Below are 72,089 nucleotides of genomic sequence, written 5' to 3'. Positions count from 1 at the left end.
TAAAGACGTTATAGATCGTTCCAGTTGGGCTCTCTCAGATAATGTGGTCCATATAGTTTCAATATTCTTATATTTTACACAACTTTTATAAAATAATTGATTAAAGTAAACAAGTGATATAATTATTTAGAAAAAACAAAACGTACCATAAAAAAATACTTCAAGGTGTCCCGAGTTGTTTTATCGGCCATCTTTAAATACTTGTCGTTGATGTCGGCCGTGTTTTCGTAGGCGAGCACGCGTACGGCTAACGTAACCTTCTGAACAGCCGTGAATCCTAGTGTCCCTCGATCATCCGACTTTTTCTTTAATTAATCAAGCTCACACTCCAAATCATTGGTGATGCGCATAAATAAATTTTAGGCATCCGAAAACGACGCCTAAAGGTCTTCGTGTTCTTGTATCTCGGCGAGTCGCATAAGTAATCCGCCATCAATATGTTGTTGGCTTCGGTACGATCTCGTTCAATATATGCTCTTTTTGAAACCGGGGGGAGGGGGTGGAGAGCTAATCACATTCGTAACGGAATTCATATAAGTTTTCGCGAGCATAATCGCACTCGTAACCGCCTCTTCCTCCGCCTCGTCGTCGGCTTGTTGTTCGGGCCCGAAAAACCGTTAATATATAGATGGAGGATCCATGTATATAGTGAAGTTTGTGTGAAGAAATATAGAGTTGAAAGAGATATTTTATAAGTTTGATGAGTTTTGATTGGGGATGAGTTGGTTTAATATATATATAACATTTTTTTCCAACGATTCCCAGCCCAACGATAACATGTAACGGATATTTTTTTGATTTTGGAGCCATTTGCAGCGTTTTGTGTATAACACTTAAAAAAACTCCCAAAACGCCGGGGGTGGGGGGGGGGGGTGTGCCTCCGGCGTTATAGCCCAAAACGCCAACATAACCAGCCGAGTACGGATGGTCTTATAAGTTTGACCAATTTATAATTAGACATAAATGTCACAATTAATGATAATGAGTGTGTAACAAAATTGAATGCAGATTTCATTGACGGTAATAAAATGATATTAATTATGGATCGACTAAAAAAAGTAATAGTTTCAAGATTACATTATGCCATGATTTTTGTAATATTTTTTGTATTTATAATCTTTGACTATAACAAATTTCGTTTAACAATTTTGGTAAACAGATTTATAACTTAAATAACAATCCTACTATACTATTAAAACAAATGAGATTGCCCCCACGTGCCCCTTCTCTATTGGTCGATTACCTTTGTTTCCAAATATAACCTACACTTCTATAAATTTCTTAACAATTAAATAAATCAAAAAGAAATTAAATTACTAATAATTAATGTAAGCATTTAACTTTAAGTTTAATTTAAGCTTTCCAATATTCAATTGTTTCAACTTCAATACCCGGTTTCCTTGATATTCAATTCCTTTTAACATAATCACCCAAATCCCTCTTTCAATCGGCCATTATTTTACATCTATCCTATGATGATTTCATTAGATCCTACAAATATAATCGACACCGATGTTTGGCTAAATAAGCGTGATCGACGATAAGATCGGTAGTTAGGACTTAGAAGAGTAAATAAAGTTGGTTTTAATGTTTACAGGTCTTATGATTTGATCATTTTGATTATACTTAAAAAAATACATATTGAAGATACCAAACATGACAATTTATTAATTATGTGTTCAGTAGTTATTATATGTTATATGAACATTAAGATTAACAAACACTATAATACCAAAATTAATGTTGTTATTTTAAGTCTCAATTATTTGTATCTACGTATAACTAATAGACCTAAGTTTGAATAGTTTTTAAAAATTTAAACACTCACTTGGCTTTATATATTTGGAAACAACAAAATATTACTTATTAAATTAGAACTTTTATTATATAGACAGTAACTGACTAAATTTTGGTTTGACATTTCTTATTTTATGTATAAAATTCAAAATAGACAATTATTTTTAAAACTTGTCTTGTGTTATGCCTTTAATTTCGCAATCTTTTCTTTTTTTTTTACAAATGATGTTAATACAATTACAGTTGTTTGATTTGCAATTAAATTTTTTTTTAAATACATTCTATTTTTTTATGTGTTCTAAAATACTCATCTATCCCTTGTCTCACTATCGATAAACTGTATATATTTGGGTCTAAGACTCACATCTTCCACATCGTATCAAGGTATGTTTTCAGTATTGTTTCATTAATATATAAAATTTTGAAAAAAGGAAGGGACTGTAACGAACTCTACTGAACGTTGGATTTGAATCACATGCAAACGATTTTAAGCACATATGTGTATTCATGCGTAACATATATGGCAAAATGATCGGTCAGGTTTTCCTTTCATATTTTATTTTGTTTTTTTTCCTTCTGGTTTTAGAAGGAGAGGTCAGGGATATATCAGTCATAGCACGTGCCAAGTTGAAGACGATATTTGCCTAAAGGAAGGTAAAGTATGGCATTATCTACACCATATTCGACTTTTTGTTTAGACTGGTTCAGGATACGGTGATTTTAAAGTTCAATATGTCATTCAACGGGTTTTTCTTTCATATTTTATTTTGTTTTACTGGTTTTATATAGGAGAGGACAAGGATATATCAGTCACGACACGAGTCAAGTTGAAGATGATATTTGCCAAGAGGAAGGTAAAATATGACATTCTTTACATCATAATCTATTTTTGGTTGGTTCATTATACTAATACTATGATTTTATCATTCTAACAATAAATATTTAATTCAACGAGTTTTTCTTTTGTATCTTTTTCTTATTTTTGTTTTCTGGTTTTGGATAGGAGAGGACAATGATATATCAGTCATGGCATATTGGCATGCGTCAAGTTGAAGAAGATATTAGCCAAGAAGAATGTAAAATATGACATTCTCTACACCATAATCTACTTTGTGTTAGACGGGTTCATGATATTACGAATTTAAATATTTAAGATATTCAAAGTATATAAAATAAATAACTAATCTTCTAATCTAGAAAGAGAAGAAATGGCAAAGAAAATATATATGTGTGTTGAAAGTAGAATGGTCAAATAATGATGGGCCTGTTGTCCATAGGGGCGGGCCTGTTGACCCTCAAAAGTTCGTTGTTGAATTGGCCCGTACGGAAGTTCGAACCTTTATCGTTACTTTTGGTAACTCTAGAAATTTGGTCGGTTTGGATCTTTCACTTCAATAATATGGTTGGTTTAGTTAATGGAACGTTTAGATTTAAAACATAATTTGTTAGAGATGAAAGGTTTTTATCTATTTCTTAATAAAGTTGATAGGGATGTTTGATCTTTAAGAGGTGGTAATTGATATGGTTGTTTTTCTTAACTAAATAACTATAACCTGATTAATGTTTTTTTTTTAATCTTTGCATATTTTTTTTTTCAAAATGTTAATGTAGGGGTTGATAGGTTGTTTTAATACAGTTACGATCCACAATAGGTTGAGTAACTATCCAAATACAGGTACATTTTGGCACGGGTTGGATTGACCTATAAAGTTTTTTGTCCAACACTTAATAAAACTTTTTATGCACTTAGCATAATTTATGTCCACATAAGTTAAAGGATATAATATCGATTTCACATAGATACATCGGTTTAGTTTGGACAACCGAGAAGTACAAAAGGTGAATTGAATTATGGGCCTCGAAGATAAAGCTTAGAGTTAAAATTAAATGGTTGGTTTATGTATTCAGTGTTATGTGCCGATATGAATTAATAATAAAAGAGTTGAAGTATATTATTTTATATCCGCGTGTTTTGATGTATTTTTGGTTTAATCCAATTTGTTATTCGGATAGAAATCATATCATTAATTTATATACTTTTTTACCTTTTTGTTGGGGCAATAAAATTGATAAGAAAAGGCTGGAATCATCTCAACCTCCTCAATAATAGCTAAGTATGAAACTTGAGCAAATTCAGGCACTTCGAGCAAAGTATTCACTATCCCGAGCAAATTATATTATGCGAGTAAGGTTATCTTCTTGAAGTTTTCTAAGTTTCAAGATTCGAGCAAGATACATTTCGTCAAGCAAGGTGGGTATTCTATCGAGTACAGTTTTTACACAAGCAAACACTTGATTGTCTGAGCATAAACCAAGTTTACAAGCAAGCTTGGTGGGTCGAGCAAAGATAAAATAAACGAGGATCCCAAGTTTGCCTGTGAGAAGTAAGTGTATTTATTTTAAGTATTTCTCCAAGCAAAGTTCAATCTCGAGCAAGTTATAGTACCAGAGTATACTTTGCTTGCTCCAATAACCGTTAGTGAAGATTGAAGATATCAAGAAGAACAAGTTAAACATATGACAGTTTCACGTTATAGTTTGTTTTGCAATTATCATTAACAAAAGTAAAAGCCAGTCTCCCACAAGATTGAGATATACTTGAGAGACCCGTTTTTTACACATGGTCAACTGTATGTAGCTTGACCAAGAGTGAAGAGTAAATACGGTGTTAAAATGCTTATTTTAGACAACAAGGTATAGCTACAAACAAAACAACAAATATGTTTTATAAGAAAACTTTTAATATTTTATGAACTTTGTGTTTTTTTAAGTTTTCAGTTATGTTTGTAAGCATCGTACTATAAAACTTACTTTTTTCGTAAATTTATGTTTTTAATAGCTTTGTTTCCATATGAATATGAATTGCAATTATAAATAATATTGCCATCTCAAAAAGCATATTCAAAAATAATTTTTCCTTTCAAATTGTATACGTGTACTTCAAAATTTCTATATTTTCACCCGTGTCGTACACGGGTCAATAACCTAGTTTATCATATTCTAATTTAATTAAATCATATAATAAAGTTAAAAGTCATTATTTATAATTATTATTTTTTACGTGTATTCAAATTAATAATTTGAATTTTAAATAATAAGTTGATTATAATTTATTTATTTTTGGAATTGACTATAATGTGGACCGGTGTTTTCTAAAATTTTTAAAGTTAATAACTTCCTTTAATATTGTTGACCGACTTTCAGTTTTGATAGTTCCAGAAATTTTGGTAAACAAATTTATAACTTAAATAACAATCCTACTATACTATTAAAACAAATGAGATTGCCTCCACGTGCCCCTTCTCTAATTGGTCGATTACCTTTGTTTCCAAATATATCTTACATTTCTATAAATTTCTTAACAATTAAATAATTCAAAAAGAAATTAAATTACTAATAATTAATGTAAGCATTTAACTTTAAATTTAATTTAAGCTTTCCAATATTCAATTGTTTCAACTTCAATACCCGGTTTCCTTGATATTCAATTCCTTTTAACATAATCACCTAAATCCCTCTTTGGCCATTATTTTACATCTATCCTATGATGATTCATTAGATCTTACAAATATAATCGACACCGATGTTTGGCTAAATAAGCGTGATCGATGATAAGATCGGTAGTTAGGACTTAGAAGAGTAAATAAAGTTGGTTTTAATGTTTACAGGTCTTATGATTTGATCATTTTGATTATACTTAAAAAAATACATATTGAAGATACCAAACATGACAATTTATTAATTATGTGTTCAGTAGTTATTATATGTTATATGAACATTAAGATTAACAAATACTATAATACCAAAATTAATGTTGTTATTTTAAATCTCAATTATTTGTATCTACGTATAACCAATAGACCTAAGTTTGAATAGTTTTTAAAAATTTAAACACTCACTTGGCTTTATATATTTGGAAACAACCAAATATTACTTATTAAATTAGAACTTTTATTATATAGACAGTAACTGACTAAATTTTGGTTTGACATTTCTTATTTTATGTATAAAATTCAAAATAGACAATTATTTTTAAAACTTGTCATGTGTTATGCCTTTAATTTCGCAATCTTTTCTTTTTTTTTACAAATGATGTTAATACAATTACAGTTGTTTGATTTGCAATTAAAATTTTTTTTAAATACATTCTATTTTTTTATGTGTTCTAAAATACTCATCTATCCCATGTCTCACTATCGATAAACTGTATATATTTGGGTCTAAGACTCACATCTTCCGCATCGTATCAAGGTATGTTTTCAGTATTGTTTCATTAATATATAAAATTTTGAAAAAAGGAAGGGACTGTAACGAACTCTACTGAACGTTGGATTTGAATCACATGCAAACGATTTTAAGCACATATGTGTATTCATGCGTAACATATATGGCAAAATGATCGGTCAGGTTTTCCTTTCATATTTTATTTTGTTTTTTTTTCCTTCTGGTTTTAGAAGGAGAGGTCAGGGATATATCAGTCATAGCACGTGCCAAGTTGAAGACGATATTTGCCTAAAGTAAGGTAAAATATGGCATTATCTACACCATATTCGACTTTTTGTTTAGACTGGTTCAGGTTACGGTGATTTTAAAGTTCAATATGTCATTCAACGGGTTTTTCTTTCATATTTTATTTTGTTTTACTGGTTTTATATAGGAGAGGACAAGGATATATCAGTCACGACACGAGTCAAGTTGAAGATGATATTTGCCAAGAGGAAGGTAAAATATGACATTCTCTACATCATAATCTATTTTTTTGTTGGTTCATTATACTAATACTATGATTTTATCATTTTAACAATAAATATTTAATTCAACGAGTTTTTCTTTTGTATCTTTTTTTTATTTTGTTTTCTGGTTTTAGATAGGAGAGGACAATGATATATCAGTCATGGCATATTGGCATGCGTCAAGTTGAAGAAGATATTAGCCAAGAAGAATGTAAAATATGACATTCTCTACACCATAATCTACTTTGTGTTAGACGGGTTCATGATATTACGAATTTAAATATTTAAGATATTCAAAGTATATAAAATAAATAACTAATCTTCTAATCTAGAAAGAGAAGAAATGGCAAAGAAAATATATATGTGTGTTAAAAGTAGAATGGTCAAAGAATGATGGGCCTGTTGTCCATAGGGGCGGGCCTGTTGTCCATAGGGGCGGGCCTGTTGACCCTCAAAAGTTCGTTGTTGAATTGGCCCGTATGGAAGTTCGAACCTTCATCGTTACTTTTGGTAACTCTAGAAATTTGGTCGGTTTGGATCTTTCACTTCAATAATATGGTTGGTTTAGTTAATGGAACGTTTAGATTTAAAACATAATTTGTTAGAGATGAAAGGTTTTTATCTATTTCTTAATAAAGTTGATAGGGATGTTTGATCTTTAAGAGGTGGTAATTGATATGGTTGTTTTTCTTAACTAAATAACTATAACCTGATTAATGTTTTTTTTTTAATCTTTGCATATTTTTTTTTTCAAAATGTTAATGTAGGGGTTGATAGGTTGTTTTAATACAGTTACGATCCACAATAGGTTGAGTAACTATCCAAATACAGGTACATTTTGGCACGGGTTGGATTGACCTATAAAGTTTTTTGTCCAACACTTAATAAAACTTTTTATGCACTTAGCATAATTTATGTCCACATAAGTTAAAGGATATAATATCGATTTCACATAGATACATCGGTTTAGTTTGGACAACCGAGAAGTACAAAAGGTGAATTGAATTATGGGCCTCGAAGATAAAGCTTAGAGTTAAAATTAAATGGTTGGTTTATGTATTCAGTGTTATGTGCCGATATGAATTAATAATAAAAGAGTTGAAGTATATTATTTTATATCCGCGTGTTTTGATGTATTTTTGGTTTAATCCAATTTGTTATTCGGATAGAAATCATATCATTAATTTATATACTTTTTTACCTTTTTGTTGGGGCAATAAAATTGATAAGAAAAGGCTGGAATCATCTCAACCTCCTCAATAATAGCTAAGTATGAAACTTGAGCAAATTCAGGCACTTCGAGCAAAGTATTCACTATCCCGAGCAAATTATATTATGCGAGTAAGGTTATCTTCTTGAAGTTTTCTAAGTTTCAAGATTCGAGCAAGATACATTTCGTCAAGCAAGGTTGGTATTCTATCGAGTACAGTTTTTACACAAGCAAACACTTGATTGTCTGAGCATAAACCAAGTTTACAAGCAAGCTTGGTGGGTCGAGCAAAGATAAAATAAACCAGGATCTCAAGTTTGCCTGTGAGAAGTAAGTGTATTTATTTTAAGTATTTCTCCAAGCAAAGTTCAATCTCGAGCAAGTTATAGTACCAGAGTATACTTTGCTTGCTCCAATAACCCTTAGTGAAGATTGAAGATATCAAGAAGAACAAGTTAAACAGAAGATAGTTTCACGTTATAGTTTGTTTTGCAATTAACATTAACAAAAGTAAAAGCCAGTCTCCCACAAGATTGAGATATACTTGAGAGACCCGTTTTTTACACATGGTCAACTGTATGTAGCTTGACCAAGAGTGAAGAGTAAATACGGTGTTAAAATGCTTATTTTAGACAACAAGGTATAGCTACAAACAAAACAACAAATATGTTTTATAAGAAAACTTTTAATATTTTATGAACTTTATGTTTTTTTAAGTTTTTCAGTTATGTTTGTAAGCATCGTACTATAAAACTTACTTTTTTCGTAAATTTATGTTTTTAATAGCTTTGTTTCCATATGAATATGAATTGCAATTATAAATTATATTGCCATCTCAAAAAGCATATTCAAAAATATGTTTTCCTTTCAAATTGTATATGTGTACTTCAAAATTTCTATATTTTCACCCGTGTCATACACGGGTCAATAACCTAGTTTATCATATTCTAATTTAATTAAATCATATAATAAAGTTAAAAGTCATTATTTATAATTATTATTTTTTACGTGTATTCAAATTAATAATTCGAATTTTAAATAATAAGTTGATTATAATTTATTTATTTTTGGAATTGACTATAATGTGGGTCTGTGTTTTCTAAAATTTTTAAAGTTAATAACTTCCTTTAATATTGTTGATCGACTTTCAGTTTTGATAGTTCCAGAAATTTTGGTAAACAAATTTATAACTTAAATAAACATTTAATATATTCTAATTTAATTCATTTTCCTATTATATACTCAACATAAAATGCCAATATCTTAAATACGTGTTTACTACATTTTCTGTTTGTACGGGATAATCATTACGTTCGTTAGTAATGTCTTTAATAATATTCTCATTTAAATATAGCAATTAAATTCCACGTTTTTTATATATCTTTTTATTAAAATACATGTATATATGGTATATATATTTTTTAACATATTTTTTCACCTTTAAATATTTTCAAAGTCAACATAAAGTTTTTTAGTCTTTCCAAAGTTATTTGAAAATTCATTTATTGTAAAATGTTTTTATGTTTTGCAAGTTTAACAAAATATTAATGTCAGTGATTTAAAAGTTTGTTGCAAGATTGGTCAAAATTGTAACATCGTGAAAATATTGGATCAAAAACACCAAGTTTCCAAAGTCAAAGGACCAAAAATGTCAAAATTCCAAATCTTAGGGTTTAAAATAAAAGTTCTGATTTTTTGTCCTATAGCGATACGCGACGGGACAAAGGACAAGCCCATCACGTATCGCGAAGGGCTTAGTCAAACCTTCTAGAAGAGAGTCAACGGCGATACGCGATCGTCGTGGAAGCTACGTCATCGAGTATCGCGATGACGAGGTCTGACACCTCTGGCACAAGTTCTGCCACGTGTCCACAAGTGGCACACCGTCTGCCACGTGTCCCGAAACGTGGCCACACGTGGCACATCATCCGCCACGTATCCACACATGGCACACCGTCTGCCACGTTGTGACAATCGTCAATTTCAGGTTAACTCCGTTAACTCAACTCCGTCAATTCAAACTTAAGATCACTAAATCTATAACGCACACTTTATTACATTTAAACTAGGGTTTAAATGACGCTTAACACTTACTACATGTGTAGTCTTTCGGGATTTGCACCGAAACGCGAACGAGTTGACGCAAACGATTGATGAATAAACGAAAAACGTCAAAACAGTAATTATGTGATAATTATGTGTTAGACTTATGTGTTACGTGATAACATGGTTATGAACATTAACTCAAGATGTAAACTAGTTAGTTATGTTAGAAAAACAACAATTGAAAGTAGAGGGACTTGAGTGTAACTTGTGTGTTTATAAATAGATCATTAACAAGTAAACCCTAACTATTATTATTATTATCCCAACCCCGATCGGCCCCCCCTCCCTTGTAAACCCTTGCTGCCGTCGCCTTCACACACACATTCAACCAAGAAATCAAGCTTGTGATTGAAGAACTAGGTGCTAGGAAGGTATAATTGATTATCCTATACATCCTTGTTACTTAATTTTGATGTTTGTTGGGTTAATTGTAAACCCTAACAGCCGATTTTGGTGTGTGTGTATAGTTAATATGATTGTTGTTATTTGAATGATGATTTGATAACTAGATTGAATCTTGTTACATGTAAATTGTTGTGTCTTTGATTTGAGTTCAAACACAAACCCTAATCAAGTATGTAATATGTAATTGATGTGCATGGATGGTGTTTATGGAGTCTAGAGGATTATATGAATGCATGATAGTTCATAGATTGTTAATATGTTGAGTTTGGATACAAACAGTTTCTGGACAGAATGTGTTATTGATGTTTAAGTGACTGTAACGAAGTGTAAAGATGAAAATTGGTTGAGGTTATTGGTACTACAGTAAACTAGGTTGAGTCTAGTTTCTATAGAGTATAAATTTGTAATCTTTGGACAAGTAAAGGTTAACTTTTATGATTTTACAAAAACATTGTGCAAAGCTGAGCTGTTAGACCTGCTGTTAGGTTGTGTTGTAAATGTTATATCTCATGAACTACGAGACCAATTGGGTTGGTTCCACTTCTGGAAGTTGACTTATTGAGTTAGGAACCTAACCCAAGTGGTCTTGCATTAATTGTATTTTTCGTTTAACGGGAATTGCAAATAACATTCTGTTGCGCATGAATTTGACTGTTATGAGTTTGCTGTAATGATTTGATGATTGTGAGAAAATTATGTGGAATAAAAATATAATTAAATATGTTCTGGAAACCTAAGACATATGTGCTTCTGTGATGATTTTTGGTAAATTAATTGAGATGCTATGATCGGTGAAATAGTACAATCTTTCTAGTAGGATTTCTGTCTCGGTGAAACTAGCTGCTGAGTTGTGTAAAAATGCATGAAACATGATACTTGCTATATAAATGTTTTGTTTTGACCAAAATACCCTTGCGGGGAATAATTGCTAATTGATTGCCATGATTTGACCAAATTGCCCTCATGGGGAATAATGGCTAGTTAATTGTTAACTGTTGACCAAAATGCCCTTACGGGGAATAATTGATAGTGATGTACTTTATGAATACATGACACGTATATGATTGCTTACACATGTAATGTGTCACAAAAACACTTGTTAAAGTCACACATGATTCACAAACGAAACACGAAACATGTTATGTGCATAGGTATTATGTGCCGGGTCTAGAGACTCTATAATATTCCGACACTTAGAAAAATCTCTTTATTGTTTTAGAACGCTAGAGAGAGTTTTTCGGTGACGCGCATCTTGGTGATTTAATTTGGGAAATTCTTCGCAAACAGTGAGTTTCACTTACCCCTCTTTAAACTGTTTTCAAACGCTTTTCACTTGGGGGAGATAACATACTCCACAACGCATTTAAGATTTTGTTATAAATTATATATCACTTGTAAAGGCTAAGTGGCAAACGAAACATTTGAAGTCCTACACATCGAACCGGTTAATATTTAGAATAGCGAGTCACTGTTGAGTAATACTACTGGGTTTGACAAACCCCACCCAACGCTAAACTCGATTGGAGGTCGAGCGGGTGTAATTTTGGCTAACATGTACCATGGTCTGGAGGACCTGGTGACAAGGCACTTATTAAACGAGTCAGCTTCGGTGTCGAACACTTAGTAATACTTGTTGTATAGACTAGCTACCTATCGATATATAATTGACATAACACTATCTGGTAATGCAAAACGCTGTAACGCTGTAACGCAAAACGCGGTAACGCAAAACGCTGTAACGCTGTAACGCACAACGCTGAACGCAAACGCTGAACGCTTTATTCTTATTTAAACTTGTGAACTCACCAACCTTGTGTTGACACTTTTAGTATGTTATTCTCAGGTAGCCGAGGCGGACGTGCGGTTTAGGACATGCATTGCTTGAAAACGCTTTTATTATGCAAACTTATTTTTAACGGTTATCATTGGTTTTAAGTCGTCCTGCGTGACGCAACTTTAGATTTAAGGTTTTTACGCTTCCGCATTTAATTACTCGTAAACGTTTTCATGGTTTTGAAACTTTATTTTATGGTTTGATTATAACTGATGATTCCGATCCTGTTAGTTCACACCCTCTGACGGTAAAACTCCGTTAGTGGATTTCGAGGGTGTGACAGATTGGTATCAGAGCCATTGGTTATAGCGAACTAGAAGCTGCATGCAAACTAGACTATAACCGCGACGACCCATTAGTTATATCGATACGCACTGCATAGGTTTGTGTAGTCTTGAAATCTTATCTCTTTACCTCTTTCACTCATACGCGCGCGCATACACGGCTTACCTGTAGGAATGTCGACGCAACCCTCATCATCATCCGATTCGTTGACGCACGCTCATGGGAAGGAACCACAGTTAACCACCGCATCGCCACCCCGAGTAGTCCCGGAACTCGAAGCTCCCGCACCGAAGAGGTACCGCCTATCCGGAGGCATATACGAGAACGAAGTTAGCTGGGATTGGTACCCTAACATGATCAGACGTATGGTCTATCGCGAACAAGTTCCCCCGTTACCTCACCCGAACCACCCTGCTTATCCCAACACCCTACCACCCATAACCGAACCTGTAGAGCGAGTTCTCGCAGCTGTTGTTTCATGCTTGGAACGTGACGTGGGTTACATGCGCTATACTAGAGCCAACGTTTCCGGACTGTTGAAGGACGGAACCGAGACTAAGGAGGAGATTGCCCGCATGGCAGCGGCAATGAAGGAAATGCAAGAGGCTAGTGATCAACAGATGAAGATTATGATGAAGATGCAAGCTGAGATGATAGACTTGCAAGAGCAACTCCAAGAAGCAAGGACCCAACCCGAGATAGCTCTAGATCGTTGCGATGTCTTACAAATGCAACTTGCTCAGAACGCAGCCGAACCTGAGGCCGAGCCTGAGGCCGAGCCTGAGGCAGAGCCTGAAGTGGAACCTGAAGAAGACCTCGAAGAGGAGCCTGAGGAGGATCCCGAGGAAGATCCCGAAGAGGAACCCAAAGAAGAACCGGCTGAGGAAGAGGAACACTCAGAGGTGTCCTCAGACGATGACATCTAGTAATGATGACACTTAGATAATGGGGTTGTCTCCATCCGAACTATTATTTTTCTATGATTTTAAGGATTGATTGGAAATACTTTGTAGCGAATACAATGGTTTTAATCATGAATTTTTATTTAGATTAATATGTGGTTGTGATGTGATGTTGTTTCTTATTTCTTTCTTACCTATCTTTTTATTACATGTATGGTGTGTTGTATATGAAAGAAAAATTCATGTTTAACACTTTATACTGTGATTCTAGGAAATGGCTGGAAGAAACGCTGGACGTGGACGTGGTAACATCAGCTTGACTGCAGCTGAACTCCAAACTCTGCTGAACGACCATGCAGCGGCCGCTTTAGCCGCACACGTTCAGAATCAAGCTGGAGGTCCAAGTGGAACGTGTACCTTCAAGAACTACCTTGACTGCAAGCCCAGTACGTTTAAGGGCACTGAGGGAGCTATAGGCTTCCTGCGTTGGGCTGAGAAGGCCGAGTCGGCATTTGAGATGTACAATTGTCCCCCTGCCAGTAGGGTCAAATTCGCTGCTGGAACACTTGAGGATTCTGCCCTCACTTGGTGGAATTCGAATGTGCAGATCCTTGGATTGGAACTGGCTAACGCTATGAACTGGGAGGAGTTCAAAAACATGATGCGAGAGGAGTACTGTCCGAGAGAAGAGATTTCGAAGTTAGAGTCAGAATTTTGGTCACTGAAGATGGTGGGCTCAGAAATCGAAGCCTACACTACCCGTTCTCACGAGTTGGCTGTGATGTGTCCGCGGATGGTGGATCCGCCGAGAAAGAGGATCGAAATGTATATCGATGGGTTAGCACCGCAGATTCAGGGCATGGTGACGTCTTCCAGACCAGCCACGATTCAACAAGCGATCCGTTTAGCTCACAAACTGACGGATCAAGCTGTGACCCAAGGTGCGTTACCACCTAGGGGTTCAACCGCTAAAGCCCGTGACAACCCGAGTAATGACAACAACAGCAACAGCAACCCGAGCAGCGGAAAGAGAAAGTTTGACAACACCAGATCCTCATCCTCGAACCTCCCACCGCAACAACACTACCGTAAGCCCGAATTCACTCGGAGCTTTAACAATCAGAGTCACAACAACAATAACAACGGTAGCGGGCAGGGTTCGAGCGGATATGCTGGGAAATATCCGAAGTGCAATAGGTGCAACTATCATCATGTTGGTCCGTGTGACCGTGTCAAGTGTCAGAGATGCGGAAAGATGGGTCACCGGGCGAAGGAATGTAGAGGAGACCATGCGGCAAAGGGTGCTCCTAAGCCACCTATGACGACGAAGGGATGTTTCGAATGTGGGCAGGAAGGTCATTTCAGGAAAGATTGTCCCAAGCTGAAACAGAACGACAACAATGGAGGTAATGGAAGTGGCAGTAGTGGTGGAAGCAATGGCAAGGGAAGAGCTTTTGTAATTGGGTCGGGTCAAGCCCGCAATGATCCGCACGTGGTGACTGGTAAGTTCCCTGTAAACGATTGTTTTGCTTCTGTATTGTTTGACACTGGAGCTGATAGGAGGTTTGTGTCGAAAGCCTTTAGCCAACTCTTAGACTTAACTCCAACTCCGTTAGATGCTAAGTTTCCTGTTGAATTAGCTGACGGTAAGACTATAGTAACGACTCATGTACTTGCGGGATGTAAGTTAAAACTGTCAGGTCATGTCTTTGATATCGACCTTATTCCTTTTACGCTTAGTAGTTTCGATGTCGTGGTCGGCATGGACTGGTTATCCGAGAACCGAGCGGAGATTATATGTCACGACAAGATAGTTCACATTACTACCCCTTCCGGCGAGAGCATTTCGGTCCGAGGTGAGAGAAGCGGCATGACCACCAGCGTCATTACCCTTATGAAGGCGCAGAAGTACCTGCGAAAGGGTCATCCGGCAGTTTTGGCGCAAATTGTTGAGAAACCCGCGGAGGAGAAGCGAATTGAAGATATACCAGTTGTGCGAGATTTTCCGGAAGTTTTCCCGGAGGATTTGCCCGGACTCCCTCCTGTACGACAAGTCGAGTTCCAAATCGAGTTGACACCCGGTGCCGCACCCATAGCACGAGCCCCGTATCGGCTCGCACCGGCGGAACTTCAGGAGTTGTCCACTCAGTTGCAAGATTTGTTGGATACAGGTTTTATCCGACCTAGCTCATCGCCATGGGGAGCCCCTGTCTTGTTTGTCCGAAAGAAGGACGGGACTTTCCGCATGTGTATCGACTACCGGGAGTTAAACAAGGTGACGGTCAAGAACCGTTATCCTTTACCCCGAATTGATGATTTGTTTGACCAGCTTCAAGGATCGAGTTATTACTCGAAGATTGATCTGCGATCCGGTTACCATCAACTAAGAGTGCGCGAAGAAGATATTTCAAAGACGGCTTTCAGAACACGGTATGGTCACTACGAGTTTTCGGTTATGCCTTTTGGCCTAACCAACACACCAGCCGTATTTATGGATCTCATAAATCGAGTATGCAAGGCGTACCTCGACAAGTTTGTGATTGTTTTCATCGATGATATTCTCGTCTACTCCAAGAACGAAGCTGACCATGAAGAACACCTAAGGGTAATTCTGGAATTGTTGAAGAAGGAACAACTGTATGCTAAACTCTCAAAATGTGAATTTTGGCTTCGCGAGGTTCATTTTGTAGGGCATGTGATCAACGAGAATGGTATCCATGTCGATCCCGGTAAGGTAGAGGCCATCAAAAACTGGGAAGCACCTAAGACTCCGACTGAGGTGCGGCAATTTCTAGGACTGGCCGGCTACTACCGACGTTTCATCGAGGGATTTTCAAAGATTGCTCAACCCCTCACCGCTTTGACTCACAAAGGCACAAAGTACAACTGGGTGACGCGCAAGAATCCGCTTTTCAACTGTTGAAAACCAAACTTTGTAGCGCCCCTATTCTAGCCCTCCCCGAGGGAACGGAAAATTTTGAGGTACACTGTGACGCATCTATACAAGGTCTCGGTTGTATGCTGATGCAACTCGAGAAGGTTATAGCCTACGCCTCCCGACAACTACGGGTTCACAAGAAGAACTACACGACCCACGATTTGGAACTTGGAGCTGTGGTGTTTGCTCTTAAGATATGGAGGCATTACTTGTACGGTACCAAGTTTACCATTTACACCGACCACAAGAGTCTCCAACATATCTACGATCAGAAGGAGCTGAACATGCGACAGCGCCGTTGGGTCGAGCTGCTCAAAGATTACGATTGTGCCATCAAGTACCACCCTGGCAAGGCCAATGTAGTGGCCAACGCCCTCAGCAGAAAAGAAACAGATAAACCCAGACGAGTGCGAGCATTGCAACTCACGATTCATGCCAACTTGCCCGGTCAGATTCGCGATGCGCAACTTGAAGCTTTGAAAGATGATAATCTTCCATCAGAACTCATGCGGGGCATGAACAAGCAACTTGAAACCAGATCGGACGGGGTCCGATATTTTGAGAACCGGATTTGGGTTCCACGGTACGGAGAGTTGAGAACTCTAGTAATGGACGAAGCTCACTAGTCCCGATATTCTATCCACCCTGGCTCAGATAAAATGTATCATGATTTAAAGGCACTTTACTGGTGGACGAACATGAAAGCCGACATTGCCACCTACGTGAGCAAATGCTTGACTTGTGCCAGAGTCAAGATAGAATGCCAGAAACCATCTGGTCTACTACAACAACCGGAACTCCCAATGTGGAAATGGGAACATATCTCAATGGATTTTATCACGGGTTTACCAAAGACACCGACGGGATGCGATACCATCTGGGTGATCGTTGACCGGTTGACTAAGTCTGCACACTTCCTAGCAATTAAAGAAACGGACAAAATGGAAAGACTGACTCGCGTCTACATGAAGGAAGTAGTGTCTAGACACGGAGTGCCTGTCTCAATCATTTCTGATCGAGATTCTCGTTTCACTTCGCACTTTTGGAAGTCGCTGCAAAGCGCACTAGGCACCTGTCTTGATATGAGCACAGCATACCATCCTCAAACGGATGGGCAAAGTGAACGAACTATTCAGACCCTGGAGGATATGTTGCGTGCCTGCGTATTAGATTTCGGAAAAAGTTGGGAACCCCACTTACCCTTGGTAGAGTTTTCGTATAATAACAGCTACCACGCAAGTATTAAAGCAGCGCCGTTTAAAGCGCTGTACGGACGGAAGTGTCGATCACCACTCTGTTGGGCGGAGGTGGCTGACAGCCAAATCACTGGTCCAGAACTGGTACTCGAAACTTCGGAAAAGATTGTTCAAATCCGAAATCGCATGGCAACAACACGAGATCGCCAAAAGAGTTACGCCGACAGGCGCCGAGAACCTCTCGAATTTCAAGTGAACGATCGAGTGTTACTCAAAGTCTCACCTTGGAAAGGTGTGGTTCGCTTTGGTAAGCGAAACAAACTCAACCCACGATATGTTGGTCCTTACCGGATAACTGAGCGCGTTGGTCCAGTGGCGTACCGACTAGACTTACCAGCGGAACTCAGTGGCGTACACAATGTATTCCACGTATCAAATTTGAAGAAATGCATATCCGATGAAACCCAAGTAGTCCCTTTGGATGAACTACAAGTTGATGAACAGTTACGTTTCATTGAAGAACCAGTCGAGGTTTTGGATTGGGAAACCAAAACGCTCAAGCACAGCAAAATTCCAATCGTTAAAGTTCGTTGGAACTCGAGACGTGGACCGGAGTTCACGTGGGAACGCGAGGATCAAATGATGAAAAAGCATCCTCACCTTTTTGAAGGGCTGACCAAACACAGAAAACCGCGAAACCCGGCAAACCGTCAGAAATCACCGGAGGTATGAATTAAATTTCGGGACGAAATTTCTTTCTACTAGGGGATGATATGACAAACTGAAAATTTTTCTTACTTTTTCAGACACTCATCACGACTTGACTCAAATTTTCGGGACGAAAATTCTTTAACATGGGAATGATGTGACAATCGTCAATTTCAGGTTAACTCCGTTAACTCAACTCCGTCAATTCAAACTTAAGATCACTAAATCTATAACGCACACTTTATTACATTTAAACTAGGGTTTAAATGACGCTTAACACTTACTACATGTGTAGTCTTTCGGGATTTGCACCGAAACGCGAACGAGTTGACGCAAACGATTGATGAATAAACGAAAAACGTCAAAACAGTAATTATGTGATAATTATGTGTTAGACTTATGTGTTACGTGATAACATGGTTATGAACATTAACTCAAGATGTAAACTAGTTAGTTATGTTAGAAAAACAACAATTGAAAGTAGAGGGACTTGAGTGTAACTTGTGTGTTTATAAATAGATCATTAACAAGTAAACCCTAACTATTATTATTATTATCCCAACCCCGATCGGCCCCCCCTCCCTTGTAAACCCTTGCTGCCGTCGCCTTCACACACACATTCAACCAAGAAATCAAGCTTGTGATTGAAGAACTAGGTGCTAGGAAGGTATAATTGATTATCCTATACATCCTTGTTACTTAATTTTGATGTTTGTTGGGTTAATTGTAAACCCTAACAGCCGATTTTGGTGTGTGTGTATAGTTAATATGATTGTTGTTATTTGAATGATGATTTGATAACTAGATTGAATCTTGTTACATGTAAATTGTTGTGTCTTTGATTTGAGTTCAAACACAAACCCTAATCAAGTATGTAATATGTAATTGATGTGCATGGATGGTGTTTATGGAGTCTAGAGGATTATATGAATGCATGATAGTTCATAGATTGTTAATATGTTGAGTTTGGATACAAACAGTTTCTGGACAGAATGTGTTATTGATGTTTAAGTGACTGTAACGAAGTGTAAAGATGAAAATTGGTTGAGGTTATTGGTACTACAGTAAACTAGGTTGAGTCTAGTTTCTATAGAGTATAAATTTGTAATCTTTGGACAAGTAAAGGTTAACTTTTATGATTTTACAAAAACATTGTGCAAAGCTGAGCTGTTAGACCTGCTGTTAGGTTGTGTTGTAAATGTTATATCTCATGAACTACGAGACCAATTGGGTTGGTTCCACTTCTGGAAGTTGACTTATTGAGTTAGGAACCTAACCCAAGTGGTCTTGCATTTATTGGATTTTTCGTTTAACGGGAATTGCAAATAACATTCTGTTGCGCATGAATTTGACTGTTATGAGTTTGCTGTAATGATTTGATGATTGTGAGAAAATTATGTGGAATAAAAATATAATTAAATATGTTCTGGAAACCTAAGACATATGTGCTTCTGTGATAATTTTTGGTAAATTAATTGAGATGCTATGATCGGTGAAATAGTACAATCTTTCTAGTAGGATTTCTGTCTCGGTGAAACTAGCTGCTGAGTTGTGTAAAAATGCATGAAACATGATACTTGCTATATAATTGTTTTGTTTTGACCAAAATACCCTTGCGGGGAATAATTGCTAATTGATTGCCATGATTTGACCAAATTGCCCACATGGGGAATAATGACTAGTTAATTGTTAACTGTTGACCAAAATGCCCTTACGGGGAATAATTGATAGTGATGTACTTTATGAATACATGACACGTATATGATTGCTTACACATGTAATGTGTCACAAAAACACTTGTTAAAGTCACACATGATTCACAAACGAAACACGAAACATGTTATGTGCATAGGTATTATGTGCCGGGTCTAGAGACTCGATAATATTCCGACACTTAGAAAAATCTCTTTATTGTTTTAGAACGCTAGAGAGAGTTTTTCGGTGACGCGCATCTTGGTGATTTAATTTGGGAAATTCTTCGCAAACAGTGAGTTTCACTTACCCCTCTTTAAACTGTTTTCAAACGCTTTTCACTTGGGGGAGATAACATACTCCACAATGCATTTAAGATTTTGTTATAAATTATATATCACTTGTAAAGGCTAAGTGGCAAACGAAACATTTGAAGTCCTACACATCGAACCGGTTAATATTTAGAATAGCGAGTCACTGTTGAGTAGTACTACTGGGTTTGACAAACCCCACCCAACGCTAAACTCGACTGGAGGTCGAGCGGGTGTAATTTTGGCTAACACGTACCATGGTCTGGAGGACCTGGTGACAAGGCACTTATTAAACGAGTCAGCTTCGGTGTCGAACACTTAGTAATACTTGTTGTATAGACTAGCTACCTATCGATATATAATTGACATAACACTATCTGGTAACGCAAAACGCTGTAACGCTGTAACGCAAAACGCGGTAACGCAAAACGCTGTAACGCTGTAACGCACAACGCTGAACGCAAACGCTGAACGCTTTATTCTTATTTAAACTTGTGAACTCACCAACCTTGTGTTGACACTTTTAGTATGTTATTCTCAGGTAGCCGAGGCGGACGTGCGGTTTAGGACATGCATTGCTTGAAAACGCTTTTATTATGCAAACTTATTTTTAACGGTTATCATTGGTTTTAAGTCGTCCTGCGTGACGCAACTTTAGATTAAAGGTTTTTACGCTTCCGCATTTAATTACTCGTAAACGTTTTCATGGTTTTGAAACTTTATTTTATGGTTTGATTATAACTGATGATTCCGATCCTGTTAGTTCACACCCTCTGACGGTAAAACTCCGTTAGTGGATTTTGAGGGTGTGACACACGTGGTGCCACGTGGCAGACCTACTGGGTGACGATTCAGGGCTACGTCGAGATATGTGACGGGCCTGTTGAAGGCCATCGCGTATCGCGATAGGTCCCCAGATTTTGCCTATAAATAGCAAGTCCGGGATCTCATATTTTCACACCAAATCAGCCCATCTCTCTCACTCTAAAACACCTCTCTAAACATTGGGAAGTGTGCCCTCGATCCACCTCGAAAAAACGGTTCAATTCCATGTTTTCCGTGTCGTTTCCTCATTATTGGTACCATCTTCCACCGATGTACCCTCCAAGAAGGAGTTTGTCATTCCCCGACGTCATGGCGATTGATCTCGTAAAGCGTACCGACGAGTGGTGAAGTATTGGTGTTCATAGATTTACATGCCAAGGAAAAGTGACGAGAAGAGAAGTTGAACAAGAAGATAAAGAAGGTGAAACGGTGTCGAGGTGCTGCTCGAGTATTTAGGGTTCATAATCCGAGCAAAGGTAGGTGTAATGCCCAAATAAAATAATAATAAAATATTATAAATGTTTAAACCTTAAGTCGAGGTTATACTCGATACCTCGATAAAACAAGAGAAAATATAACAAAGAAAGAATAAAAGATAGAATTATGAATATTTAGGAATATGTATATATGTTTGTAAGTATATATATAAATATATTCTTTGTTATGAAAATATTATTTAAGTAATAATAACGATACTTAAATAATAAAGAAATGAAAAGAATACGTTTCTTAGAGAAGAAGAAACGTAGGGTTTTATAAATAAACTAAAGGTTTATAATATTACTTTTTAACTAAAGGTTTTAAAGTAAAAGAGATTTTGAACTAAAGGTTCATCGAGGTAAAGTTTATAAAATAAGACTAGAGGTGTTAAGTCGGATTGTATATCCGACTAACAATTGGCTATACTCGTACTATAGGTGCGAGATAGCAACGGGAAAGACCCTCGGACGGTGTTTGAAGCCGGTCCAAATTGTAAAAGGTGAATACGCCCCAACTTTTACAAACTTGTTTTCAAACGAGTCAACATGTTATATGAAAAACTTTACATGAGACTAAGTGTCTCTAAAACATTTATAAACAAGGGTATAAATACTGGCCTCAGGCTATCGTGTACGTTTGTCTGGATCCTTACATAAGTGGTGGGCACATCACACCTGGTCACAATTACGCTCGCCTGCAGGGAGTATGACCTTGTGTATACGTATAGGCACTCAACTAGTCGAACGCTGCGGTGTTTGCTAGGGAAACCGAGTATAGAGACTTGAGTTTATGAATTGTGTTATTTTAACTTGGTTATTCTTAAGCCATATTGGGCCAAGACCTACGTAGTCTCGAGGGGTGATTAAGTAAAGAAAATATTTTTAGCGTCAGCATATTCACCAGCATTCGTTGCTGACGTATTTTCTTACATTTTGCAGGTAATCAAGGATAGCGCTTGGAAAAGACGAAGTGCTCAAGATATCCGATGGCTCGGTCTTTTTGATAAAACTTAATATAAATATTATGGTGGTTTTGTAAAACTTAAACAAGTAATCTTTTAAACATTAAACGGGGAAACTTTTAAATCCCGTCTTTTGTATGTAAATATTTATAATTTAAATCCACATGTTTATATGTTTTCCGCTAATTAACCGTAACTCTGATTTATTTATAAATGTGGTACCAACATATGTGCCACACGCCTAGGCCGTAGTTTGGGGGTGCGACAAAAATAAAAAAAAGCATAATTTTTTGAAGTTAACTAATTCCAATTTTTAATATTTTATAACTATTTTGAAAATATTTCAAAAATAGGTTGTTTTAAACGAGTATCAAATTTGTTAGGTATAAAATGACGGCTAAAATTTTTTTTTATTGATATATCTTTTTGGTTAAATGATTTAAGTTAGAAAGATGTTTTATGTTGTCATTTTACTTTGTTGTTGTATGTTATTTTGTTTTAATAAAAACAACTTTATTAATGTTCAAATGTTACTAATTATTAAATATATTTAATTTGGATGCTATTGTTTTATTATATATTCAGGAAGTGAAGCAAAATGAGTTTTTTAGTAGAATGTTTGAAGAAGTTGACGGTGGTTTAATATAAAAGAACATGTTAATGGTTAACGTTTTGGTCCGAAAGTTTGAAAAAGTTTTGTGTTGCTTGAATTTGTTGTTTAAATTTATTATGTTTGTTAACATGTTTTTTCACCTGTGTGTAACCCGGGCTATACCCTAGTTAACATATTTAGTTGTAATTAAATTCAAAATTGAACGTGAAGAAAGATTAAAAACAAAAATTGCTAAAGCTTAAAGTGCAAAACCTAAACTTATTATCTTCGGCAACAAATCTTAAGCTAGCCCAGAGTTTTAATTTTAAATTCTTTTATTTCTATTAAGAAACTCTATCGTATCGTTCTTTTACTAATAACAAAGAAAAACCTGATTCGTAAAGCATATAATTATTCGACCAAAAGTAACATATTATTGATGGTCATTTGGAAAGGCTCTAATTTCATTAAACTATTCATAACTTTATTAAATATTTAATATCTACTAGCAGAAATGCCCACGCGTTGCTCTGGGTTCGTGCAAATCATCTTCTCGTATTGGTTTGTAGTGTTTGGCGTGGTATGTAAAGGGTTATAAGTGCGAGTGCCTTTTTGCATGTGCATTTGGTTTGCTAGTTCTTTTTTTTGCGGTGGAGGGGGTGCACACTAAAATATTAACGGATGCATATATATTGGATACATCGTGTTTTGGGAAATATTTAGTAATATTCTTGTTTGTTAGTTTGTAAGGTGTAAGGCACCAAATAAAAACTTTTTGTTTATGCAAGTTAAGTACCAATTACTTTATAACATCATCAATCCAATATATACACATACGTCAATATGCATGTGCACAACTAACTCACGTATACCCACCCCTTTACCCTTTTTATCATTCGTTAACCAATAACTTACTTGCTTTACATTGAGTATCTCTTTCATATCATAGATACATTTCAACTCTAACTACTCACCAATGAACACAGTTTCAATCCTTCATGTTGATTAGAATTCACAAAACCCACCATCAGCAATGATTTTACCTGCTGAAATTAACGAATTTGATTTAAAAATAAAAAGATAAATGATATAAGACATTACAAGTACTCAAAGTGGTAAAGTATAGTTGTCCTAGAAGATTTTGTAATTATCGCATGTTTTCAACTTTACAACTTTCGTAGGGTTGGTGAGCAAAAGCACCACAAACAAATATCATATGCAATCTTCATGAAGATGTTAGTGGACTCAAAGGGTAGTTCACATAATTTTTACAAGGTATGAGGTTCTTTTTTTAACAACTTGAACAAACGTTTGTCCCTGTCAATACGAAACTTGAATATTATCAGTCCATTATTCTTGTTAGAAATTAGCAAATTTGATATTAAACATAGTGGGTCACTTATAAGGATCTCTTTGCCAACAAGTTGGCATTTGTGGTGTAACTTTGAGTCCACATGCATACCATACCAAAAATATAAAACTTTACCTCACAAGCAGATCAATACTTGCATTTTTGGGCTATAAAATCAATTAAAAAAATGATGGCAAAGGTTAAAAGTATAATGTTTAATATCCATTTTTTTTTTGTTTTTTTAATATCCAAATGGACCTTCTATAAATTCTAAAACCACCATTAAAACCTTTATGTTTCACAAAAGCCCACAATGTTGTGATGGGGACGCAACAAGGGTTCGGTAGGCAAGAAGTTTGGTTCGTTATGTTACCCACATTTGGTATAACATAATTTATACTCGATATAGTTTATGATAAAAAGAATAGAAATTTCTCGATGTAATGTGTACGCTTATTGAACTGAAATTATAAGTCATAGCTGTCACAATAGCTTTCCATTACCCTACTGGTCAATCTTCACTTTAATCAATAAGTAGAATATATTAGAAAATCATAATTTCAGTGTTTTCTTAAAAAAAAATCAAAGTTGAATTTTCTTTTTTATTTGAGTGTTTTAGAATTAAACTTATGTTCGTTCTTTTAACTCATTAACTATGCATATTTATAAAAAATTGAAATAATTAAATATGTAATATGTTAACCCAGTAAGAGATTAACCCTAGCCACATATTTCAAAACCGATCAATTTGATAGTTTACACCCAAGAAGTGTTTTTATGTTTGATGTTTCTGTTCTATGTTTTCGGTTTGCTTCTTTTTTGTTTTTTTTTTCTTTTGAGTTCCACACAACTACCCACCAATCCATCAGCTCGAGAAGAACACGACTGAACTTGAATTTAAAGGCTTAATGTATCTTTTTGAATGATTGTTATTGATTATAGTACCATTTATTTTCCTCAAACAAGCAATACTTGGTATAAAAGTCCCACTTCACTCTTGATTAAAAGTAGATAGCTCATTCATGATTAAAGTTAGATCGTAATTAGGTGTTTTGTATGATCTCAAGTATTAATCAACTTCTACTATTGTGTAATATATTTTTACTTCTATTAATGATTACCTACTTTAATGGTGGTATGATCTTTATAATTGCAATGTTGGCATGATCTTTATGTTTATGTGTGTGTGTGTGCGTGTCTGTGTATGTATGCATGTAAACAGTCTGTGTATATATGCATGTAAATAGGTTTCAAACTGGCCAAACCACCTATTTGTAAACCCGAAGAGATTTCTAACCCAAACCTATTTGTATGGGTTCAAATATTTCCCACCAAAGCCGGTTTGTGATCCCAACCGATTTCTCCTCAAACCGTTTTTTTACCAAATTTGACCAAACCGATTCGGTTTAGAACTCAGACCGGTTTAGTTTTGTCTAATTTTGACTATAGCATAAACAGATAACTTTGTCACTTTGACTTAGAAAGTCAATTATATTACTTGAAACAAAAACAATTGTGTTTAGCTTTTTAAGAAAATGTTTGATAAGCAAGTAAAGACTACAAGAATCCAATATAAATTATGCAGCAGTATTTTAAGACAAAGTCGCACGTACGTGATCCATCAAGTTTACCAAAATACCCTCCAAACAAAGAAATCGATGCAAAATATTTTCAAATTTAACTAGAATAATCAAATATAATCATGTATTCGAAAAAAGCCCGTTGGGATAACTCATGGGCACAATGTCTCAAGACAGTTAGTCCAGAAACAAAACGGATTGATTAAATTGACTAACTTTACCGCCTATATGAACTATGAATCCACCTCAAATTAGGTAAATGATAAGCCTTCTATCATCTTACAAATACTTACACCATATGCCTATCACTTGTTTTTAGTAGATCTATAGAGACTACTGTTATACGCATAAATTATTTGAATTCAAAAAAACTACTCTTATATGCATAAATAATTTGGATTCAGCTGCAAATTTCTTATTACTGTAGTATTGTTGTAATATTTATGATACTTTTCATAAAATTCAATGTAGTAGTAAGGTTTGAAATGCAGAGTTAAAAGCATAACTTAAATCATGCATAACACATAGTTGCCTACGTGCATATTTGGTTTGACCAACTGACGAGGTCAACCCGTGAGCTCTTCCATTTTACCCTATTATTCATTAGGACAGTGAAAAGATAGAAGCAACCAACAAAATGGACTCGCTTAAAAACTATTTATTTAAGTTCATTCGTTTACGTTCATTCACCTTTATTTGTTTAGGTTCGTTCATTTGTGTACATATATATTTATTTAAAAATTTTTGGCCCGTTACAACTTAGTCTAGTTTTAAGAACTTTGTAGGCCCAAAAGTTTTTCTTCACATTACTTTTAGCCTATTTTAGCTCAGTTATATTTGTTCATCTATACTTCTATGCTTATGTATGTTCGCTTAAGTTCGTGAACCATTTGTTTATATTGTTAACGAACGAACACGAATAAAATAAATATGCGTTTAACTGTTCGTGCTTGGGCATTTATTCCGTAAAAGTTTAACGAACAAACATGATCTGTTCATGTTTGTTCGGGTCGTTTATTGGCCAACATGAAGTAAAAGAGAAGGTTATTAACAATTATGTTGCATGTGTAAAACCTTAGTAGTAACATCAATAAAGATATACCACCTTTCACGATTTCTCCTTGACTTGAATCATTCAGATTAGCCAACCAATTAGTGTTGCAGATCTTAGCGGCCACATTAACTCTACATGATAAATTATAAAAATAAGACACTGCATGTAGTCAATTGGATAAAGGGCTGGGGAACCCCGTAATAATTTATAAAGTTAACAAACCAATGCATGAAAAAGCAAAGAAGATAATAACACCTCTTAGGACAAAACCCTAAGTAGCATTATATCTCAAACACCACCTAAGTCTTTGGGTCCTAAACATGAGTATATTATACCGACCCATAGATCTTTTCTATCAAGCCACCTAATCTTATTGAAACACTTACAATCACTATTAATAAACATATTACAAAATTTTCTAATAATAATCATAAAATCCACCAAGTTATTATTCAAATCTTCGTTTCATTCCGGCCCAGCACATCACTCTTGATCTGCTTTGCTTATCACACCAGGCTCAAACAACCATTTTAATAACGAATAACTTAAACAATTTACCGAATAGTGTATTCCATTGGGTCCGATTGAACCTTTTTCATCTTGAATTGCATATGAGCCATAAAAGGCTTATTTGAGACCATAACTAAGTCATGTTGCTGCTTAATGCAACCAAAAAATGCAACCCAACTATTGTTTTGAAATATTAGTTTGGTCCAGATCCTCATAATTTCAAGGTTTCCTGTATTTTTAAGAACATATGCATTATTTCGAATAAGATAAATGTTTGTTTTTGTAAAAAATGAATCTACTAAAATACAATCACAAGATGTCTATAGGAGAAGAAAACTTTTATACCTTGACTGACATAACAATCCACCCAAACATCACTGGTGCAGATTTAGCACAACCAGGTATTCCTAAAAATAATATGTACATCTCAAATTAGTGACAATACATGCATATACGTCATACTTGGAAAGAATACGAGGAGACCTTCATTTTTCTGAATGGAACTGGGAGTTTGGCTAGAAGGTTGTAGGGCCTTCTCAACCTCAAGGAGACCTTCCTCGTCTCCACGTCCGCAATCAATGGCCAAAAAATATTCTGTTTAAACCAAATCACCAGCAATAATTATTATAGAATAACAAACTGGTTAATTAATTAACCTTTGGAGTGCCTCTTGTAGACAGGTCTTGAGAAGTCTGTTGAGTGCTTCGATGTGACCGGGAGCTGGCGGTGCGATGGTCGGAGTGGCAAAGGGGTAGGGTTGAGCAAGAGCTGTCATGTCTTATGTAGTAGCAGTAAACCCTAACTCCAACCCTGGCAAACAGGTATGTATGTATTACGGAGTATATTATTATTATATTAGAATAATATGGTGGATCCAGTAAAATAATAATGGTGGATCCAGTATACGTATGTATGTATTATGGAGTATATTATTATAGTTATTATTTTATTATTATTATTACATAATACATACATATTTGGATCATGGAAAGGCACAAATGGTAGAAGAGTAAATACACAAGACATGACGCTTCGTAAACTTGTACAAGACGCTTGAAGGGCGAAACGATGTAATGGCAAATTACTTTTCCTGTCATATTATGAATTGTCATCTTTGTCCTTTGCCTTCAATTGTGAAATGACTCTTTCGTCCATCACTTATGCTTAATAATATAATATATATAACACTGAATTAAAAGTATATCTTGGATACTAAAGGGGTGTTTGGATGAACTTTTAAATTTTGTTTTTTGATTTTGGAAAGTAAAAGAGTTTGGCAAAGCCCCTCCAAAAGTTTTAAAATGGAGTTTTTCAAAAGTGCTTATGCTTTTCAAAAATCAAATAAGCAAGTTTGAAAAGTTCACCCAAACAAAAGCAACTTTTGAAAAAAACAATTTAAAGGAGCTTTGTCAAACACATTTGTTTTTCAACAAGCAACCAAACAAGTTTTAAAAGAGGGTGTACCTGAAACAAGCCCGAGCCTGACGGGTATACTCGAAACCTGAAACAAATGGGACGGGTTTTCCCGAAACCCGATGGGTATGGGATTAGGATTTAAAAATTTTTGCGGGTACGGGTCGGGTATGTGATTAGATTATTCCCGGTCCGATTACCCGAAAACATATACCTGTTTACCCGAATCATATACCTGAAAATTTCTTTGTATTTCTTAGGTTGTGAAGCGTATATATATATAAATATAATGATATTTTTAATTTTTTTCACCTTTATATATATGAAGTGTATTATATTTAAATTGGTAATAATAGTTATATGAACAAAAAGTATAAAATAATTAGAGTAAAGTGCTATTTTCGTTCTTGTGGTTTAACAAATAATGCGAATTTAGTACAAAAAGATTATTATTTACAAATGGACCCCCCACGTTTCTCAGTTCTTGCCAATTACATCTAAATCACTAACCACGTTAAATTTAATCGTTAACTCAGGGGTAAACATGTCTTTTCACTCTTTCTTTAGTATAATACTTATTTCAGTGAACTGCTGTTTTCATCCCTGTGGTTTGTCCAAATATGCGAGTTTTGTCAAATAGTTTCAAATTTGCCTTTTTTATCCCTATCAAATTTGCGATTTTCGTCCTTGTAGTTTCATTTCACATGCAATTAAACCCAAACTTATTAATCCCGTTAAGTCTGGTCGTTAACTCATCTGTGTGCCCCTCATGTGACGACCAATTTTGTCGTTTTTTTCCAAAATAAACCTCAGTCCTAATTCGTATGCCCCCATCACGTGAGAGGTTGGGTGTATTTGAAAAAAAAGAAGACAAAACTGCCCTCACGTGAAAGGCACACTGATGGGTTTAGCGACCAGACTTAATGAGATTAGTGAATTCAGGTTTAATTGCAAGTGAAATGAAACCATAGAGATGAAAATTGCAAATTTGAAACTACAGGACTAATACTGCAGATTTGGACAAACCATAGGGACGCAAACCGCAATTCACTAAAATAAGTATTATAATAAAGAAAGAGTGAAAAGACATGTCTACTACTTAACGATTAAAGTTAACGGGGTTAGTGATTTGCATGTAACTGGCAAGAATTGGGAAACATGGAGGATCCATATGCAAAAAATAAACTTTTTGGACTAAATTCGCATTATTTGCAAAACTATAAGGACGAAAATGGCACTTTACTCAAAATAAAATCACACATTTTCCTTTCCCTAGCTTTCTTTTCTGTCATAATTCCCCTTCCCTCCCCTCCCTTCGTTAAACGAGACTCGGGAAGCGTTAATGAGTATACCTAATACCCGACGGGTAATTAGCCGACAAATATCCGACGGGTAATAGGCGGGGTATCGGACACGATTTTATAAGCGGGTATGGGTAGGGAATTATCAATACCCGGCCTGTTGCCATCCCCACTCACCCTAGCTAGCATTCAATCATTCACACCCGTTTCCTATGATTTGTGTTTGTGTGTGTGTGTGTGGGTGGGGGGTGAGGGTGGGGCGGGGGTTGGGGTTGGGGTGGGGTTTATTGTAAATGGGGAAGGAAAAAAAATAATCAGAGTAAGAGTATAGGTACGATATAGATACGGGGACTCGTGACAAAAATCTCATCCATGGTGATTAACATGAAATCGTAGATGTATCAAGGAATTCTTGAACCCGTGATTGACTGATTGCCAAGTTATTTCTTTTAATTATTCATGTCAGGAAAAGTTTTCCTTATTACACTTGTTAAAAATATGATTTAAATATGACAAGTATTGAAGATAGTCAAAAAGATATTTTAATATGAAATGGCAATATGAATGGGTGGGTTGGGCTGGGTTGGATTTGGATGATAAGTTAGAATGGGTTTGAGTCATGATAAATTTTTAAAATAGAGGGTTTTAGAAGCCCCTCAAGAATAAATTCAAAAAATTAATAAAAAAATAATAACTCAAAATATATATAAAAAAGAAAAATGTTAAATAACAAAAATGTTTCCTCCGTAGTTCTCTTTTATTAAAAAAAACTCGGTTTTGTCTCGGTTCAGGTTCGGTTTTGCTTTTTTTTTTTCGTTTCGGTATTTATTCGGTTTCAATGATTTCGGTTCACGTTCGGTTTCATGGGTTTTGTTTGAAATAAAATTGTATAGAGCTTGTTTAATTTAGTCAATTCTAACTCAGAAACAAACACATAACCAAAAATCACTAGCATTTTCCCAACTCATCTTGACCTTCTTTCAAAATTCTTTTGATCCATCATGATCCATCTCAATTTCAAAAGTTATCCATATTATATTAACCCAACCAAAAATACTTAGTTTGTTTGCCACACCTAAGTATGACAAGTATGATTTAATACATTTGTCAAAAAAAATATATGATTTAAATATGATATATAAGCTTTTCTCTACCTACAATTGATTTGCTAAAAGTAGTCAAATAATTTATTAACTAAAATTACACTAAATTAGACACTAAGTAATACTCTAGACTCTTAAACTACTAACCGGAAAGTGTACCGGTCGACTATAGTACAACTAAGTAAGTCCGGATATCAAACCCACGAGACTCTATAAATTACGTATACTAGCTAAATTAGACACAACTACAAGACACAACTATTTAATAATAATGTTTGAGGGGGTTTTAAACTAATTAATAAAACTCTAAATAAATAATTAACAATTAATTAAAACCTAATAATTATTAGCTAATGATTACTTAACTAAACTAATTAATAAACTAATACTTATATAATTACCCTAGCCCTAATTACTAAAATAATAATAGAACATGATCATTACCTTTAAACTAATTACTTTAATATAAAACTTAACCCTAATTTAATTATTATTATAAACTAGTAAGAAACTTAGATTAATTCAGATGATAAAACCAACTACCTAGGCTAAAATCCCCAATGTTACGACAATCAATCAACTGGGAAACTTAAGTTATGGAACTGGGATCGTAAAATAAGCCCTTGAAAGAAAACCCGAACAGGACCCTTGACCTTCATGAAGACACCTATGGATTTCTAACAAGTTTTAAGACTCACCAGTTTTATGAATTAAACTTCCTTACGGTCATTTAATAATTTATGTCTAAGTATCTTTATGACGAAATCTTACCTTACAGCGCGGAAATCAAAGATAGTTAAGAAGACTCAATTGACTTAATAGACTAAGCTGACAATCAAACTAGAAGGACTCCTTACGAAGAACTAAATCTAGCAATCCTGACCAACAAAGATCTATCAATAACCTATCACCTTACAGTTTTCTAGGCTAGCAGCTCACTTTTATCTATTTAATTAGTTTTATTGTTTCTATGATCTTAATGCATATCAATCATAAACTAGTCAAGAAACACACAGTAAATAACCTAACAAAACCCTATCTTATGAAACAATCACCAAGGGTAATGTGAAACAATAAATCCAAGTAAATAAAACCAAGCAATCATACGCATTAATTAACTCAAACTCAACACTTTACTTAAAACATAAAATCCATAACGAACAAAAATCCCAATCAAAATCAAACCGAATAAAGGTTCATACGACCTAGGTAGTTTATGAGGTTTAGCCTAGTATCATATAATCTAAATCAAACAAAGTAAATAAAACTGAAAACATGGTGAATGAATGAGAAACGAAATATTAAAGGCGATAAAACCTGTAGTCTTCGAATTTGAACGTAAAGCTCTTTACCGGTTGTTCTTGTGCCTTCAAAATCACCACAAGACTCGTAAATACGCTCCAAGAAACTCCAAATTCGTCTGGTGGCAGCAGGGTCTTGTCAGGTTTAAGTTAAAGATGTTTTTATACCGAAAACAAGGCCCAACACGTAATAAAAATGAAATAAAAATCCAACAACAGCCTCTAGGCGCCGCGCGACCAGGGTATGAGTGCCTGGCTGCGCGGCGCAACGTGTCACACATAGGGGGGCGGCCAGACCACCTGTTCTCTGTCCGGTTCCTTCCTGACGCGTTCCGAATCTCCGTTTTGGCTCTTTTTAACTCGTTTTTCGCCCTTTTCGATCACGATCAACTTCCATTGCCTACAAAACATAAAAGTGTTAGTAGTATGCAAATCTCGACTAAAAACGAACAAAAACTCTTCAAATATTAAATAAAATATACACGGGAAACATAAATATTTAGCATTATATCAACAACACATTTTTATCTATAGTTTAAACTTTAAAGAGAAAATTATGATTTGCATCCTGTGTAATATGGGCAGGCGCAATTGAACCAATGATTATTAAATTGCGTGTATTGACACCCTAACTTTTTTGGGTAGGCTTAGTCTGCCCTAGAAGTAAAAATGAGTGGTTAAATGAAATAACTACCCCTCCATCTTCATCTTCAACATTCAAGAACCCTAAACCCAAACCCAAAAATTCATCTATCTCATCCTCATCTTAATCTACCCCAATTATCATAAGGATGAATATAAGCAAATCCATACCAACCAATTCATCCAAATCAATTTTACAACAAGAAACAAGTATACAAACTAAAACTGATAAACATAAACTAGATCTACAAATCAACAGCACAACAATACATACCGAATCTACTCAATATAAAACAATAAATATGATTCAATAATTTCACAAACAGTTTCTTTCTCAACACAACAATTCTATTAGGTTGATAAAAAGCGAGAAGCAACGACGACATGAGGAAAAAGAGATTTGAAGATGTCAAGAACACCAAGAACACATACACACACACACACTGTGTGTGAGAGAATGCACCTTAAGTCAATGTTTTTTTTAAATTCTTGTACATAACTTTGTGGTTAAGGGTTTGAATCTGGAGGTTGTGAGATGACGATGATGATGATGATGATTTGTGTTATTGTTGGTTTTCTGGTAGCTTTGCTTGGAAAACGGGGAAAGGGGTCTGAATTTTACCTTGAGCACCACCCCTTTGTTTTTCCAGTGGCGGTTGAGACTGGGGTTCAGTGGAGATTTTTTAGTTGGTAGTGTAAAAAAAAATTTTAGGTAGGTTTCGTGTTTCGCTGGCCCTGGAAAATATAACGTTGCCCCTAGTTGTTTAAAGCTCATACAATTTAAAAACTCAAACAAGTTAAAGCCCAACCAAAGTTTAGAGCCTAAACAAATCAAACCCTTTAACCCTTATCAAAAATCATACTCATTGTTTGGAATTTGAAACTAGATGGCCATCAAACAACACTGCACCAGACACCATCACTCGCTATCATTTTGAGGTTGAACTTTTAATATGGTTTTGGATATGCAAATTCAAGAACTTGGAAATAGATTCAGTGAGGTATCAACTAATTTGTTAGAAAATATGCATGGTTTAATTTGCGATTCGTTTTCTAAGCTTGATATATCTAAGATAGCGACATTTTATGAGATGAATTCGAATGATTTTAGTAATGAAGAAAGATGTTGTATTTCGGGTGATGATCTTACGACATTTTATCACACTTTAAAGAAAGATGATACATTTGCAATTGGGTGTAATGTGTGACCTTGCTCGTGTAATGATGGAAACTGGAAAACACGTCACATTTCTTTGGTTTATCGAATATTGAAGCTAGTAACAGTTTTACCGGTTGCAATCGCAAATAATGAAAGATGTTTTTCTAAAATGAAGCTTATCAAGACGGATTTGTGCAACCGAATAGGTGATGAGTATTTGAAAAATGTTTTATTTGTACTATTGACAGGGAAACGTTTGATAAAATAAAAGAAGATGATGTAGTGACTCGATTTCAAGCTTTCAAAAACCCAATAGAGAAATCTATACACCATGTGTTTAAATTTATTTATTATGGTGTTTATATTTTTGTTTGTTTACATTGAGTGAAACACAATAAAAATAAATTTTGAACGTTACCACTGAAATTGATGTCTAGATTCACCACCACCACTACTGATGAGATGTGAAATAAATGTTGTAAACAAGTTGAGCCAACGTGGGTTAGAGCTTGAGCATGAAATTAAATGAGTCATCTCAGCTGAGGTTAACTGGAGCTCGAAGTTAAACGAGTGTAAGAATGAATTATTGAGCTGACTTGACTCAGGTTGTTTCAAATGAAGTTTTTAGTTAGCTATATTATATTATTTTATTTTTTTTAATACAAGAAGGGGGGAAATATGACAATTTGTGTAAAACAAATGAGGCGCAAATTACTATTGTATTGGATTAGAAGCTCTAATAAAACCAAGATTGAGTGAGTGACAAGGACAACGATGATGATAATGATGATGATGATGACGACGACGACGACGACGACGATGAACCCCATAGATCTTCAATTCTCTTACCTGAACAACAAAATTAGAAGAAACCCATATCCAAATTCATGCCTACAACACGCACGATCACTCAATTCATTACCAATTAGCAACTCCCATGAACCCAGTTACACTTTCCAATCGTCTAAAGAATTAGCTGGCTCACTGGTTCAAGAATTCAAGCCCAATATCCCAATTGAAGAGGCCTTAACCCCACCTAGCTCATGGTACACATCTCCTGATTTTTTGTCTCTAGAATTTGATCATGTCTTCTTTAAAGGATGGCAGGCTGTTGGTAATAACCATATCTTCTTTATCTGTGTATAAATGTGTGTCAGCTATACTAACATGTTAGTATGTTACTGTTTGATTTTTTTTGAGATCAAATTGGATAATTTTCAAAGTCAACTCCACCATGTAATTATTTTCGGTTAGTATGTCACTTAGGCTATGCCTAGTGGAGGGGCTACAGATGAGGGCGAATTGCGACACGTGGTGCTCAGTCAGCAAAAGTGGGAATTTATTTTTGAGGTGTAATGGTGCAGGGGTTACAAACTGGGCCCACTGTATCTTTTTTTATTATTTTCTTTTTATAATTAAACTACAAATATAAACCAATTTATTTAAATAATTAAATAAAAATACATTAAAATTGAAAAGAAATACAAAAAAATACATAACTAAAAATTAAAAAAATACATTACTAAAAAAATACTAATATCCATAATATTCGCGCATTTTTTCAATTCGTTGTCGTTGCAATAATGCGGCCTCTTCGTGTAACCCGACCGCTTTGAGGGATTCATATTTTTTACTCATTTCCCACAATTTCAACATAGCGGCAATCTTTTCGTGTTGTTTGTTGGTTTCTCTCATGGCATCGTTGAGTTCCTCGGCAAACTTTTCGTGTTTTTTGTTGATTTCTCTCATGGTAGCGGTGAGTTCCACGGAATTCGGTTGGTTCGGGTTGTTTCTAGGATTCATTTTGCTAGATTTTTTTGAAGAATTTGGGTATGAATTGTGTATGAAATGGATATGAAATGGAGAAGAAGGTGTATGATTATATATATATATATATATATTGTTTTAATTAATTTTTTTTATTGTTGATCGTTTGACAACGGTCAGATTATTAAAATATTATTATTTTTAAACAGACTTGGGCGACAACAACCCTCCGCCCCCGCCCCTTTTCGCTCAAAAATCGCCGGGGGGGGGGGGGGGCGGTGTTCCAACCCCTTTTCGCCCCACCCCACGCCCCACTACGCATAGGCTTATGAAGATAGTTCTTTGAATGAACTAGTGGCATTCCCGCACTATGCGGTTCGTTATCCGTTCGCCGGTTACAGTACGGGTACTCACTAGAGAAAACGAACCAGTAATATATTTTTATATGCTTTAGGCTTTAGTTACTCTCTAATAAACTTTAAAACCCAAAACACAAACTTCAGGGGCCAAAATGGATTTTTTTAAATAACAAAGCATCAACTTTCAAACCATCATAGCATATAGTTATGCAATCCCTTTGAACAATTGATCATGTTGATAGATCAATTGTATGGTTTGACCTCAAAAGTGAAAAGCATACTTTTGTCTCATGGAAACTTTGAACAACATTAAAAGATCTAGAAGATATGTTTTAATGTTTTGATTATTGTTTAGGATGTACAGCACAAGTTCATGAGGCTAACAGTTACTTTACTGGAAGGTAAATTAGTATTTATTTTATTATATTGAGAATTTATGTCAACTGGTTAAGCTTAATTAACTTATAAGGATGTGATGTGACAGATTAGGAAATATAGAATATGTGGTCTGTCGCGATGAGAAAGGCGAGTTGCGCGCGTTTCATAATGTTTGTCGCCACCATGCCTCGCTTCTTGTCTCTGGAAGTGGAAAAGGATCTTGCTTTACATGCCCTTACCATGTAAGTTTAACTTCTACCATCGGTTTTTGGTTCATATACGAGCTTGGTTTTTTAAATAATTGAACAAGCAGTCAGTAATAATCTTTTCAGGGATGGACATATGGATTAAATGGATCACTTTTGAAAGCAACCAGAATCACAGGGATTAAGAACTTCAATGTTAAGGAGTTCGGCCTCGTGCCATTGAGAGTAGCGGTGTGGGGCCCGTTTATCCTTCTCAATCTAGAAACAGAATCATGTTCACAACAAGGCTGTGACGGTGACGTGGGTACAGAATGGCTCGGTAGCACTTCCAAAATATTAAGCACCAACGGAGTTGATACGTCTCTAAGTTATCTTTGCAGACGTGAGTATATTATCGAGTGTAACTGGAAAGTTTTTTGTGATAATTATTTAGATGGCGGGTACCATGTACCTTTCGCGCATAAAGATCTTGCATCGGGTCTTAAACTCGACTCGTATTCCACTACAGTATGTTATGCTACTATTTTCTTTTTATCTCACCAGATAAGACATTCAAATGTTATTACCTTTTTTCACCTTTGTTTCAAGGTATATGAGAAAGTAAGTATACAAAGATGTGATGGAGGTGACGTGGAAGATTTTGATAGGCTAGGAACTAAATCCTTATATGCTTTCATTTATCCAAACTTCATGGTTAATAGGTACGGACCATGGATGGACACCAATCTAGTAATACCCTTAGGACCGCGACGAAGCAAAGTCATTTTCGATTATTTTCTTGACGCGTCACTTAAAGATGATGAAGCTTTTGTGGCAAAGAGTTTAGAAGAAAGCGAAAAAGTTCAGGTATATGCAAAGTTCATATGGATTCTCTGGTGTCGAGTAATGTGGTCACGTTACATATGATCGGTTTTAATATTATTTGTAGATGGAAGATATCGTGCTGTGAGTCGGTTCAGAGAGGGCTGGAATCACCAGCATATGACAGCGGTCGATATGCTCCGATAGTAGAGAAGGCCATGCACCACTTTCATTGTTTGCTACATCAAAATCTCATAAAATGATGTTTTTGAGCGGTAACACGTATATTTATAAAACATACTATTCCAGCATGTACAGCTTGTTCGGATTAGGCTTGTAAGGATACTACTACTTCTACTTATAATAATAACAAAATGGTAAATGACATCAAACATATACGCTAAACCGAAAACCGAACGCGAATCCAAGTTATAAAACAATTCCAATAAAATCTTCAAATTCTTCAACCAAATCCCAAAAGAGCTCAAAAAATGTAGGTATAGTCAGATGTACATAAGTTGATGTTAGCCTTTGATTATGTCCAGAAGATCACACTATAAAAATGACAAAAGTACCCTTCCAAAGTTCCAATCGCCAACCTTATAGTCTAGAATTATCCTCATTTTCTCCTGTGATATCGACAAACACGAGTTAAGGTTATTAGTAAAAAATCAGTTTAACTGTTTTAAGTCCCAAATATGTACCTTGGTTCCTAGATTTTCTGCAAGATTTAAAGAGGTTGGTAAAGTAATCGCCAAAGGGCCGCTCAGATACGGGTATCAGTTTTCCAAGAAGAGCAAGAGGCCAACTATTGACGAATTAAAAAATGACAAATGTGGATGGTAAGTAAAGGCCATAACAGGAAAAAGTATACCATGACATGATTTTGAAAATAAAACTGACCTGAGAAACCCGATCACAATGGAGACGATCCACAATTTCCAGTTAAGCCTTACGGTGGAGGTGAACTTTCCAAGAAACATGACTATGATAACCTGGAATACAAAATTACGAGTTTGGTACACCTGTTTATGTAAGAATAAAACGAAACAAGGTACTTGTACACATCTGAATCCTTACCTGAAGAACAACAGTGAGCGCCACGATTCCCATAAAAAGACGATTTTTGGTAACTCCTTTGAAAACATTCATTTCATCTGGCTTCCGTGCATTGAATTCGTTAAATATCTGCAGTTACAATGATTAGTTATAATGAGATTACAATGATTAGTTATAATGAGAACTACCCGTTAGTTAACTGCCACAGAAAGTTGTAATAATCACCTGAGCAAAGACAAAAGCGTTGAAAATGAGAGTATTTTTCTCCTTGATAGCATGCTCTTTCGGGTCGTGCTGTGAATGTAGGATTTCTCTACCACGGAAATTTAGTACAAGGAGAACCGTCACTTGATAAAAGGCCTGTCGTTTCATTTCAACAAATATATATCGTTTGTCGTTTGATCTCACATAAAACTTAACAGTATGTCAATAACAAAGTGCAATATAATACCTGTATCAGCAAATTTCTCCACATAATATTTGTTATAAGCGGTTCCTTGCGACCAACAGGATGGCGGTCCATGAGGTGATCTGTGGGCGGTTCAGTAGCCAGTGCAAGTGCACCAAGCGTATCCATGATAAGATTCACCCAAAGAAGCTATACACATAAACGGACACAAAACACAGTAAAAAACATTTTTTATAACAAAAACGACTCCTAAACTTTTGCATGAAAGATAACAAGAGCGATACCTGCACTGCATTTAGGGGGACATCACCAGAGGACACTGCTGCCACGACATTTATTATGAGGGCTGCAACGTTTACAGTAAGCTGGAACTGGATAAACTTTTGTATATTTGCATAAACCGATCTTCCCCATCGAACAACCTGTTGTTGACATACAAACACATTGATCACGCGATACACAGTTTGGTTATACTTTGTACTTTCAGATAACTACCTTAACAACCGAAGCAAAGTTATCGTCCAATATGATGATGTCACTACTCTCTTTAGCCACTTCAGTTCCTGCGATCCCCATAGCAAGACCGATATCAGCCTCGTGCAAAGCCGGAGCATCATTAGTTCCATCTCCTGTAACCGCAACAACATGCCCCCTCTTCCTCAAAGCTTGAACGAGTAACAGTTTATCATTAGGAGACGACCGCCCCATCACCTACATTTGTTTCATCATGTCAACATTTATGTCATGTGTAAAAATTAAGAGGGTAATTTTGTCAAATCACATACCGATATCCTATCAGCTATTTCTAGCCTTTGTGCATCTGTCAATGCTCGGAATGATTTCCCTTCGATTAAGTTTGGTTCAGTCGCGTCTGCGTCTGACCCGAGTATTCCACATTCTAGTGCAATTGCTTTTGCGGTCTGAAGATTATCACCCGTCACCATTCTTACCTTAACACCGGCTTTTACACACAGTTCAACGGCTTGTCGGACACCTGGCCGACACGGGTCCTACAACGCAAACCATGTCACCATCTAACACAACACATAAGATAACTAGATAAACAAGATCATACCTTTAAACCGACTATTGCTAGCAAAACAAGATCATCTTCAGGTAATTCCCAGTTTGTCAATTCATCTTCATCTGTCGGCACGGTTTCCCCTTTCAGTGGTCGGTAGGCAATAGCAACACACCGCAAACTTTGACCAGCCATATCTTCAATTGCCTTTTTAAAATATTCTACCTGCATGGAACACAAGTTAAGATGATTGTTCAATGCTCATCCATTACAATTAATAATAAGATACCCTGAATTTGCATACCTTTGATTCATCCAGGGGAACAAGCTGCTCGTTACTGTCCATGTATCTTGTACATGCAGCTAACATGATTTCAGCCGCTCCTTTCCAGTGAACATGAACTTCAGAGTCAGACTGAAAATAAAATTACAAAAAGGGTAATATTTCAAGTGAATCATGTAACAAATTATAAATATGGTTATGAACTATATTAAAGGCTGTGAAATTACTTGTCTCACTGCGACTCCGCCTCGTTTCTTCTCTGAGTTGAATGGGAATGCATGGATAATTGTAGACTTTGATCTGAGTGCTTCAAAGTTCATTCCAAGCTGCAAATGTGAGAAAATGATGGTGTGTCATATTATAATATGTATATATATATATATATATATGTAGAAGATGATAAAAAGATGTAAAAATGTATGAAGAAGCAACTAACATTGAGCCCCCATTGAAGAATGGCTTTCTCTGTTGGTGATCCAGAAACTTCAACATCATTGCCATCCTATTAAACACCAATAATGGCATAGTCAATCTCTAAATAAGTTAAAAGATCATTACACTTATACAAATTAAAGAAAAATAATAATTACCTCAGGCAAAAATACGCTGCCAGTTGTATTCTGAGCTACACCTTCGGTGATAAGAGATACAATTCCTGACGGTAATACGGATGTGTTGTTTGGCGGTTCTACTTTCTTCCCACATACATAAGCCTCAACCAGAGTCATCTAAAGAAAGCAAAAAACATGTCAAGTAAATAAAAACATCTGATAATAAGAGCGATAACAACAAGAACCATAAACGCCCTACCAAATTCAATGTTAAGGTTCCAGTTTTGTCACTACAAATTGTAGTTGCAGAACCCATTGTTTCACAAGCAGATAATCTCCTAACCTGCATTAGCACAATCAACAACAACAACATCAATAAAACAAAAAAAATATAAGTCAAACCGAGAGATTTTGAAAATATGATGTCAAACTTACCAATGCCTTATCTGCCATCATTTTCCTCATCGAGTATGCCAACCTGCACATGCACAACATGATCCACAGTTTAGACACTTGAACGTGTCAAAGAAAACGGCTAAATATCAGATAAGAGAAAACACAAATGACTAGATAAATGGATAATTAACTTACGTTAAGGTTACAGCTAACGGAAGCCCTTCTGGAACGGCAACAACAACGATAGTCACCTAAACATTGTTCAAGAATTAGTATACAAATTTTCTTAAGAAGTGTCCAAGTGTTTGACTTTTGGGTGTCAAACATATAGTTTGTATGAAAAAAGTCAACCATGACAATCAATCAATCAATCATACCCAGTAAAATCCCACCGACAGCAGAGCTATAGGTAGGGTCTGGGGAGGGTGGGATGTAGGCACACCGTACCTCTATCCAAAGGAATAAAGAGGTGGCTTCCAGAGAGACCCTCGGCTCTAAGAACATGTGTATGAAGCAAAAAAAGGAAATCAAAGTTTAACAGTTATATAAAAAACTACTACTAATTATAATAATATTAATAAAAAGGTCACAGTTTAACCGCAATATAAAAGCTAATAATAATAATAATAAAATATGTAAGAGAAATACCATTATGGTATGTGACCTAAATAAGTTAAGTCTAAGCCCTAAGGTATTCAATTCTCTCTAAAAATCCTTAACTTTAATTCTACTTCTCCACGAATTCCTATCCTCAACCATGTCCTCGGAGAGGTTTAGGTCTATCAAATCATGCCTAATCCTCTCATCCCAAGTCAATTTCGGTCGTCCTCTACCCCTCCTCCCCTCTATAGTAATGTTTTCTACGGATCTAACAGGATTCGTCGTCTGTCTTCTCTTTACATGTCCAAACCATCTCAATCTCCACTCTCTTATCTTGTCTGCTATGTTCGCCACCCCTAATCTCTCGCCAAGCACAACATTATGGTATGTGACCTAAAAAAGTCAACCATGACAATTGCTAAAAATAGGTGCAAAAGATACATACCGCAACAGTGAAAATTTTGATGGCACCATCAACAGCATCCCCGACTTTAGTTTTTCCAGCAACAAACTCAGGTCTTCCTTTTGTATCCTCCGTGTGTCCAGTAAAATACCTAAAAACACAAAATTAATAAATTATCATCTTAGAGATAATAAGATTATATTGCATTTTGCATGTTAAATTTATTACCTAGCCAGAAGGACAACAAGAACAGACACAGCAACCACAAGCCCAACTATACCAATAAAAGTAGCGACTCCGTTCAACCGCACCTAGTAAAGTCAAAGTCTTAACACTTTAAGCACTTTGGAGTGATTATATATCCATGAAAGAGCATGCATTGAGAACTAATTTACCTGTAACGGTGTTTCTTCACCGTTATCTTCTGAAATACTAGCCATTAGCAATCCCCATTCTGTATTTATTCCAACACTTGTTGCCTAAAAACAATTATGTAAATAAAATTTTAGCACATTAAAAGCTGCACAATTTATTTGGAAAATAACATTAACATCTTTCATACCAGCATAGTACCATAGCCATCAGCCACCTTGCATCCCGACATTAAAAATGGCGCTTTGTGATCTTTGTTAACCTGTTCCACCATGTAAAAACCAATGAGACTGAGTTACCGACCCACAAAGAGATTATAATAATTGAGATATTTCAAATTCCATGTAACTCACAATTTTACTCTCCCCTGTCATACATGATTCATCAATAGCAAGAGAGTGACCAGAAATTAGAACCCCGTCAGCAGGAACCTGATTTATATTAAAATTGTTAACAAATGCAATATTGAAAATATCAAATAATAAATGAGTAAACATATTATCTGACCTGGTCTCCTATTTTTAGAGGTATGACATCTCCGACAACAATATCAAATATGGAAATGTCCACCCGTCTTCCACCTCGTATGACCTCCAGTTGTATGTTCTGTTTTTCCTCATTTAGATTTTGAAATTGCATTGACTGTTTATAATCACTTATAGCTACAAAACAGGAATCAAGCTTTCAAACATCAAGATTCTGCGTGTAACACAAATTAACAATGATAATATCACGTTTTGTGTATCAAAGTACCTGTAACGACTATGACAATTATAACCGCCAATGCTATGCTTCCCCCATCATACCATCCTTCTTTGATCCCCTGAAAACACGATACAAGATTAATTAAAATACACAAAAGAAAAATATTCTCTTTACTATAAACAAACAAGTTGTGATTCACTAACTTCTGTTTTTATGCCCAGAGCCAAAGAAGATGCAGCAGCAACCATCAAGATAATCAAAGTCGTATCACGACAAGCATCCAACAGAAACCGCTATCAAACAGAAACCACATAATTATTCAAACTACCAAATATTAACCAAACAATAAAAGAATCCATTTATTTATCCCATAACAATATCAAGTACCCAAAAGCTCCGCCCCTTTTTCCGCGGGTATGTGTTTGGCCCAAACACATTTTTCCTATCCATGATGCTCGACTCGTCTTCATGAATTCCCTTGTCGGGGTTCGTCTTCAACTTCGCTGCCAACCCTTTAACCTGACACGAGATCATTGAACGAAAACATAGAACAATGTCAACCATAGGATGATGGCCAAAGGAAAGAATCTAGAATCCAGATTAATTGCAAACTTACCCCTCCAAAGTTCTGCAAAGTAGCAAAATCATGGTCTCGTGTCATCGTAGCAAGTTGTTCGGGACTGACATCATAACCACCAGTTGGAATAGGAGACATAGGTTCTTTTGGGTTAACATCTTGCTGTTGTCCAGCTTCTATGAAAAGATCTGCTGCCTGAAAAACAATACAAACGTGTCATAAGTGGATTCATGCTGTATCAGAATATGTATAAATATGAGATAATATTACTCGTAGGACTTGCGCGTGAGCTCTGATCTTCGCGAGAATTTCTTTCTTTTCTTGTTCCTTTTTCAAATCCAATGTGTATCGGAATCGACGTGAAGCATTCAATACCAATGCCGCTTGCTAAATCAATAAAAAAAACAACAGTTATGAAGATGGAACATGATCACATTACTTGCTACATTTGACATTTGAATCTTTGGATTTAACCATTTATAAAACCAATAAATATACTTTGAATTAATCATCTAGCAACATATTTGCTACACTTTCCATTTGATTCTGTTCTTTTTCTTAACAAACAGAGACAAAACAAATAACATCCATCGGTACGAGGTAGGATATTACATTGTGCTATCGAATAACAAACAAACAAACAACAACAGGAAAAAAAACAATAAAATCTCATAGCAAAGCTATTGGAATTGGTCAGGTCTAAAAAGGGTGAAATTTATGTAAACCATACATCTACCCGGTAAGATAAAAACTTCATCAGAGAAAAAAAAACAAAAAAAAAAAATTATAATACAACAAATAGCAGCAATCAGAGTATCCAAATCATATAATAGCAACAAAAATAACACAAAAAAGTATTAAAAAAAAAACAACTAAGACTCCATGATAAAACTAAGACTCCATTTGTTACCTTCCTAGAAAAAGCATGCTAGAAATTGCAACAACATAAAGAAAAGATGAAGAAAAATTAATATTCGTTGGATGAAAATATGAAAATAATATGCAATATACCCTCCATCTTCTAAGGCGATCAATGGTTGCACTTTTGGTACGAGCAATGTCAAAAGGATCATGAACCACGTCATAGCCACCGCCACCGCTACTCCCACCGCCGGACTCCACATCCTTCCGGAATCTCCGGTACGGTGACCCACCGCTGCTCATTGCCACCTCAGTAACTTTCAAAGATAATATGCCACCTCAATCTTTAGCTAGCTGTCACACCCACAATCTTCTCTTCTCGGACCAAAGTAAAAAGTGAACCTAGAGAACATAAACTGACACCTACGTCTATTTATCCTCTCAAAAATACTAATATTATTCGATTACAGATTAATCAAACGGAAAATCACCGAATATGAGAAAACGTATCCCATACATAAAGTTGATATTATTAAATTTCAAAATATTTCATTCCTTTTTCTTACTCTTTATTTTTTTCTTTTATAATTGCTTTTACTTTATTATCTTATTGTTTTTAATATTATTATATTATATTATCTATTCACGAGATATATACTGTACATACATATTACATATACAGAAATTAATACAAATATTTGACGTAGTTAAGTTTTTTTAACAGCTATTTGGTTCACTGACGTATCTTATCATCTTCAAATGTGAGAAAACACATTGTTTTTTGTCATATGTAGGACTTGACACCTCTCGCTCTTTTAAAATAAAGTATTTAGGTACCTATCTTAACCACTTGAACAAGGAATCATAGGCGAATTCAACTTAGTTAATAAATTCATATAATATTTATCTATTTAATGCATATGTTTTGAAAATTTATTTCCTAATTTCTAATGTAATTACTTTTGATGTGATTTCTCTCCATATATACAAGTGTAAACCATAATAAGTTGTCTCTTTGTAAAGTAAAGTTTAATATTCCGAGTTTTTTCTTTTTAGTTAATTGAACATGAAGATAGCGTGTTTTGTGTATTTATTTTTATATTTTTATTTAAAATGTCAAAAGTGCTTAATAGGAGATACAAGGAACAAATGGAGGGAACAGGGAGGCACGAAGCACGTCTTAAGTAAAAGACATCCTAAGTTTTTCTCTTTTGACACGTGGTCACACGTGGCAATGCCACTCTATTTACGCTAACATCAAGAAGATAATTATATCAAGCTTGTATGCTTTTCTTTAGTCTTTACTAGGTCCTTCATATTTCATTTATGACATACAAACCAAGTCTTGTGTTTATTATAACGATATAACTAGGTTATAAACGCACGAGCTCAATAATAGAAATGGTATGATCATATGTTTGTAAACGTTTCTTATAATAGCAATTTTAGTTTATATTACACAAGTTAAATAATGAAATAAATTTTTAGTATATAAAAATGTTTTAAAAACATAATTAACTTTTTTAAATATAAAACATTTTATAATTTATAAAAAGATTGCAATTCATTATTATTATTATTATTATTATTAAAAAATAGGAGAGAGATGTGAAACGCGAAAAAATAATCTAAATTAATTAATATAAGTATAATGAATAGGAAAGAGTTGTGTGAAAAAAAGTGATGATACACCAGAGGGTGACATGTGACAGGTTTGATTCTTACTAAGGCCAGTTTGAAGTATATATCTGGGTAAATGGATGAATAAGGGCTTCAATCTTGTGTTCGAACCCGACAAGGGCAAGGGTTTACGGATTCCATCCGGTCCATGAGCATTAGTGAGGTACGGTTTACACATGAGATTATTTGTTGTTCAAAAAATATCTATTTATTCTAATAAAAGTCTATCATTTCTGTCACTTGTCAATACTATAGCCATTCTTATCTTTTTTTCAACCAATATTCATATATGGTTCTCATCTTTTATGCCATTTTAATATATGACATTAAATTATAGTTTTTTCCGACTAAATCCATTACTAATTATAATAAGTATTCTCCATATGGATTGACAAGAGAGAATTAGTGAATTTTGAAGTATTAATTAAAGTGTTTATTATGGTTTATATTCAAAATAATAAACAATAAACATTCAATTCATAATATGTGGAATGAGAACAATCGACTTGGACTAAATCATGATAACATCAGCGGCTAAGGCTTAGCCTTTAATACCTAAAAATACATATGATTTTAAAACTAAAAGTTTTCGGGTTGACCCGAAACCTAGAATTCGGACCCAAGAACCAACATGAATTATTTCGGTTCAGGTTTTAAGGTTAGTATTTTCTTGGGTTCGAGTTTGTCGGGTCGGGTTAGTTTGGGTTCAGGTACGGGTTTTCTTGGGTTGGGTTTCATGTTACGGGTAAAAATGACAGCCCCACTTTCAACGATTATAAATAAGAATCACTACCTTCACTTTATGCAACTTTAAATCTTCTATTCTTCTAACTCAAAATAATCACTATTATTTGAACATGGTTTTAATGTTAATATATATTTTTCATTTTTTTGACAATTATATTCATATGAAATAAACAAATCATTTTGTTATATTTATATTTTCGGTTTTTATGTTGCTTGATTATACAATTTTTAATTATAAACTATAAAGTCAATTAAAAATTTGTCATACACAAAATATTAATGACAACAAATTTATCATGATCAATCAATTCCAAATTGTAAAGATTTTAAGGATGATTATATCGTCAAAGTTCAAGTATATGGTTTTTGGGATAATCATGTTTTTTGGGATTAACATGAGCAGATGTTCTCAAATAACATCATATTAATTTATTAAAAGCTATGATATTTTATGTGTATTAATATTTTTTTGACAAAATGGCAAAAGACGTCTTTTACGTTTGATCATTTTTTCAATGGGCGTCCTTTAGCAAACTAAATGCCAAAAAACATCCATTTTGTTTAAAAACCATATCACTTTAAGTCCTTTGGCCCTAACCCAGTTAAAATTTTCCGTCAAATATGGTCATGTGCAAGACATGTGAGGGTATTTTGGTCATTTTACTCTTAAAAATTAAAAAATATTACTCTCTCTCTCTCTCCCTCCCTCCCTCTCTCCTTCCCGGCACACCACCCACCACCACTTGCCACCACACTACAACAATCATTTCCTTCTTTCTAAACCTGCAAGTGTTGGTGGTAGTATTGTAGGCATTATTCAGATACCCATCAAATTTCCTGGTTCAAAAATTAGCTCATCCTCAAAATGAAATAGGGGATAAATCACATCAAATCCAAAAACAGACCAAATTAGATAGAAAGTTAAAGAAAACTGAGCATATTTCTTCAGATCTTCAATTTCGTTGGTGCCTCGCTCGATTTACCTACGGTTTGTGACTGTAAACAAAGAGGGTGTTGGTGGTGTTTTGATTATTTAAACTCGTTAATGCCGACTGCCATCACTACCATCTGCCTCCACTGCCACTTGACCTAACAACCACCACCACTTCCATCTCCATCTCCGTATAAAGACATCGGAACCCTATGACCACTACAAATCGCCACAGATCTCGTTCTTCCTAACTGAGTTAGGTTTTCCAGTGATAATGAAGAAGAACCGATTGTCTCATTGATGATCGAAGTTAGTGATTTTAGCCGGAGAAAGGGTTACCGTCGGCTGGATATAGGGTTGGCTGAAGTTAGTGATAATGAAGTAAACCCTAATTTTGAAGTGAAGATGATGTAGTGTAACAGGTGGTGTGGTTTTAAATATTTTATTTCTTATTATAAAATAAATTTGTTAATTACAAGAATACCCTCACATGTCTTGCACATGACCAGATTTGACGGAAATATTTAACTGGGTTAGGGTCAAAGGACTTAACGTGATAGGGTTTTTAAACAAAAAGGATGTTTTTTGGCATTTAGTTTGCTAAATGATGTCCATTGAAAAAAATGATCAAACGTAAAGGACGTCTTTTGCCATTTTGTTTATTTTTTTTATTGGTATCATGGATAAATATTATTATTTATCTAGAGTTGATATGTACTTGGAAAACCTTTTTTGTCACACGGACAACTATATATGGTTATATCAAGAGTTATAAGCAGACCTATTGTTAGTGCACGGTTTTGCGTCTTGAGTCTTTGTAATTATCGTTAACGTATTTGGTTAATGTTTAATGTAATAAAATATTAAGTTATTGTCTAGTTCTCTAATGCAATGTCTAGTTCGCTAGGGGATGTTAGTGAACTAAGACTTAAGGTTATTCCCTCTGATTCGTTAGGGAATGTTAACGAATCAGAGGATGGTTGTTAAGAGATTTTGCTTATTTATGTATGTAACGAAGTAGGTCTGGTTCGCTAGGGAATGTTAGCGAACCTGACCTAACTTCTATTTATAGTGAACCCCTGTTCACATTTTAAGTTAAGTTTTGAGAGTTAATTAGCAAAATCCTGTCCAAATCCTCTCTCGATCTTCATACTAATATTATAACATTACTAATACATATATACTGATTATACAAGGTAATTATGAGCTAGATCTATAGTTAAGGTATTAATCTGTTCTATACAGATCTGAGATCTGTTATTGGTATTGGATTGATACACCCCGGGTTCCAACAAGTGGTATCAGAGCTTTCGGGGCTCAATTACTCTTGATTTGGTGTTTATTTGGAGTATTAGTTTGTTGATGTTCTGTTTTAGTGAATTTGGATTAATTTAGAGGTTAATGGATTGATTTATGGTTAGTTTGGATTGGATTTGAGTTGGTTAAAGTATTGGATAGGGTTTTGTGAATCGGAATTGAGGTTTGATTTGGTTTTGAGTGGATTCGGTATTGATTTGGATTATGGCCGAAACAGAGTTGATGTTTTGGGATAATTGAGTTAGTTATCGGAGATAATTGGTTACGAGGTTTGGTGTATTGGATTCGCGATTGTGTTACGCATGTTTTGATAGGTAATTTATGGATTTTGGTTAAGAATTGAGTGTGTATTACGGATCTGAAACTTCTGGGTTTCTGGGTTTTGGTGTTCATCATTTCCAGATTTCTGGAAATCTTCTTTGAAGATTTGAAGATTTGAAGATGAATATGATTCGCTATCATTTTTCTGATGATTCGTTATATTATTCACTTCGATTCGTTATCTAAGTTAGTTGATTCGTTATTAATTACAGGTGATTCGCTAGTCAGTTCGCATCTGTAGCTGATTCGTGTTATCTACTTCGTTATTTGAGTCAATTGATTCGTGTGACACGTGTCTACTTTGGGATTTGTGTCATAACAAACTTTGCCACGTGGCAAAGGCATCAGAGTTTGTTACAAACCGTTGTAACAACCTGATTCGCTACAAGTGTGGTTCGTTATCTATTTCGCTAAGTCTTCCTTAGTGATTCGTTACTGATTCTCTTTCTGATTCATTAATATTACACCTTGCAATTCGCTGACCAATTCGTTAGTCAATTCGTTAGTTTGACTTTTTGTTAAGTCTGATTCGTTGACTTTCTAATTCGTTGGATTGATTCGTTAAACTCAATCTTGATTCGTTATCTGATCAATCTTAGCTTCGTTAAGATTTGATTAGTTGATTTACTGTTCACAGTTCGCTACAACTGTTTACAGTTCGTTACATTTGGTTCGTTAATCTTATTCGCTGGTTGATTCGTTAAGATTTGATTCGTTACCCTTGAAGTTTTTGAAACTTGTCAAAAATGGCTGGTATGGATGCATTGGCTTCTCAAAACATGTTGATGCAACAAATGTTGCAACTTGATACCGAGATAGGTTCACATTCGAAATGTCCAAGATTGATGAAGTTTAGTGACTTTGCCAAGTGGGAACCTTGGTTTCGTGCTCATTTGGGGTCTGTTCACCCTGACTGCTCATATTGTCTAGATGAAGTTTATAAGGAACCATTGATTGGTGATGATACTATTGGGTTTATTCCTAAAGTTGTTTCTCAATATTCACAAGAAGAGAAGAAAGCTTTAGAAATCGAGACAAAAGCTTATTCCACTCTTACTATGGTTTTACCTGAAAATATCTTTCATCAAGTGGGTAACAAAAAGAGATGTGCTTCTCTATTCCAACATATTAGTATGAGAAGTATGGGGAACACAGCTGAGAGTAAGAAAGTGATGCTTAAGTTTCAGTTTCGAAATTTTAATCTATTGAAGGGAGAAACAGTTGAAGAGATGATTACACAGTTTATTCATTTAATTGCTGAAATGGACAAGATGAAATTGGAAATTTCTGAAACAGATAAAATTGACACTATTAAGAGTGTGCTTCCAAGTTCTTACTCGACATTTCTAATGGTTTTGAAAGAGAATGACTATTTCTTGAATGAAGACTTGACTGCACTTGAATTTTTACAAAAGATCGAAGCTAGAGAATATGAACTTAAGTGTCAAAAATCCTCCAAGGAAAGTCAAGATCCAGCTTTCTATGGTGGAAGTATGCCTCTTAGTTCAACGATTTCTCCAATAAATGCTTTTCTTACTCAAGCTGCAAGTGAAAAAGAATCAACTATGTTTAATGATCCAAAATTTTGTTTCTACTCTGCTGGTAATTCTGGATTATCTGGTGGTTCTGGAAGTTCAACTACTACTAATCCATTTGCTTCACCACCAAGTGTTAATATGAAGGAAGCTGAGCAAAATTTAGCTTTTCTGACAGCTTTCATGTCTTCATATGAAAACTTGGTAAGTAGTAAAATTGCCACAAGTGATTTAACTGATGAGGATTATGATCAGATAGATCCAGATGACCTGGAAATCATGGATTTAAAGTGGAACATGGCTATGATTGTCCGTAAAGTTAAAAGATTCATGCAGAGAACTGGAAAAGATCTTCCGGCTTTAAACAAGAAATTGGGTTTTGACAAGTTGAAAGTAAAATGTTACAATTGTCAAGAATTTGGGCATTTTGCAAAGGAATGTGACAAACCAAAGAAAGAATACACTGGTTCTCGTGGTCAACATCAAAATTCTTCTATACCACGAGGTAGTGATGCTGAAAAGAAACTGTCTTCTTCTACAACACAAGCAATGTTAGCAGATGGAAATGATTGGTCACAACGGTTACTATGTAATGATGCTCAAGCAAATTTGGCTATGTTTGGTTTACATAAAGATTGTCAAGATGCAAGTGGGAGTGAAATGTCTTCTGATAATGATTCTGGATCTGATTCTGACGACTCTTGTGACAAGCCTCCAACAGTATTTGCTTGCATAGCCAAGATCAATGAGGTTAGTCATTCTATCTCTGCTACTTCCTCTGTTAAAGTATCATATGTTGATTGCGAATCTAACAAACCTAAGTTAGACGCTTTGAAAAATCAAAATGATAATCTTATAAGAGAAATTGCTTCTCTGAAGGATACTTATCGACAATCTCTTGAATCTCAGATGAGATCTCGAGAAAAGATTGAAGCATTGTCGACAAGTAACCACGACCTCAAAGTTGAGTTATCTGTAAAAAATGACGATTAATGACCAAAAGTTTCAAGAAATTCTGAAACATCGTTCAAAGATAACCGAGCTTGAGAATGAGGTTCTTGAGTTAAAGAACAAATTAGGAAAGTTTAGAAATTTTTCTTTTCTGTTGAATGAAATTATTGAAGTATCTAGTAAACAAAAGGATTCAAAGAAAGGAATCGGTTTTGTTGAAATTCCGCCACCTTTTCACAATGATTAAAAAATTAATCCTTTTGCTAGAAAAGAAGAGGATGTAATTGAAAAAGAAACTGTGATTTCTGAAAAATCTAAACCAGTTAAAACAGAAACTGTTAAGACCCAAGTTGTTCCTCAAAAACCTCATGTTCAGAGTAACAAAGTCTTTGTCGAGAATGTCGATAAAGTAATTATCGAGGACGTGTTTGAACCTAAGATAATACACAAGAATAAGAATATCCCTAGTTCTAATCATATTCTTTGCGAACCTCAAGAATTTGAGGAAGCTGTGTATGGTTTATTCAAGTCTCACATGAAAAAGGAAGAACTGGTGAAAACTAAATCAGTAAAGGCAAAGAAGTCAGATAAACCAAAGATTTCTGATGAGGACTTAATGCGATTTGTTAATCCTCATAGTTCTAAACCTTCATCTGTTAGAGTTTTTAAGTTAAAAGGGATGGACACGATGTTCACAGAAAAAGATATTCCAATAAGTATCATTAAACCTGAACTTATTGAGAGTGTCTTTATCAATGAAACCTCACAGATTCAGGATCTTGAACGTCGATATGCTCAAGTAAAAACATCAGTTCCATCTGACCCATTGACTAAAGCAAAGCAAGTTTAAAACATGCTAATAAAATTCAATTTGTGAAGTCAACTGGGACAGATACGTTGAAAAGTTTCTCGAACTGTTCTAATTTAGATTTCTACTTGAAAAAGAAGTCTGAATTATCTGATGAGTTTGCTAAGAGTATGACCAAAAATGTGAGTCATCATTAAACTTTTGCATCATTCATTCCAACTACCTCTTAACATCATCGTGTAGACATGCGAAGCTGTTTTCTTTGCGGTCAACATGGTCTTGTAGTGAGGAATTGTAGTCAGAAGTGCCATCAGAATCTTCATCCTTTTATCAAGGACCATTCTAAGCCGGTTCCTTTGGTAAAAGAGATTCTGAAACGACCTGTGTCGTAGGCTGATGACACTCATATTATGTTCTCTAATGTGAATCCTTGTAAGGTAAATCATGTTAATGAGACTCATGGTCAAGTGAAACCCAAGTTTATTCCAACTACACCGTTATGCAAGAATGAGAATTCAAATGTGGTTCAAGCTGCTTACTTAAGACGAAAGTCTAGGAAGCCGGTAACTTATTCACAAATGGCTAAACAACAGTTGAATTCTGTTAAAGTTAATGATCAAAGAGAAAACCAAAAGGTGCCCAAGACTGAGGCCTGGGCTGCCTTTTTGAACTAATCATCTTTATTTTGTGTGTAGGGTACATCCAAGACTGTGTCTGGTGAAAACTGGATAATGGATAGTGGATGTTCTTGTCATATCACTGGGAATCTCGACCTATTAACCAATGTGAGAAATATTCAAGGGGGTTATGTGGCATTTTCTGGGAATTCTGGGGGCATGATCACACAAGAGGGTGAAGTTTCAAATGGTCACATTACGTTTGAGAAAGTAAATTATTATGATAAAGTGGATCATAACTTATTAAGTGTATCGCAGATTTGTGATAAAAAGTACACAACGATATTTACTGACAAAGAATGTCTTATCTTGAAACCGAGTTATGTTATTCCTGAGGACATGGTTGTCATGCGATCACCACGATCAAATGATATTTATGTCTTAAACATGAGCTCTAAGGTATCCACATCGATCGAAACATGTTTTATCTTGAAAGCAACCGAGAAAGACTCGATTCTATGGCATCGTAGAATGGGCCACATACATGTTAGAAAGATGAATTATTTGATGGCTAATGATTTAGTAGACGGTGTCTCATTGAAGAATTTTAAATTATTCGATCATTGCGTTGCATGCAAAAAGGGCAAGCAAAAGAAGAAGACAAATCCTTCTAATTTATTGAATTCCATTAATACTCCTCTTGAACGACTTCATATGGATTTATTTGGTCCTGTGAATCGTGCGAGTATTTCTGGAGATTGGTATTGTCTTGTGGTGACTGATGATTATTCAAGATACTCATGGGTGTTATTTATGAGTTCGAAAGATCAAACACCGGTTTTGGTACAAAACCTTATCACCAAGATCGAATCACTCTACAAACAAAAAGTGAGGAGAATCCGAAGTGATAATGGTACTGAATTCAAAAACACTGTATTGGATTTCTTTTGTGTTCAAAAAGGAATTCATCGAGAATACAGTGCACCTTATGTACCTCAACAAAATGGTGTTGCTGAACGAAAGAATCGAACCTTGATTGAAGCTGCACGTACAATGCTCGCTGACTCTAAGCTTCCCGTCCAATTCTGGAATGAGGTGGTGAATACAGCTTGCTATACTCTTAATCGGGTTCTAACTGTTAAAAGACTCAAAAAGACAAGTTATGAGTTATTGAATAATCGAAAACCTAATTTAAAGTACCTAGAACCTTTTGGGTGTCCGTGTACGATGTTGAAGAAGGATGCGGGTAAATTTGAAGAAAAAGCTATCGAATGGTATTTCTTGGGATATGCATCTCCAAAGAAAAGGGTATTCAAATTTACATCTGGTTGTGTTGAAGAGTGGTGCCATGTGGACTATCAAAAGTACACAACTCCTTCTCAAGGAAAAGGTCCCTATTGGATGTTTGACTACGATAGTTTATTTAATTCATTTACTCCATCAACTGAACACATAGACGAAGACCTGGTTCGAGCATACTTTGAAGATCATTTGGCAATTCCAAGATTTTCAAGTTCTAATGATGTTGAAGCTCAACCTGATGCTCCAACTGAGGAACCTCAAGTTGCTTCTCCAGTTACTGCTGATAATTTATCTTCTTCTGATGATGATGATCAAGCTGAAGATCAAGTTATTGAACTTGACAGTGATAATGTTTCATCTCCTGAACTTGGTGAACATTACACTAACTTATTTGATAATGTTGTTGTTCCTGAGAATCCCACTCTTCGGATTCATGGATATCATCCACAGGAAAACATCATTGGAGAACTTGATGTGGGCGTTCGTACACGTCATCAAGTTGCTTCGTCGAGTGATAATAACGTCTTGTGTGCTTATACCGATTTACATTCATCGGGAATTGTAAATCTTGCAAAATTCACTTGCTTTCTATCTCAAGTTGAGCCAACGACGGCTCGTAAGGCACTTGAAGATCCTTCTTGGGTAGAAGCTATGCAAGAAGAATCACAAGAATTTGCACGTTTGGGTGTTTGGGATTTAATAGACAAGCCTGCTAGAGTCAAGAAAGCGATTCCGACTAAGTGGGTATTTAAGTGTAAGAAAGACGATCGAGGGGTGATTGTCAGAAGCAAAGCACGTCTAGTGGTGTAAGGTTTTCATCAGCAAGAGGGTATTGATTACACAAAGGTAAATGCTCCAGTTGCAAGATTAGAGTCGATTCGAATCTTCGTGGCATATGCAGCTTATAAGAATATCAAGGTCTATCAAATGGATGTTAAAAGTGCTTTTCTCAATGGTGAACTACACGAGGAAGTGTTTGTTTTACAGCCTCCCGGTTTTGAAGATCCTGATTATCCGTACCGAGTTTACCGATTAAACGAGGCCCTGTATGGTCTACATCAAGCCCCGAGAGCTTGGTATGGCACGCTTTCCGACCATCTGACTGATAATGGCTTCAAACGAGGAACCGTCGACTGCACTTTATTTCATAAAACTGTTGGTGACGATCTTCTCCTAGTTCAGATTTATGTCGACGACATTATCTTTGGGTCAACAAACGACACATTGTGTAAGGAGTTCGAGAAGTCCACGCAAACAAAGTTCGAGATGAGTTTGATGGGAGAGATGAATTTCTTTTTAGGGTTGCAGGTTCACCAGTCTGCTAACGGAATCTTTATTCACCAGACTAAGTATGTGAACGACGTCTTGAGCCGATTCAAGATATCTGCCGGAAAAATCCCTTCTACTCCTCTTCCCGTGGGTCACAATTTATCACCGGATGAATTGGAGGATACCGTTGATCGTACCCTCTATCGTGCCATGATCGGTTCTTTAATGTATCTAACGGCTTCTCGCCTTGATATTATGTTTGCTGTTTGTCTTTGTGCTAGGTATCAAGCAAGTCCATGAGTGACTCACCTAGCCGCGGTCAAGAAAATTCTTCAGTATTTGAGGGGAAATCCAGACATCGGGTTGTGGTACCCCAAGGATGATACTTTTGATCTTATTGCTTATTCAGACTCGGACTATGGAGGTTGCAAGATCAACTTCAAATCAACAACTGCAGGATGTCAATTTTTAGGAAACCGGCTTGTTTCCTGGAAGTGTAAGAAGCAGACAACGGTCTCCACTTCAACCGCCGAAGCTGAGTATGTTGCAGCCTCGAGTTGCTGTTCCCAGGTTTTATGGATACAACAACATCTCCGCGACTACGGTTTGAAGTTTTTTACTACTCCTATTCTGATTGATAATTCTGCTGCAATTTCTATCACAAAGAATCCTGTACAACATTCGAAAACAAAACATATCGAAATTCGATATCACTTTATACGGGATTGCTTTGAGAAGAAGTTGATTGACCTTGAGAAAGTACATACTGACTTTCAGAAAGCCGATCTGTTTACCAAAGCTTTTGACAAAACACGTTTTCAATTTTTGCTTGGTTTAAACGGATTGAAGACCCTCGCTGATATCCTTAAACAAGGATGACTATCTTTATTTTATGTCATTTTTTTAAAAAATTTATTTGGTTTTAGTGGGTGAAAAATTTAGAAAATACAAAAAGATTGTGTTTTTCGTTTGTATAGATAAAACCCAAAATCATTAAAAACCTCTTAATCCAAAAACATTAGAAAATTCAAAAAAAAAAAAACAAAAATATTGTGATTTCTTTAATGTTTTCCTTTAAAATATTTGAAAACCCAAAAACAATTTAAAATTTGAAAATTCAAAAAGAATGTATTTTTCAGTAATTTGTACAGAAAAATCCGAAAAACCAAAAAGAATGTGAAGTTTATTTTGTTTATAAGAAAATTGTAAAAGACAATAATATTGTGTTTTTAAAGTATGTATAGAGAAAAACCAAAAAGATTTTTGCATGCGTTTGCTGAAAATTATGTCAATTATCTACATTTGACGGGCATGTACGTGTATATGTTTGGTCCTGACATTTACTTGTAAATGATCAGGTTAGCCATTTACCTGATAATGAAAAATAGTTGGGGCGTTCGTTATGCGTTTTTAGATTATTTTCTCGTTGAAAATTTTGTCGGTTATTTAAGTTTGTGAAGCATGCTTGCATGTCTTGGTCATATTATTCACTTGTTGAATTGATAGAACAACCTTTTATTTATAGACTTAAGTTAACTGGGACGATTAAATTTATCTTTATTTTTTTTATGCTCCTCAAATTTTTTTTTTGAAGCAAAAAGAGAAAATGATAGTACATTGATTATCTTGACCCCAAGTCCAGCAAAAAGTAAGCTTAAAAGACTATGTGCTTAATTGCATTGGTGCATTGGTAGGTCTTAAAACAACCAAGTAGAGTAAAGTATGTGATATAAACATAAAGAAACGCCAAGTTGAAAGGGGTGTTAGTCTCTAGAAAAAGTCTCGGTGAGGATGGCAGAAATGTAATAACCTGTCATACTCAAGTCTTATATTTGTTTGATCAACCAAAAATAAAATAAAGCAAATAACAAGCTTTGAGGTTGTGGACACTGTGAGTCTTTATGCGGCTTAATCATCTGGGTATTCATATGCATGAATATTTCATTTGCTTTTAGAGCAAACCCAAAATCATTAAACTTGATCACTGTTGTACCTCGTACAAATCCAAATTACCGACTTGATCAAAATCTGCTGTTAGTCATACATGGTTCCTCCCTTGGGTGCGTCTTAATACCATTAAGAAACGGACCCCAGGGGATACAATGTATGTAAGCCGACAGATGGACTCGTGCATAATCACTCATAGTAACGGAAAATCAATGCATTGCTCATAAATTTCTTTAAAATTAATTTTGATCAACAATATAATGGTTTAAGTCAAGTTGGGGTGATATGGAAAAAATCAAATTAAGCTTGAACCGAGATTAGAGGCTGATAGTTTCTGAAATTCTGTGCTCTAATTAAACCAATTAATCATATCACAAAAACACTTGAAAGTTTGTTATTAGATTTAAGTGGACAACAATACCAATGACCGACTTAACGCCAGTCATAATATCGCTAAAATATAAAACTGTGATGGAATGACACTTTGGTCAATATGATTCTCTGCTCAAACTCAACAAAAACACAAAAATATGTACTGCTTTTGTTAAATCATAGAAAAACCAAAAATTTTCATTTTTAAAATGTTCGGATACTTCTTTGTACATACATTCTTTAAATTTTTACAAAATACCAAAAATATTCTATCTTTCTTTCTTTATATATTATTTAATAATTTAAGTTATGTTTCGAAAAAAATGAAACGCTTTTAAAGTATTCAATTATCGGGATAAAATGGTCCTTGGTAATGGATTTAAGTTAAAATTTTTAAATGTTTAATTATTTATTTATTGGTTATTATTTAATTCATTTATTTATTTAGGTTAAAATTAAATAAACATTTTTAATTCGTTAAAAGTTATTTAGTTAAGTATGGATAACGAACTAGGTGATTCATCAGCGAACTAATTTCTAGTACGCTCACCTAATTTGCTTCCGCTCTCTGTAACGAATCACCTCTCCTTCGTTATACATATTTAACAAACCATAACACAAATCATGTCTTGTTCGCTATTCTGAAGTAACGAATTGGAATAGCAAATGGTCTAATTAGTTAATTTAAAGTTTATACGAATCGCTTGATTCGTACAAAAGGTACCTTGGGAGGCGTGTTAGGTTATATAAGACAGTAATACGAACAGTCCTTCACTGTTCATCTTCTTTCTTCAACCTAAAGTCACCCTTTTCAAAATTTTTCTCTGACTTTCGACCTTCAAATTTTGACATTTCAAGGATATCATTGTGTTGCTAAGGTATACACGATCACAGCGATGTGATTTTTGTCAAAAATGACGGTGTTTTAATAGACGAATTATGGACTTTTGTGTTCTAAGGGTTTTCCGAGTTTAAAACCCTGATTTATTTATGATATATTGTGTTTTTATAGTTGATATATAATCCTTTGTGATCGGAATGCGATTCCGAGACTCTTGGTAGACTCTAATCGAAGCATGATTTTAGTTTGCCAGGTCGATTGTGTGTTAATGGTTACGGGGTTCTTGTTTACTCTGGGTAACCTTAGTTATTTTCTGGGTTTTGAGTCTTAATCTCAACACCATGAGCTTAGTATTAGGTTTCCGAGTTCAATACACAAAACGTTTCGATGATCCGACGATAGTTATGGATTAATTGAAGCTTGATTTGTATTGTTGACTTTCGGTGTTCATCTTAATTTTGACTTTGACCAAATTAGTCAAAGATCAAGTCTAAATTCTTGACCATTCGTTAACTTTAGCGAATTGAAACTGCCATGTGTCCAATTCGTTAAGGGAATACACGAACTAGCTCAGCGAATCACTTTCTCAACGAATCAACATAAGGATTCGTCAAATGTGTAACGAACTAGATTTTAGTTCGCTAATATTTATAGTTAGTTCGCTACAGCTACTTCGTTAATGTATTTACTTGATAGCGAATCACTTGATTCGTTACTGGATAGTAACGAATCAGAGTGATAATCACACGAATGACATTTATTGTTAATTATTTAATTAAATCTAAATTACCTGTTAAATTCAATAAATTAGTTCAATCGTCTAAACGCGTAAATACATTAATTACACATGACATATTATACACATTATATATTACTAATACCTGGTCTAAACTCTATTCAGTAAACGTGGCTGAACAAGTAAATCAAGATCCCCCGGTTGCTGATCAAGGACAGCAAGAACAACCACCACAAGAGCAACCACCTCAAGAACAGCAGGACAATGTTGTTTTATTACCTTATGATCCAAAATGCAATATATGTGCTTATATTGATCAAGATATTGCTGACGTTGATGTGTTCGGAGACATGTTAGCATTCTTAAGACGCTCGGTGATACGTTATGCAATTACTGCTCGACCTAAAGTGTATCTGAGTATTATTAGGCAGTTTTGGGACACTGCTGAGGTGGTTGAGGCGGAGAATCATATTATAGCCACGATTAATCAAACTGTTATTACAATTAATGTGGGAGTGGTTCGCCGTGTGCTTCAATTTGGAGATAATGATAACAACCCGAGTGAATTTGACAAGCAGTTGATCAAGGGCTTGTTTACTCGTCTATGATATGGTGGGAATATTGATGACTCTATGCTGAACAAGAATGGCTTATGTCCACCATACAAATATCTTCTCCATGTCTTAATTCATTGTATGAGTGGTCGTCGTGGTGGTTTCGATCAATGCAGAAGTAGTATACGATCGGATTTCGTTGCTCTTATTCTCAACAAGCATTTTAACTACTCTGAGCTAGTTTATGATCATCTGAAAGAACAAGTTCAGCAAACACTTCAAAAGAAGAAATTTTTAATGTATCCTCGCTTCCTACAGCTGATCATTCAAGACTTAATTCCCAATTTAGCTATTGATAAAACTCAGCTGAATGATGTGCTTCCTTTGGAACATATGAAAGCTGATACCGTTCATAGAATGTTGATTTATAGGAAGGGGAGGCCAGCGGATAAACGACTGATTGGTCATATCGTTAATCCTAATTATGTATGTCCTTCCGAGGATCGCTGGATTCATGATGATTCAGATTCCGAGCGTGAGGAAGGAGAAGGTGGGAACGATGGTGATGATGGAGATAATGGTGGCAATGGTGGTAATGGTGATGCAGCTCTTAGAGAGCAACATGCCGCAGTTGAAGCTGCATTAGCTGCCACTATTGCAGCACAACGAGAAAGAAAAAGAAAAGGCATGGAAGTGGCAACTGGTGAGCCATCAAAGAAGAGACGTGTATATGCTGGGGCTGCTGTAATCATTGGTGTGCCTCAGCCTCGTCAAACAACACCTCAACGCCCGGTAGTGCCAATTACAACTAGCACTCCGACGATGACTTTGACGACGACGATGGTTCCACATGAGCAGTTGGGTATGATTCCTCAATCAGCATTAACTGAAATACCTTTTCCGACTGCTATAGTGGCTACAGCTTCTCCAACAACATCTATGAGGCCTCCTCCTCCTAGTGATATCTCATTCATGAGAATTACAAGGCCTCAGGGACCAATCCAACCAATTCATCTATCCTTGTATGCTTTGCCACCAAATCGTCAGACAGACATGCTTTTAAATCTTTTGCATCTGTATGAGAACCAGATGTCTGTTGATCGGTTGAATCAATAACGCTTAATGGAAAATCAGAAGAAACTAATCAGTTATGTTTCTTTCTGTCAAAAAGAAACTAAGGCCCTACGTGATATTGTTGAGTCTCAGGGGGTGAAACTTAAAGAACATGAAGAAATGATCTTGCAATTGACGTGCAAAGATGATGCTTTAAAAAAGATCAAGAATAATGAGGAAGATTCTGATGATGATGAGTCTGGTGCTGGTGGTGAGCCTAAACGAACTCAGGACCTAACTTCTGCTGTGGGTACGAGTTCTGTTGATGACTCGGAAAAACAGATTGTTGTTTATCGTGATTATTCGGCTGCTAAACCAATTGAGATGATTGAAGCTGACACGGTAATATTTATGGATGGAAAGGGGGTGATTAGGAGCATGGTGAATGCTAATGAGATTGAAGTTGGTGAGTTCGTTGATAGGTCTCTAACACGAGAGCAGATTTCCATCCTGCTAGGGTTAAATGATGAACAATTAACCGTGTTAGAGACAGAGCCAGATGTTGAGGTGGTGAATGAGGAAGGTTTAACAGATGATCCGTCTATTCAAATGAATACGAAGTTTATCTATGAAGATGAGGATGTTGAGATGGAAGACGTCACTGCTGAGGAGTATCCTGACTTGTATCAACACACAAACGTTGATCAAGGTGCTCCGGTATTTAATGAGCAGACTTTTAAAACAACAGAGGATGATCTGGAGAAGACAACGAAGGGAAAGAAGGTTGTGGATACTCGCTTTGATTCGATTGTGAACCCAACTGATGATGATATTGCTAAATGGTTCAGATTTAAAGCTGCGGGTAAGATTATCAAGGCGTATTGATTTGTTGATCAAGAACGGAAAGACATAGCAGCTGCATGGGTCAAAGAAAATCAAGTAACTACCTTCAAGACTGTATCCAAGGTTCATGGTGATATCGTCTCATGGCTATATGATTCCGAGCTTAAGGTATGTATAGTTAAATGGGAAAAGGGAGTTCAGTATTACGAGAAGATAATGGACGTTCTTACACTACCGCGTTGGGATGTTCGTACCCTCGCGAGACGTCCATTTATCAATCGTGGTAAAAACAAATATGGTGAAACTCGGGAGTGGTGGGTAACAAATTAAAAGTTGTGAGTGTTATTAACCAACGGGTAAAATTTGAGACTGTTAAAAACCAATACCCAAAAAAATAATAATAAACTAAAAAAATTACATCACTGTTTGTATTCTCCCAGTAATTAAGGGCGGAATTTTTGGCGAAAACTTTTATTTAGCATGGCAAACTAGCAAGAAGCCAGACCAACAAACCAAAAACAGAAAAACAAATTGAAAATAAAGATTACAAGCCGTTGAATTGGTTGCAATACGTATTCCAAAATAGTTCTTCGAAACGCAAACAATAACTAGTTCTTCGAAATTATGATTTCTCTTATCTTACTATACTAATAAAAGAAAATGTTAAAGCTTATGTGTCAAGCTTTTATTTATTCTAATTTCTAATCTCTCATCTCATTCATTTGAGCTATCCATGGGCCATGTGTCAAAACCATTTTGTCAAGTGGGTTATAACATAGTGTGGATTTTATTTATTGAATTATGTGTCATTTTCGTACTTGAGGTTTGACCAACTACGCAGTTTTACTACCTTTTTATATTTTTTTGCAAATCAACACATGACGTTTCCATTAACATCATGCTATTTTAGTACTTTTCGTTAACCCCGTTTGTTTTTTTTCCACTAAATCTACATTAAATTAATTTATAAGTATTTTGAGAATTGAAATAACGGACCTTATTTTATTTTTCTCATTTGACATATCCCGTGTGATACACGGGTTCAAAAGCTAGTTTTAGTTTCATAATCATCACAATTTAACACTAAATGATTTGTTAAGGCCTAATATGTCTTAAATTTGTGTAATCTGAACAATGCACTAACCTGTGACGATATGTAGTAGTGTACCAAAGAAAATGCATGCCGTGTATGGTTATTACTAAATATCAAGATTGATACTGCATTAATAAGACATATCCACAATTTTAATTGCCACGACCACTCATTTAACGTAATTTTTAGGCATACTAACTTCTTTAGAAATAGCATAAAGAACCTCATTATAATATATTGTTACCGTGGAACATGAGTCACACTTTTATTAAATAATATTAATAAAACAAATAATGATACATTTTTTTATATAATTTGGGAAATCGTAGTACATATACCGTATATAATTCTAAATGAGGACATATCTTGTGCTCCAATAGCTAAATCTTGAAGCACTTAGAAACCGGAGTCGAGTTGATCGTCGTGTTGAAACCGCACCGGAGCCGTGTTCACATCGTCTAGCACGTCTGACCGAGACCCGGGCATCACCTATGACTCGAGTCTTCCTGTACTCCTCTTCGCTTAGTGAACCCATTTTGATTACCTGAAACCATCTACACCCTCTTAGCGGCAAGACTGAACAAACTGTGGTTCCCAGTTGTGGATGAGAAATTATGTTAAATAGAGGTCCTTGAAAACAGATTTCAGACTACTTCCGCGAGATCGTCTGTTTCCTAGGGTACAACGGCTGAAACAATATAACTGCTAAAATTACCCTAGCACCTTAACTATATTTGTAACGAGAGTTCGGGATCGAGATATAGTTGGAACTGAGAGAACGTATCATCGGTAAGAACTCGCTTAGTTCCATGTGCGTGGTAAACGAAGTGGTTGGGTTGTGTGTGCATGAGATTCGTGACTGATCTGGTTCTTCGGTGAGTAAAAACTGCTCACCCGACCTTTTGATATATAGTATTTTAGGTGATGAGTCACCATGACAGGTGTCGCACACACAATCATAGTGCTGACACATGACAACAACCATGACACTTATCACCCACGAACCGACACATGTCACCCACAAACCGACACATATCACTAGCAGCAGAAACTTACCCGGTCCAACTACACACAAATACTAAGGCGAATCTAAACCAGCTTGAAAAGTGCAAAGTGCTCCATCAAAGCACTACATTGTGCCATCGCCCGTATGCGTGCGCGTCAGGTGTTCCACAACTTTTCTAATGCCACTTAGTGTGATCTTGTGAGCCTTTCTCTTTGTAAGGAACTCACAAGTTTATCATTATTTCAATGTGGGACAACTCATATGCCCATTTCACTAATATTTAAGTTCTCAACTACACAATTTAGAGTATCGATGTCGCATTCATCGCTACTGTTTGGACCCAATAATAACTAGATTATTAATAACGCAAACTAATAAATATTATTAGTCAAAAAACTTTCCAACGGTTCTAAATTTCATGGGTGGGTCAACGACTTTCAATTTCCAAAATAGTTTATGTTATATGTTTGATCGCATATTGTTGATCTAGAGGATTTTGTTAGACTATGCTTGATAAATGGGTTGATTAAATCCTAAGTAAACATTCATGAAAATTTACTTTCGACCCAAAATTATGTTAATCATCTCTACAGAATGGGTTGTACTTGTAGTCTTTGGTTGGGAAGCAATAGCTGCAGGAAGAGCAACATCAACTGTTGAATAATTATTTGGCTATAAGCACCGGGCTTCGTTATCAAAAATAAAGGAAAGCTGCACTATAATCAAATGCACTAAATGCACATAAGGCACAGTCCTGGCCTAGGCGAGGACCCAAAAAAACTAGGCCTGACAAAAAAATGCATTGTAACATCCCAAAGATTTCAAATAATGACGTTTGTTATATTATTTATTACGATGGGAAAATTTCTTGAGTTGATAGATAAATAATAAAATAAGAAAGATAAAAAGGAGAGTAGGCTAATTAAATGTAATTAAATTATGGACTAAAAAGGAAAGATGGGCCTTAGGTCCATAGGCTTAAGGGAGTATAAATACCCCTTAAACCTTAAATCTTTCCATTTCCATCCATCTTATCCATAATAATCTCTACACACTCCAAACACACACATACACCCTCCCTCTTACGGCCGCAAGGAAGAGGAGGAGATCCGAGACCAAGACGAGCAATAATCTTGATAAATCTTAAACAATCAAGCAAGATACAAGATCATAGTTCATAAACAAGCTAACCCGAATTCTAAAAACGCTTAAAGGTACGTGCTTTAACCTTAAAGGTTATATTTTTATGAACGGTTTGCCATGAAACTTAAGCATAGAGTAGATCGGGTCTAGAGAAACCATAAAGTTACAAACTTGATGTTTAAAATGGACTTAACGAACTCGTGGCTATATACGGTTCATAAAATAAACCCTAGATCTAGCCTATAACGTTATAAATCTATAAAGGCTTAAACTTTATACCCAAAACGGGCTAGATCTAGATGATGTAATAATGAAGGGTGTGAAACGGTTAAGAATAGTAGGAAAGGGTGGTTAATATCAGGGATATGGACCTTTAGTAGTTACCAGAGCTGAGAAATGATCGATTAGGATAGAAAGACATGAGCTGAAAGCATCCGGCCTGAGTTCTCGGTCAAACCTGAGTTCTCGGTCAAACACACGGGTTCTCGGTTAAACCCGAGTTCTCGGTCAAACCTGAGTTCTCAGTCAAACACACGTGTTCTCGGTCAAACCTGGGTTCTCGATCAAACGTGAGAGTTCTCTGCCAGGAGTTCTCGGCTGGCCAAAATCTGTTTGAGTGGGCCTGAACCCAGTTAGGCCCCGATGCCATATTGGACAGTGGGTTGACCTGGCCTAGATGCTAAGCCCATATCTAAATTCAAAACAAAACCAGCCCATCACCATAAACTCAACAAGCAAGCCCAACATAGAAAATACATTGGTTAACTAAATACCAACTTAATTAACTATACGGTTAATTATTAAGTATATATATATATATATATATATATATATATATATATATATAACAGTTACCCATGCACAATTAAGGAAGGGGATAACGATTAACGGTGAACGCAACAGGATCCATGTGAGTTTCTAGCCCCACTTCCTTGTTATGTTTTCTTGGCTGTGTGCATACTCAATGTGAATGTTAATACACTTACCTTAAATGGTAAATGCATGCCTTAATGATGAATGTGATAAGTTTTCTTTAAATTATAAATGTATGCTTGACAATACGTGAACGATCTTCGGATATTGCATGTATTGTTAAGAAACGAATAGTGTGGTATGTTTGATTATGACATGTATGATATTATGTATGATGTGTGTGTATGCGATATCAAAGACGATAACAAAGGGAAAGGAAAGGATAAAGGGTTACATACCCTAATAATATATGTGAAGGTTAAAGGGTTGCATACCCTGATAATATATGCGAAGGTTAAAGGGTTGCATACCCTAATAATATATGCGAAGGTTATAGGGCGAAATACTCTTTATAACATAAGGTATGAATATGAAAGAAAGAGAGTAAGTAAGTAATTAAGTATATATAAACGAAAGTATGAAAGTATGGAGTACGTATGAAAGTATGTAATTATGAATATGTTGTATGTTGTATGATTAACTTGAACTCACTCAGCGTAGCTGACTTTTAGTATGCACACAGGTGAGTAGGATGAGACAGCTGGCGTGAAGGGGGACACATGGCAGATGAATAAAGAAGCTGGCATCTGAAGATTTAATTGTTAATGTTTGAACTAAATGACATGTTTTAAGCTATGTTTTAAAGACAAGTCATGAATGTTTGTAATGAGTGTTAAAGTTTTAATATTCCGCAAATGTTTTTATTAACTCTAATGTCTAGAACTATGTGAATGAGTAAATCCAACGTCCAAATGTGAGCCACCGGTAAAGGGGCCTTACAAGTTGGTATCATAGCAAAGTTCGAGGGATTTAGGCATCCTACATGCTTAGACTCGAACAGAGAATGAGATTTAAGTAAGAAAGAAAGAAGATTCCAGTTAAAGAATGCCATGTGTCACTCAAGAAGCTCAGTAAAGGTAAAGAGTATGATTAAATAATGAATGTTATTTGTTAGAGAAAGGATATGTGAATAATAGGGATAGGAGTTATTGATTTCTTGATTTGATTGAATGATTGATTGTTTGAAAGTAGAACCAGCACAAATAGACTCACAAAGGGAAGCGTATAGGACACGGAAAGTAACGTGATCAGCTAATCACAGCTGGCCACTGTTATTACCTGTTAGCCTTACTATCCTTGTACTAAATAGTTCCTTGAGTGATGGCGTTTGTGTTTTTCCCATTTAGAATACGATGGCTAGAACAGGAGGAAATGTGGGGTCTGGAGGAATTGTAAGAGCTGGAAGTCGCACTGGACGTCGTGGCAGGCCACGTCGTGTCCAACAACCTTTGGTTGAGAGAGCTTCCAACACCGAATACGAAGGAAGTGCAGCTGGAAGAGACCCGAACAACAACGAAGGGGTTCAGCTGGATCCCGCAATTCAAGCAGCTATTGTTCAAGCTGTAGCTACTGCTGTGAAGAATATGACTCCTGGAGGGTCTGCTGGAAGCCGTGAAAGAACTGCTGAAGGGGCAGGTGGTGTTGGTAGGAGAGATGTGGAAGGAGAGAGGGAGGCCTCGAGTGGGGTTAAGTATGCGAAAGTCGATGACAGGAAAAGAGGCCGAGGTGGGTGCAACTACAAGTCATCTAAGGGTTGTGATCCGCCGAAGCTAACGGGTTTGGGAGACGCAATTGCTACTCTTCAATAGATAACCACCATGGACAAGGTTATCCGCATTATTGAGTGTCGTCCGGACCAAGCTGTCGGTTATGCCACCCAGTCGTTTGGTGATGAGGCGATGTATTGGTGGGAATCGATTGAGCAAGGAAGAGTCAAGAGGAAATCAAGGCTATGAAGTGGGAGGATCTGAAAGAACTAGTTATGAAGAAATTCTGTGCTGACGCAGAAGTTGAGAAGGCGGAAATGAAGTTCCTGAACCTGAAGGCTGGAAAGCTGACACATCGTGAGTATACCACCGATTTCAACCGAATGTCTAGGTTGGTACCCGATATGGTCAACATCGAAGCTAAGAGAATCAAGTGTTATGTGAGGGGATTGCCACAAGATGTTTGCATACTAGTCAGGGTGAATAAACCTGGTACTTTAGACTCTGTTGTTGAACTCGAAGAAATGGTTTATGAGGACCTGGCTGTGGATGAAGTTGTGGTGGGGGGGAGGAGATGAAAGAGAAGAAGTGGGCCGCTCCTGTTAAACGGCCCGGTACTCAGTTATGGAACTCCAAAGATAAGAAGCAGAAAGTGTGGAAGAAGAGATCGTGCAATACGTGTGGTAAAATGCACGGTGGTGAGTGCAAGTGGGGTAAGGGATCAGATGTTTGTTATAAATGTGGAAAGACGCATCGAGGAGAGTGTAGAGTAGGGTCAAACGCTTGTTACAAGTGCGGAAATGTGGGGCACTATGCTCATGAATTCAGTGAGAAACCGGCATGTTTCCGGTGTTGCAAGACGGGCCACATGGCCAGAGAGTGCACTGAAGCTGGAGGAAGCGGGAAGAAGGATGCTGAACCATTAAGGCCAAAGACCAGAGCTTACATGCTGACCCAAGAACAAGCCAAGCAGATTCCAGAAGTCGTCACAGGTACGTTTCTAGTAAACGGGGTTTCCGCTTCTGTATTATTTGATTCGTGTGCGAACGAAAGTTTCGTAGCCACCCAATTTAGTAAACTAACTAAAATGAAATGTTTCCGAGTGTCTGAAACGTTTATAGTAGAAACCGCTAGCGACACTTCGGTTAAAATAATGAAAATGGTTAAGGAATGTAAGATAGAGTTAGAGGGACATGAGTTCCCTGTCACCTTGTATGTTATGACCTTAGGAGGGTTCGACGTGGTTTTGGTAATGGATTTGGTTGTCTGAGTATGAAGCTCAGATTGTGTGTAAGAGTAGGATAATAAGGTTAAAGTCCTTGGATGGTAGTGCGGCGATGGTTTATGGTGATAAGGAAAGTTCTGGGCTCAATGTTATTTTGATGATAAAAACCAAAGTATAGTTAAGGCGAGGGTGCGGTGCCTACCTGACGTATGTTGTCAACGCTACGGCCGAGTAGAAAGAGATGAAAGATGTTCCTATAGTGCTCGATTACCCAGAAGTATTCCCTGAATATCTTCTGGGGTTGCCACAGGAGCGAGAGATAGAATTCCAGATAGATTTAGTACCAGGATCCCAACCCGTCGTGAAAGCGCCTTACCGTATAGCACCGTCCGAGATGAAAGAACTGATGTCCCAGCTGCAAGAACTCCTCGACAAAGTTTTTATTAGACCAAGTGTTTCCCCCTGGGGCGCACCGGTGTTGTTCGTAAAGAAGAAGGATGGGAGTATGAGAATGTGCATAGACTATCGCTAGTTGAATACGGTTACGGTAAAGAACAACTATCCTTTGCCAAGAATTGATGATCTGTTTGACCAACTGCAAGGTTCAAGTTGGTTCTCACGAATAGATCTCAGATCAGGCTATCATCAATTGAAAGTGAAAGAGGCAGACATCAGTAAAACAACGTTTCAGACGCGGTATGGACACTACGAGTTCCTCATGATGTCATTCGGTCTAACAAATGCTCCTGCAACATTTATGGATATGATGAATAGGGTATGTCGGCCGATGTTGGAAAAGTCAGTTATCGTCTTCATTGATGATATATTGATTTATTCAAAAAGCGAGTCTGATCATGCCAAGCATCTGAGATAAGTATTGAAGACTTTGAAGAAAGAGAAGTTGTTTGCAAAGTTTTCGAAATGCACGTTCTGGTTGCGAGAAGTGCAATTTCTAGGTCACGTGATTAATTCTGAAGGGATTACCGTGGACCCATCTAAGATTGAGGCGATAACGAATTGGAAAACTTCACAGAATCCGACTGATATACGAAGCTTCTTAGGGTTAGTTGGCTACTATTGGAGATTCATCGAAGGTTTCTCTAAGATAGCCGCACCGTTGACCGGTATGACCCGAAAGTCGGTAGTATTCAGTTGGGGAAAGTTCCAAGAAGAAACTTTTGAGGAATTAAAGAAAAGACTCACGCAAGCTCCAATCCTTGCTTTACCCGATGGTGACGAGGATTTGGTAGTTCGTACTGATGCTTCGTATCGTGGGTTAGGTTGCGTGTTGATTCAACGAGGTAAAGTGATAGCTTATGCGTCTCGACAGTTGAAAGTTCATGAGAGTACTTATCCGACGCACGATTTAGAGTTAGAAGCTGTAGTACATGCTCTTAAGATATGGAGACATTATCTGTATGGTACTAAGTGTACCATTTACACCGATCATAAGAGTATAAAATACTTCTTCGAACAAAAGGAGTTGAACATGAGACAGAGGAGATGGTTGGAGTTGATCAAGAATTACGACTGTGACATTAAATATTATCCTGGTAAAGCTAATGTGGTTGCCGACACGCTAAGTCGTAAGAATGAGGAAGTCATTGCAACAGTAAAGTCATACCAGCTAATTATGAATTCAAGTCTTTTTGAAGAAATCATAAAAGTGCAGCCAAAGGTGTTAGTAGATGAAAAGCTAGTGAAGAGAGAAAGAATATACGGCCAGCAAGATGAGTTGATGGAAAACACTCATGGTGTTAAGACTAGGTTTGACCGTATGTGGATTCCACGTCATGGAGATCTTAGAGGTCGAATCTTAGATGAAGCTCATAAGTCAAGATACTCGATTCATCCTCGAGCTACAAAGATGTATCAAGATTTGAAAAGATATTACTGGTGGCCAGGAATGAAAAATGATGTAGTGGATTATGTTAGTAAGTGCTTAACTTGTTTACAAGTCAATGCCGAACATCAAAAGCCTTATGGGAAAATGCAACCGCTTGAGATACCTGAATGGAAATGGGAATACATCACTATGGATTTCATAACAAAGCTACCTCATAAAGCTAAGAAACATGATACTATCTGGGTGATTGTGGACCGTTTGACCAAGTGTGCTCACTTTCTGCCCATACGAGAGAC

At 35.9% G+C, this 72,089-nt stretch overlaps 1 protein-coding gene and 1 pseudogene across 2 annotated transcripts; one reads left to right on the top strand and one right to left on the bottom strand.

Moving 5' to 3' along the window:
* The first annotated feature begins 35,184 nt into the window (after positions 1-35,184).
* On the top strand, positions 35,185-38,261 carry LOC143628652 (choline monooxygenase, chloroplastic-like; annotated as a pseudogene). The gene is made up of 6 exons (XR_013152792.1): positions 35,185-35,503; positions 36,871-36,916; positions 37,000-37,135; positions 37,226-37,606; positions 37,688-37,945; positions 38,028-38,261. The product of XR_013152792.1 is annotated as a choline monooxygenase, chloroplastic-like (transcript).
* A 33-nt stretch (positions 38,262-38,294) lies between these two features.
* Positions 38,295-45,483, bottom strand: LOC143628651 (calcium-transporting ATPase 8, plasma membrane-type-like). The gene is made up of 29 exons (XM_077098184.1): positions 45,288-45,483; positions 44,547-44,663; positions 44,316-44,471; positions 44,087-44,218; positions 43,903-43,992; positions 43,748-43,817; positions 43,502-43,656; positions 43,348-43,425; positions 43,185-43,256; positions 43,018-43,101; positions 42,851-42,933; positions 42,665-42,773; positions 41,815-41,870; positions 41,659-41,701; positions 41,483-41,566; positions 41,263-41,400; positions 41,109-41,174; positions 40,900-40,998; positions 40,694-40,804; positions 40,444-40,614; positions 40,154-40,378; positions 39,864-40,079; positions 39,653-39,790; positions 39,411-39,557; positions 39,185-39,319; positions 38,981-39,088; positions 38,804-38,895; positions 38,605-38,708; positions 38,295-38,529 (listed from the first exon to the last, which is right to left on the bottom strand). The coding sequence occupies exons 1-29, from the start codon at positions 45,438-45,440 to the stop codon at positions 38,501-38,503; spliced, it is 3,261 nt and encodes a 1,086-aa protein (XP_076954299.1). The 5' UTR covers positions 45,441-45,483; the 3' UTR covers positions 38,295-38,500.
* Between the last annotated feature and the right edge of the window lie 26,606 nt (positions 45,484-72,089).

This window comes from Bidens hawaiensis, unplaced genomic scaffold (genome assembly GCF_021521415.1).
Source record: "Bidens hawaiensis isolate Kalapana, Puna unplaced genomic scaffold, B.hawaiensis_p1.1 tig00005035_1, whole genome shotgun sequence".
NCBI lineage: Eukaryota > Viridiplantae > Streptophyta > Magnoliopsida > Asterales > Asteraceae > Bidens > Bidens hawaiensis.
This window is presented reverse-complemented; position numbering and strand designations above follow the sequence as displayed.

Coding starts and splice junctions, on each gene's coding strand:
- LOC143628651 (XM_077098184.1), bottom strand. CDS start 45,440: ATGAGCAGCGGTGGGTCACCGTACCGGAGATTCCGGAAGGATGTGGAG. Junction 44,219..44,315: donor CTTTGCAGAACTTTGGAGGG/GTAAGTTTGCAA, acceptor ATCTCGTGTCAG/GTTAAAGGGTTGGCAGCGAA. Junction 43,818..43,902: donor CTCTGGGCATAAAAACAGAA/GTTAGTGAATCA, acceptor TCGTGTTTTCAG/GGGATCAAAGAAGGATGGTA.